The sequence below is a fragment of the Neovison vison genome, chromosome 1 (genome assembly GCF_020171115.1).
Source record: "Neovison vison isolate M4711 chromosome 1, ASM_NN_V1, whole genome shotgun sequence".
In the NCBI taxonomy this organism is placed as follows: Eukaryota; Metazoa; Chordata; class Mammalia; order Carnivora; family Mustelidae; genus Neogale; species Neogale vison.
The window spans coordinates 170,529,851-170,601,939 of NC_058091.1; the positions used below are offsets into that span (position 1 = coordinate 170,529,851).

General features: G+C 44.9%; 1 protein-coding gene across 1 annotated transcript; it reads right to left on the reverse strand.

Moving 5' to 3' along the window:
• Positions 1-6,787: 6,787 nt before the first annotated feature.
• On the reverse strand, positions 6,788-58,155 carry LOC122917164. Its single transcript, XM_044264725.1, has 5 exons — positions 57,685-58,155; positions 52,409-52,654; positions 47,213-47,437; positions 33,440-33,567; positions 6,788-9,436 (listed from the first exon to the last, which is right to left on the reverse strand). The coding sequence occupies exons 1-5, from the start codon at positions 57,874-57,876 to the stop codon at positions 8,680-8,682; spliced, it is 1,548 nt and encodes a 515-aa protein (XP_044120660.1). The 5' UTR covers positions 57,877-58,155; the 3' UTR covers positions 6,788-8,679.
• Positions 58,156-72,089: the final 13,934 nt, after the last annotated feature.

The window sequence follows — 72,089 nt, forward strand, 5'->3', positions numbered from 1 at the left end:
AGACTGAAAAACATTAGGAGAGACGGCTCCGTGGAGTCAGGACACGTATTTCCTCACTCCCAGGCGTGAGTTATTCACTGTAGGCAAAGACGACTAAAAATAGGGCAACCTCACCGCACACAGACACCAGGGTTGAACTTAGAAATTGCTATGGTTTTTTCCTTTTTTCTTTGCAGCACTGACCTCTCTCCTAAGATTCTCCCACGGTGAAAAAGCAGGCAGAGCTGCTGAGAAACAACATTCCAGAGTCTAACCACTGCCAGGCTTTGGAGTCAGACCATGGGACAGTCTAAGGACTCCATCGTCTTCCAGCCTGGGGCTTAGGACTTACTCCAGCCTCAACTTCCTGGGATTCACATTGCACACGATCAGACCAGGCATGTAGAAACTAGAGAATATTGCACATAATGTTGATGAGGGAGTAGGAGGCTGGCTGAGGACAGAGCAAAAGCTGGCGCCTTGCACCCCCTCTTCACCCGCTCCCCTCCATATGTGTAACATTCCTCAGGCACCCCTGACTGCCATAAAACGATAAATAGTTAACTTGCAGGGATCGCAATCCTGCAGAACAGGAATCTCCCTTGCTCTACAGGTATCCTAGAGATCTAAACAGGGAGTTTACCTTATCAATAGCACAAATTTCCAGAGGCAAGTAACTCTCAGTTCCTGAAGCCCTAATGTCCCCCTCCCCACCATAAACTAGAGGAGACTGAGGTAGAAGGGAATGTGAATGACAGCAGGGTCATAATACCCCACTAAGAATCTCCCAACTATCTTGATGTTAATGCCTGACCTAAAAACGACATTGATCAAGCCATAAGGGCAAGGACTCCCCCCGGCACCTTGTAGGCCCACCTTAGCACGTGAGAGCTCTGTCGAAATCTCCCATCCCTTCACCACCTCCCCCCAACCGCAAGGTATATAACACGCCTACCCTAACAACTCGGGGCGGCCGCATCTCTGCCTGCCCACGGGTCCTGTCCCCGTGCTCTAATAAACCACCTTTTTGCACCAGAGACGTCTTAAGAATTCTTTCTTTAGCCGTCGGCTCCGAACCTCACCCCACCGAACCTGACTTAGGTTCTAGAACTTCATCAATGTCAGTTCAGTGCCTGAGACCGTAGGTGATAAAAAAATGAAACCTATTATTAGCAGATCTTTTTCTAAACTGTCAAGTCTTTCTCTCTCTGTTTTTCATTCCTCAAATCATTGTTGCTTAAGGAAGTTCCTATAGCATTGAACACGACCGCAGGTGTTTGCTAACTGAAAAACAAAACGATGGGACGCCTGGGTGGCTCAGTTGGTTAAGCAGCTGCCTTCGGCTCAGGTCATGATCCCAGCGTCCTGGGATCGAGTTCCACATCGGGCTCCTTGCTCGGCAGGGAGCCTGCTTCTCCCTCTGCCTCTGCCTGCCATTCTGTCTGCCTCTGTTCACTCTCTCTCCCTCTCTCTCTCTGACAAATAAATAAAATATTTAAAAAAAAAAAAAGAAAAACAAAACGATTATTAGCTATTTCCCACACACAGAAAATAACATACTGGCACCTGTGTATGTATCTGTTAAGAAAGAGTGCCACCTTGTGTGTTTTAAGACTTTATATACACGGTTATCAGATAGTCTATATTATTTTATAGTTTGCTGCACCCTCCGCAGCACTGTGTTTTTGGGACTTAACCCAAGTTGGTATATACAGATTTGCTATTTTAAATGCTCTAAAGTCATCAGTTGTAGGTACCCACCATGATAGATCTCTGAATGCTTCCACCGTTGGGAGACTTGGATTGCTTCCAATCTTTCATTAGTAAAAGAACATTGCAACAGATATCTTTCTTATACGTGTTTCTTTCAATACTTGTGGGAGACTTTCTCTAGGGTACAACCCTACAGCTCCAGGAGAAAAATCGCCTGGTTCACGAGATCGCCCCATTTTCAACCTCACTCACTACTGCCAAGCTGTGTTCCAAATGGCTACAGCATTTTATTGTTGCAGTTTGTGGGGAGGGGGTGGGTGCGTGGCTGGGTTTGGGTTTGTTTGCTCTTCATTCTTTACTGAGCTGTATCTTCTACACCATAAAATCTACCCATGTAAAGTGTACAATTCAGCAGCCTTCGTATATTTGCACAATTGTGCAACCAACATCACAAGATAATTTCGCATTCTTGTTTTTATTTATAATAAAGTGAAGAAATCTGTAAAGCTGCTTACCCATCCAACGTGGCCACAAAATCCCCTGGGAGGAGCTAGTTGGTGGAGATTTCCTTGTTTTAAACCTGCTGTTTGAGGAGGTAGCTGGCAGGAACATTCCTAATTAGATTATGCAAAAGGAAAAAAAAGAAGAAGAAACCACCTCTTTAAATGCAGGTTGCTGTTACTTGCTAAAAAAAGCATTCCTATTTATTCACCTCGAGTAAAGTGACTCAGAGCTAACTCTATTTGAAGACAAGGAGAGGAGTGAGACTCCAAATGAAGGCGTTATTCACCACCAACCCCCCCCCATTCTTGCTCATGCCAGAAAGGGAAGGAGGTGTGAACAGAGTATGGATGTTGGAGTAAACAGTTGTGAAAGCCAGTTCACTGGCAAAGGGAGCATCTCTCCTATTTCTCCCCACAGCTTCACTTGCTGGGCTTTGGATCAAGTAATTTTCAGGGCTCTGAGTTACTCATTAATGGCACCTTCAAGTACTCTTTACTCCAACTCTAACTTCATGTATTCATGTGGATCGCCGATTAGGACTTAGACTACACATTTAAGAATATTGTTCTTGGGGTGCCTGGGTGGCTCAGTGGGTTAAAGCCTCTCTGCCTTTGGCTCAGGTCCTGGTCCCAGGGTCCTGGGATCGAGCCCCGCATTGGGCTCTCTGCTCCGTGGGGAGACTGCTTCCTCTTCTCTCTCTGCCTGTCTCTCTGCCTACTTGTAATCTTTTTTTTTTAAAGAATATTGTTCTTAGGCTATCGAAAGCATCTCTCCACTCAGGAGGCAACTCTCAAGAAACCTCGGGTTCAAGGACAACAGCCATTCTCTCCTGCTAGTTCATTCCTGTCTGTCCCTGGCTTAACCAAGTCCCTTTTCAGAGGCTCTGGTTTCACTGTCAAGGGTGTGGCAGCTTTCTGAAATTTCCTGCTTGCCCTTTGGACCTTCCCGCAAGTACAGCAGGACAGTCACGTAACTGGGACGTTCTGGGACAGCCCTGCAGCAGGTGGCAGGCCAGGCTACATGCAGGAGGAGACGCAGGGATACAAAGACCCGCTGCCGGGGGCCCCTGTGGCCACGGCTTCTCCCACGCCCTACCTGGGCCAGCCTCATCCCTATAGTGGGCCCACAGACTCTACCTGAAGTCGGAAGGAGCTGGACTCCACTGTGAATTGTGACTTGGGGTTTCTGGACCTGCACCGAGCCAATGTCTCCACACTGGCCGTTTACGCTGAGCCACCGTATGTCCTCTGCAGCTCCGGGTCCCAGCTCAGACTTGTCCGTGATGAGTCTGTGAAAATCACTGCAGTGTCCTGTGCGGAGGGAGGTGGTGTGGCGAAATCACCAATAGCATGTGAATTTAGTCTTTACTATTGGGGGATTAAGTGACTCGGCGTTTTCAGGCTTTGTCACGGTGCCCACCGTCAGCAGCCAGCTTCAGTCCTCTCAGAAGTGGTCCTAAGTCCTGTTAACTAGTTGGATGGATCCCTTGCCAATACACAGAGGCTGGGGGCCCTTGGGAGAGGTCGGGAAGGTGCCCCCCCAACACCACAAGGCTCTATACAAACGAAGGACTCAAGTGGGGAACAGCTCTGACCCGAATGGCAAGGCACTGAGGCCAGCCAGCAGCCTTGAGCTCAGGGTAGAAATCCCTGGGCAGGGCAGGAAGGAGCAAAGCAGAGGACTGTGTCATTTGCTCACCACCCTGTTCGCCCACCCCGAGGGAGAAGAGTCTAAGCTTCACCCAGCCAGTACTCCCAAAGGAGGCAAAACTGGAGTTCCTGAGTCCCAGAAGGGAGCGGAGGTGAGTGGGTGACCCACCTCAAATTCAAATGTATAGGAAATGGTGGGTATTCATCCTTTCTGATGGCTGAGTCAAATCCCATTGTTTGCATCAACATGGATGGAACTGGACCCCTCCAGTGGAAGGGGATTGGATTATGCTCAGTGAAGCCAGGCAGAGAAACACAATTATCATATGGTTTCACTTCTCTGTGGAACATAAGGAACAGCATGGAGGACAAAAGGAAGGAAGGGAAAAATGAAGGAGGGGGGAATCAGAAGGGGAGATGCACGGTGAGAGACTGTGGACTCCGGGAAACAGACTGAGGGTTTTAGAGGGGAGGGTTGTGGGGGAAAGGGTTAGCCCAGCGATGGGCATTAGGGAGGGCACGAATTGCATGGAGCACTGGGTGTTATACGCAAACAATGACTCATGGAACACTGCGTTAAACATTGATGACGGACTGTATGGTGACTAACATAATAATAAAAAGAAAAGTGTATAGGAAATATATCCCCCTCTTCTGAGTGTTAGGAGCAACAGAACACAGGATAGGAGGCGTGCCCGGGGTCCTTGCCCTGAACAGGCTTCCGGGCTGGCATTCCCAGACCCGCTTTGCTGCTCTTGGAGCGGATGGCCCTACTCCTCCCACCTGCTATGGTCATGCCCCCCGGCCAACTCTGGCCTCCTGCCGGGCACCAGCCTGTCCACAGGCACGACCACCAGCAATAGTTCACACACTCCTGCCTTCTGGGGCTCCTCAGGGTTTGGGATGGGATCTGTAGTGCATGTTGTGGAGACAAGGCTGACTTTCTTTCTTTACAATCTGCTCCCTAAGAGTTCCCAGGGTTCCAGAAGTAGGGTTACGGGCAATCCTCTCCCCGCCCCCCCCATCTTACTGTAGTAGCATGGCTGAGCAGGAGGTCCCTCCCCAGCACCCCATGCGCTTTATTTCATTCAATCCTCGAAATAATCCCACCAGCTAGGGATTCTTAGCTCTGTTTTTGGATGAGGACACGGAGACCCAGGAAGGTGAGGGGTCTCGCTTAAGATCACAGTCTATCGAGGGCAAGGCGGGGGGGTCTGAGTCCATAGCAGTGGTGTTTCAGGGGGTGGGTGAGGGGTCCACCGGATGCAGGTAGAGAAACAAATGTTAAAAAACAAAAAAACTTTTAAAAAATTAATTAAATTAATTTAAAAACCAGGGCGCCAGGATTAAGCATCTGACTCTTGGTTTCGGCTCAGGTTGTGATCTTTGGGTTGCTCCACGCTGGGCATTGAGCCCACCTGGGATTCTCTCTCTCCTTCTGTCTCTGTCCCTCCCCCCTACCCTCTCACTCTCTCCTTCTGTAAAACCAATAAATAAATTTTTTAAAAAATAGTAAAACCAGCTAGAAGTCAGATGGCTTTTTATCATCACCCCATGTAATTTTCAATAATGCAGTGAGGACACATGGGTCCTTGCTTGGGTGAACCGGTCCCTTCCTCTCATGAGACTGAGGCTCCCCTAGCTTTATCAATGGGGCCTAACGCCAGAACAGCCAGGGTTCAACTCTGAGGAGGCTCAGCCTGGTCACTGAGAATGGCAGGACCAAAGGATAAGAACAACCTGGGTTATTTTTATTTATTACTGTGGTAAAATACACATAAAATTCAGCATTTTAAGCATACAGTTCAGTGGCAGTAAGTACATTCCAAATGTCGTACAACCCATTTCCAAAACCTTTTCATCACCCCGAATAAAAGCTCTGTACCCATTAGGCATGATTCTCTATTCTTCCTTCCCTCCAACCCCTGGCCACCTCTGTTCTTCCTGTCGCTATGAATTTGCCAGCTCTAAGAGCACCTCATAGGGCAGAATCATATAAATAGTATTTGTGTTTCGTGTTTGTGCCTTTGTTTTCGTTTTTGTTTTTCCCACTTCACGTTTTCAAGTTCTTCTAACGTTGGAGCATGTATCAGAATTTTATTTCTTTTTAAGGTAGAATACTATTCGGTTGCTTATAAACTTGGGGTTCTTAATTTTTCTGAAGATTTTATTTATTTATCTGACAGAGAGAGAGAGAGATGGTATGCACAAGCAGGGAGCAGCAGGCAGAGGGAGAAGCAGGCTCCTGGGCTGAGCAGGGAGCCTGGTGCAGGCCTCAATCCCAGGACCCTGAGATCGTGACCTGAGCCGAAATCAAGAGTTGGATGCTTAACCAATCTAGCCACCCAGGAACCCAAGAACCTGGGTTTTTAAGGACACCTCGGAGACACCATACCTTAGGGGACCTCTTGTTAAGTTAGAGACCCTTACCTTAATGGTGTAGGTCATGTGGCATTGGGTTTTCTGTTTCCTACACCTGGAAGAATCCCACTGACCCATTAGGCACAACTCAGATTCTTCTGTGAGGTTCCAGGGTGGGCAGTGAGGCCCTGAGGGTCCTCCCCGTGGACACCCTTCAATGTGTGGCTAGATTGGTTTCCTAGGGAAATTCCTAGGGAATTTCCTTGTGTGCGCGCGTGTGTGTTTGAATCTCATCTACACAGATGTGTACACACACACAAACACACAACTAAGGCCACGCCTTGCCCTCTTGTCATCCTCGGTTTAGTTATTTGGTAATTCTTTCTAAGGCAGGTAATTTCAACATGCATCGTTATTCAGGACTTCACATTTTTCTTCATCACAAAAAATATATTTCACTCCAGATTGAAGGAGGCGCTGTGCCTGGTACTCTAGGGACAAGTACAGATGAATGCCATTTTTTCAAAATACTTTCCCACGATCTTCGCTGGTGTTGGAAATAATCAAGGGTAGTCAAGGGCAATGAGTAAAAACATTTATTTAAAAAACACCATCGAGGGCCCATTTCAGCAGCACATATATTAAAAAAAACCACCCAGCGCCCATAGCTCCCGCTTTGGTAATAAGCAGAAAGGGTGGGTTAATGCTGTTTTACTGTATGAAATTGGAGACAGACCACAGAGGGAAAAAAAGAACACCATTAAAACTGAGAAAGAAAAATAAGTAGTAAGCAACTATGACAGAAAGGGGCTTTAAGAAAATTGTCCCTGGCACGATGAAAACGATCTCTTCTTCAAGGAGTACTAGTGAAGGAGGAGGTTTAACTTACTTGCAGGATTATGGGAAAAGTTCCTCATGGAACATTTGGTGATGGCTATGGAGAGGTGGATGGAGAAAGATGTGAGCAGACCCCAGTGCCAGGAGACACGCAGAAGTGAGGATAAGGGGAAAGAAAAATCAGGCAGATCATCTTTGCTCAACAGTCCCTACAAAAAAATGTATTTTAAAAGAATCTGAGGAGGCAAGTATTGTAATTCTCTTGGGACTATTAAAGTGTAACAGATAGCATCAGAAATCAATTATGCTGTAAACACATTAGCGTTTCCTTTCATTGGGAGCTGATCTCACACCTCCTGAAACTTATTACACATCACACTACAAAATTATTATTATTATTATTTGCTTGTTCCCTTTTCTGGTTCCTACTTGTTCACATTCTGAGAGAGGACAAAGGTCCTTTAGAGCTCCATCAATTCAAGCCTTTCATTTCACAGAGAAAGGAGGCGAAGGTCACATTCAGCCTTGGAGGCAGAGACAAGACTGGAACCAGGTCTCCTGGTCCCCTAATGGGCGCTTTCCTAGCTACTTGGTGTGACTCCCGCCCCATCCCATCTCCCATCCATACCTGATGGCTCTCCTTCAGCCACAGGTGGCACAGGAGGGCAGGAGGGTAAGGGACAGGGCTTTGTGGGCCTGTGTGGTGTGCTGGGAGTGTGGGACACAGAAGAGGAGGCCACAGAATGCGTCTCCTGCTTCCACCCTGAGTCTAGGAATAACCTACAGCATACATACACGTGGTCAGGCTACTCTGATCACTGAGCTGAGGAAGACTTCCTGGTAGGGCACTGGGAGTGAGAGGAATTTCTCAAGGCTGTCCTAAGAGAGACGAAGGAGAACTCACAGTCAGGGACACAGAACCGTTCAGAAGCCCCACACATAAAGCCCTAGTTACAGATGACATCACAAGAGCTTGAGGCTCCAGGGACCTCACAACATGGCTCCCCGGCGTCCCTAACAACAACGCCAGCAGATGGGGGGCTAGTCAGGGCTAGGCACTGTCTCCAAATCCCCAAAGTCCACAGAAAGAACACAGTTGGCTGGATTCTTGTAAAATGCCCCACCGTTCTCGCATTGGCTTTTTGTTCTGCAAGTATCAATACTGAACGTTCTGAATGTTCTCATCGGGCTCTCTGTATTTCTGGGCGATGATACCAGTCAACCTGGCTGTGACATTTCTGTCTGAGGAAGGGTGGTCAGGTCTCCCGGGGACCTTCTCTCCTGCACGTCCTTTGCCAACAAAATGAAAGCATCATTGTATCTGTACAACGTCTCCCACAGAAGTCTGTGTTCAAGGACAGATACCAGGGCTATGAACTAAGGCTATCCTTTGTGATATGCGTGGACCAGGAAAACCGTGAGAGGAATGTTCTCAAACTTGGACAGTCTCAAGTTTATCCAAGGCATCAAAGAGCACCTCCAAAGTCTATACAATGTCCTGCAGAAACGTCTTGTGCTTGAGCTCCTGTGTTTCTGTAAAATTCTGCCAACTTCTTGCCAGAAATGTGCTTTCTCATATGGAGATGAGGGGTCGGCTTTCCCAGATGAGAGCCAGCCACGTGCTGGGGGCTCCGTCTCAGGCGAGGACCTGTCTGCGGATGCTACTTCGGGTGTCCTTCCACAGAGACTGCTGGATCTGATACACGGACTCCTGAAAGATTCTCTCGACTTGGGTGGGGAAGCCGCGGCTGTCCTCCTCCAGAGCGTTGATGGTTCGCAGAGCGAAGGGGGTCCTCTCGCGGGGCAGGGGGTTGTGGAGGGGCCGCATGGGGATGACCGAGTTGTACTTGTGCTGCCTGTTCACTGAGTTCATGAGTGATGTGTAGAACTGGAACTTGCACCAGGTGTCTCTTAGGAAGTTCTCGGTCAGCAGCAAGATGGTCCATGCGGACCCATTCACAGCGTCGTCCAAGTTCTGCAGATGCTGCCGGCCGGAGGGCATCTCGGCAAAGATGATTCCAGGCTTGATGCCAAAGTCATTCTGCAGCAGGTTCTGGACCCTGAGGGCTTCATCTGTGTCGTCCTCTGCATGCAGGATCACGAACTTGAGGAACACCTCCTCCTCCTCCTCCTCCTCCTCCTCTTCCCCCTCCAACATGTCTCCCTGGCCCTCAGCCCCCTTGTGCTCCCCAGCGGGCACCAGGACCGGGGTCGTGGGGCTTGGCTCAGCCAGATCGTGCATGGGGAGGTCGTCCGGTTTCTTGGAAGCTGACTCCTGGAGTCCCTGACTCTTTTCCACCCCAGGGCTTTTCCCCAAGGAGAGAGAGAGAGGGCAGGCGTCTGTTTTAGACTTCCCGACACCCATCATCAATATCCGAGGGAAAGGAGGACAGCTTCACTTCTTTCTCAACATTTCTTTTCATTCTACAAGGAGAAGAAACAACACAGCAGACGAATGTTGTAAATGTCATCCAAACGTTACAAACGGAAAAAAAAAATTTTTTTTCACTCAACCTGAAAGCCTCCAAGAGACTGTAATATAGAGGTCCCAAGAAAAAAATGCCGATCGGCTCTTGGGGAAAGATCACCCTCCGTGAGTTTCATGAGGATGACCTCGGATGGTCAAGGGGGAGTGGAACAGGGAGTCACTGTAATGCTACCAGGAGACATTTGGAAGTCTGACATGGAATTAGAAACCTCCAGAACAAAGTCAACTGCTTTGGTATTTGAGGGAGACGAGTCGGTCCCATGCCAGTCTGTCCATATGGAGTTTAAATACAACTTCTTCATTATCGAGTTATTGTGTAAACTAGAAACAGAAAAGTTGAGAGCAACAGAACACTCAAATAGTAAATAGACAACTCGTTTTCATATCAAACGCAATTACAAAACAGGACACAAATAAGATGACCAGCTGGCATTGTGACTAAATCAGCACAAAGAGAAGTTCTGAAACATCAAACGAAACGACATGCGGGGTTCACGGCCTTGGAGCTCTTCTCCCTGGCTGGGGTCAGGCACTGGCGTCAGGGCTGGTGAAGAACTAAGGATTCTGAAAAGTGAGGAATACCTTTTTCTACCTAATCCTGGGAATGGTTCAGAAGACTGAGTATTCACCTTGGGAAAAATTCACTTCTGGGTTTGGGAGTGATTCTGGAAACAAAGGCTAGGGATCTCCTCCAGTGAAATCAACAAAGAATCATTATAGTATATCCTCATTCCATCATTTTATTTCGTTTATTTATTTATTTTTGTAACAGAGAAAGAGCGAGACAGAGAGCGTGCGCACGTGAGGGAGAGGGAGAGACTACCAGGCAGGCTCCACACTGACCAGGGCTCAATCTCACAAACCCCCAATTATGACCTGAACTGGAATCAAGATTCGGATGCTTAACTGACTGAGCCACCCAGACGTCTGCCCCTCCCTCTATTACTTTTAAAAATTTGGAAGTCAGAGTGGAAGAATTAGATCAGCTGCGAGAGAAGACTGCTTCACGTGAACCTAGTTTAAACAAATCTTCAGATAATGTTGGCAACGTTGTTAACAGAACCCCCAAACAGGCAATTTCAAAAAGGATTCTTTTATCCAAAGATAGAAAATTCAGAACAGATAAATACAGGTTTCCTATTTCCAAAAAAAAAAGGGGGGGGGTTTAAATTTATTGTTCCTGAACAAAGACTAGAGTTCAAGTCAAGAATTGAATTAGGCTTGGGATCATAATGGCATCAATAACACAAGCTTACAAGTACCAATATAATTCAAGGTTAAAGAAAACCGCTCAGCAAAAATGGTGAAGAACTGTTACGGGAAGAAAAGATGAGGAAAAACACAGAACATTTCCTTCTAACGTACCTAGGGAGAGAAAGGGTTTGCTGCTGCTCTGAACAGTGAGGCTCCTGCTGGCTACCCCGATGAATGTGTTATGTCTATACTTGAGGTTCTACTTCACAGCCAAAGCTGTTACAGAAGCTGTTATGACAGCTTCTGAGAGATACCTGAAGACATAATTCTAAAATGCTAATACATACATCCCGAATAACAAAACTGAGTGAATTTGGACTCTCTTCACTGGTTAGGATTCACTGCTGACTCTGTTGTGTTACCAAAAAAAGGTGTCACTCTGCAAAGCTGCAGAGAGAAGCTTCTCCCGTATTAAAAAAGGAAAAAATTGTTGAGCGATGTAAAGAATCATTGAATTGCTATATTATACTAACTAACACAAAACTATGTTAACTACATCACAATTTCAAAAGAATTGTTAAAGCGTTCAGAAGCATTTACGGTGTGAATTTAAATGATCTTCACTTATGCACTGAGATTAGTTTGTTAAACCAACTTAACACCATGACCTTCCTCACTAGCCACTGCAGGTAAGTATGCTTGGAGTAGGACAACAGCTCTTCATAAAAAGTTCCCAAACTACTGGGGTAAAATGATGTGTCAAGCCAGACTCAACGAAATCTCTTAACATGAACAAAAATATCAAAAGGAAAGAACTCCAACTTTAGGTCTCATTTTTCTTTCTTTTTTTCCTTAAAGATTTTATTTATTTATTTGACAGACAGAGATCATAAGTAGGCAGAGAGGCAGGCAGAGAGGGAGGGGGAAGCAGGCTCCCCGAGGAGCAGAGACCCCGATTCGGGGCTCGATTCCAGGACCCTGGGATCATGACCTGAGCCAAAGGCAGAGGCTTTAACCCAATGAGCCACCCAGGTGACCCTAAGTCTCATTTTTCTTAAACACTGGTCAGAAACAAAGCAAAAGCCTCCAGAAATCTTTGACAGTGCTGTTCCAGCCCCCTGCTGAGCCATCCTACCCAGCCAAGAGAGAATAGAGTGCATGACAACATCTGGAAAACTTCACTACCACCTTCCATGTGGAGGGGGAGAGCAAGGAGCCGGCTAAGGGAAAGACATGTGGAAAGCTGTGAGGTGGAGGGCAGCCTCTGCTGGCACCATGGTGGTTCCTAGATGGGCAAATGGTCCCCATCCTGGACTGTGGTGCTCAACACTGGAAGGATGGGAGAGAACAGGATTGTGCTCCCACCAAGCCACTGACTGTCTACCAGAGGGCTTTCCCACAGTCAAGGCAGGCGTGGAAGGCTGATGGAAGGAGCCTGGAAAGCCTCTGGAAGGTCCCCTCCCCATCAGGGACAGGCAAATGCGGGTGAAAACATTTCTGTGAAATGGAAGGAGCCTGAAGGCAGCCGACGAGGAGCGGCACCAAAATCACTGGTCACGGGAATGAAGACATCTGTGTATATACGTATTTGCATTTACTTTTTAAGAAGAGGTAGTGGCTAAAATACCTAATGACTTTGAAAATGTTCACAGGGAAAAATCTCCTTTCCCCATGCCACCTGTTACCCCCACGGCCTCCTACCGGCGACCACTTCGATTAGTTCCTTCAACATCCTTCCACTGTTTATGAATATATATATATTTTTCTTTTCTTATCATTAAAAATATCACTGATATATATGTATGTATAAAAAACACACACACTGCAAAACAGGAGAGAGAGATACACTGCTTTTCCCTTTAAGACTAGAACCTCAGGACCTGGGTGGCTCAGTGGGTTAAGCCTCTGCCTTCTGCTCAGGTCATGGTCTCAGGTCCTGGGATCAAGCCCCACATCCGGCTCTCTGCTCAGCAGGGAGCCTGCCTCCCCCTCTCTCTCTGCCTGCCTCTCTGCCTATTTGTGATCTGCCTATTTGTAAATAAATAAAACCTTAAAAAAAAAAAAAGACTAGAACCTCAGAGCTTTCCATGGCGGCAATGACTTCTTTACAACACAATCTTGCAGCACGTGGTTGTACCATAACTGTCCCCTGTTCTCGGATATGTGAGCTGTTCCCAGTCTGCTACTAGGATGAACAATGCTGCAGAGAACAGCTTTGTATAAAAGTCATCCCATCGATGTGCAGCTTCATCTGCAGAATAATTTCCCCAGATGGGATTTCCACATCAAAGGACAAATGCATTTGCAATAATGAAGAGATTAGGCCAAATTACTCTCTGAAAGACTGAAACTTTTGTGTGCATGTGTGTGTGCTTTTAACTTGATAGAATGACATCCTTACCTCTACCCCTCATCCCAGAAAAGATCTAAGACTGAAGCTACTGATCACCGCTACAGACAACAGCCCCACTGAACCAATGACATGGAAAAACTCAACCCAAGAGAGTGGAGCTCTTGAGCTGAAGTTCTCAAGGGAAGATCAGCAGGTCTTAGATAAGGAAGGAAGCAGAGTCCAGAATGTACCCACTTCATATCTAGCCCAAGAGGGTCCCAATAGGATCCCCCACATTAAATAGGAGTAAGGTGAAAAGAAGACTGACAAATGTGCATTCTTGGCAAGTAGCCATACAGACTATAGGAAATGAAAACGAATATTAAGAATAGCTTGCAAACGCCAAAAATACTCTATTTTCACGAAGACTATGGAGGTCGCCGGGGGGGGCTCAATCGGTTAAGCAGCCAGCTCTTGATTTCAGCTCAAGTCATGATCTCAAGGTGGTGGGATGGAGCCCCACCTTGGGCTCTGCGCTCAGCGGAGATTCTCTCTCTCTGGGTGCCTGGGTGGCTCAGTTGGTTAAGCATCTGCCTTCAGCTCAGGTCATGGTCCCAGGTTACTGGGATCGAGTCCTGCATCTGGCTCCCTGCTCAGCGGGGAACCTGCTCTCCCCTCTCACACTCACCAGCTTGTGTTCCCTCTCTCGCCTTTTCTCTCTGTCAAATAAATAAATTAAAAAAAAAAATTCTCTCTCTCTTCCTGGGCTCATGTATGCACCTGCTCTCTCTCTCTCAATGACCTTCCAAAAAAAAAAAAAAAAAAAAGGAGTATGTGCTCTGGAATCTGACTGCCTGAATGTAAATCCCAGCATCCTGCTCTAAAACTGTGTGACTTAGTCTAAGTTACATGGTATTTTTGTGCCTTAGTTTCACCACGTATAAAGCGGTGACAATTCCGCTGCCTGGAAGGCTTTTATGAAGATCAAAATGGCCCAGAACCATTCTCATACATGTTTGGCAGCCGTTATGGTTATTAGAGACATAACAAGGGAGATAAGGAAAAATTTACACCAACAGTGTGTAGGCTCTAAGACTGGATGGCTCCAAGTGCTGACTGGGGGCAACGGCCAATCTCTGGATGGTCTGGCGCCAGCCCGGGACAAAAAGCAGGAGACTGTGCCAGGATATAAATCAACCAGGTAAGTGCTTTTCAGTTCAGCTGACGTTCTTCTCAGAGCAAGACATTCTTTCTTTTCTTCCCCTCTCTCCTCCCCTTCTTTCCTTTCTTTTTTGTGAGATTTTATTTTTAAGTAATCTCCACACCCAACATGGGTTTGAACTCATGACCCTCATGACCCCGCAATCAAGGGTTGCACGCCCCTCCGCCCAAATCAGCCAGGCATCCCTGCAGGACATTTTCGATGAAGGAAGACGCACAGTTTCGCTATGGTGCGCCCATCTTATATTATCACAGACAATCACTCTAAGGGATGCAGTCTTCGGACACCCTAAAGAGACTGTAACCAAAGAAACAGAAATATCAAAGCAGGGAGAACAGAATCACATGGAGAGACAGACTGTAGATGAATTGAGGGTCCAGAACCCTTAGGAAAAAACAGAGAAGGCAACGAACGGAATAAACATGATAAAGCCATAACAGCATAATATGGTGGAAAGGCTTGGAAAAAATCAGAGAATGTAAAATGACAGTAAAAGTCATTTGAAACAAACAAACAAACAAACAAACAAACATAGCTATGGAGATTGGGAGGAGGAAAAAAAAAAAAAAAAAGCAGAGTAAAAACCAATGCATCGGGGCACCTGGGTGGCTCAGTGGGTTAATCCTTTGCCTTCAGCTCAGGTCATGATCTCAGCGACCTGGGATTGAGACCCCTCCCCCCCCCCCCCCCCCCCCCCGCATTGGGCTCTCTGCTCAGCAGGGAGCCTGCTTCCCCCTCTCTCTCTGCCTGCCTCTCTGCCTACTTGTGATCTCTGTCAAAAAAAAAAAAAAAAAAACCAATGCATCTGAAATAGAAAATCTGATGAACGTAACACAAAATTCCAAGATGGAACAGATTCGCCGCCCTCCATCAAATGCTCAGGCTCACTGATCACAACCAGACAGTGTGTGCCTTTTCTGATGCTATTCGCCAAGCAGCCAGCAAAACGTATGACGCAGTCTTGCCAAAAATGTTTAGCCCAGCTCTGACCAAGTCTTTAGACACAATTACCAGTTTACAGAAATGAGGAGGACATGAGAAACATCCACCAAGAGGGGGAGGGAGAAACAAACTGTGTGATGTCCAGACCATTGAAGGCCTTGCTTGGCAACACGAAGGAGAGATAAACGATAAACGCCCTGACGTGGGTAAGTCCCAAACTCATTATGGTGTATGAAGGAAGCCAGACTGGAAAAAAAAAAAAAGTAGAGATTTTGATTCCATTTATATCCAGATCCAGAAAATGCAAATCGAACTAAGAGCATTCCTTCAGACCTGTCAGAAGGGAGCTTGATCACCCCTCTTCTGCATAGTGTTTCCTCCTTGTCTACATGGCATCCTTTTTTAATTTTTTTATAAAAGATTTTGTTTATTTGACAGAGAGAGAGGGACCATAAGCAGGGGGAGTGGGAGAGGGAGAAGCAGGCTTCCCGCTGAACAGGGAGCCTGACGTTCAATCCTAGGACCTCGGGATCATGACCTGAGTCAAAGGCAAACGCTTAATGACTGAGCCACCTAGGCACCCCTAAATAAAATTTTTTTTTTTTAAAGGTGGTTGTTTGCTTAGAGAAAGAGCTAGTGGAGAGGGGCAGTTCAGTGACGCTGGAAAGACAAGAACTGCTGGAGGGACGGCTTATATAGGCAAGCAGGGGATCCGGTGGGCCAACAGAGGGGTTGCCTTTGTTGGGGAGAAAAGTGACCATTTTCCCCAGTGAAAATGAGAAAGGGCGGAAGAAACAGATACAGGTACGGATGGGTACGGCAGGGACAGCCGCGTTCGTTCCCCTCTGACTGCTTCAACATTCTCAGTAAAATAGGAAGCCAAACCACTTCCTAAGGACTGCCCCAAATCTCTACCTCGTTTTGTTTTTTTTGGTTTTTTTAATTAGTATGATGAAGCTATATAGCCCTTTAACTGCACAATTTCTTTCTTTTTTTAAAAGATTTTATTTATTTGACAGATAGAAATCACAAGTACGGAGAGAGGCAGGCACAGTGAGAGGAAAGGAAGCAGGCTCCCTGCTGAGCAGAGAGCCCAATCCCAGGGCTCAATCCCAGGACCCTGAGATCATGACCTGAGCTGAAGGCGGAGGCTATAACCCACTGAGCCATCCAGGCTCCCCATCATTTTGAAACATGAACAGTACAGGATGGAACCAATTAAGGGGAAATGGCTGTGTCCCCAAGGCTATCATCCTTTCTGAGCCCCAGGGCCGGGCCGGTAGGAACCCCAGCCAAGGACTTCCAGGCAGGAGGAGGGCTCCAGGCAGCAGCCAGGGATGCCCCTTCCCAGACAGCCTCTCTTCCTCAGAAACCGCTGATGGGTTCCTCGAGGTTGCTTACTGCCATCGGATCTCTCAACCCCATCCCTGGCTAAACGCAAACAGCACTGGGAACTTTCCTTTCCTGCTCAGCTGACTTCTCTCACCTGGCCTTTGGTGAGGGTTAATTTTCTGCTCTGGGGCCCGACTGTAGTTCAAACAGGAGTCCGGATGCTGCCGTGAAGGTATTTTTTAGATGGGCTCACCAGGTAAAGGGGTGTCCTGGGAGTCAAGACGATTACCCCCCGGACTGTGGGTGGTGACAACCTTCAGAGCAATACAGCTGGTCCCCAATTTATGATGGTTTCACTGACAATGTTTCGAATTCACCACGGCGCGGAAGTGATACGCATTCAGTAGAAAGCATACTCAGAACTGAGAAGAACCCTCCTCAAGAGTGCGCTGCCCCAGAGTGAGGAGTTCATATGTGTATTTTTGAAACACTGTGACCACGTGGGAAGAGAGGCTCCCAACAGCAGTGAGTGAAAGAAGGAACCGTAATCATCTGACGATAAAATGCATGCACTCCTACAATTCTGTCTCTCCGCATATCTACCCCAGAGAAAGCTTACTGCGGAGCTCACTGCCTCTGAAACAAGGCATTTTGGACGAAGGCAGCCAGAGCCTGAACCCTCCAGCCGCGAGAGCCGCCTCCTTTCCCATTTGAACAGCACCTCCTCGTGGCAAAAACACGTAACATCAGTGGTTCCTTGTTCAATTAGGAAGTCGTTAGCAGGAAGTGTGGTGGGAAACTTACTCTGCACCAAGACCTCTGGGTTTCAGGGATGTGAAGCCAGGCTAAGGCGACAGTCATCGCCCTGGTGCTCCATCCAGGACAGGGGGCACTGCAGAAGCGCTCCGGAGGGATCCCTGCAGCAGAGGAAACTTGTGTAAGGCCGAGGGAGGTGGACGCTTCGGGGCGGGAGGGGCAGCAACTGCAAAACCACTGGGGCACCACAGAGCGAAGTTGGGATTGGTCCCTGCTGGATGCTTCTGAGGCTCAGGTATGTGGGGTGGGAAGGGGGAAGGTACCAGTGAGATGTAAGGATGATGATAAGGATTAGTGAGTGAGGGGCCTGACATATTCTGTTGAGGACTCTTGTGGGTTTTTTTTGGTTTTTTGTTTTTAAGATTTTATTTATTTGAGAGAGCATGAGCAGAGCAGAGGGGCAGGGGGAGATGGAGAAGCAGGCTCCCAGCTAGTACAGAGCCTGATGTGGGGCTCAATCCTAGGACACTGGGATCATGACCTGAGCGGAAGGCAGACACTTAACTGACTGAGCCATCCAGGCGCCCAAAGACTTTGAATGTGATCACACTGGCAGACAGAGAGCCCCTGGCAGGTGGTGAGCAAGGGAGACATGGTCTGAGTTGTCCAGGACGGCCTCACATCGCGCAGGGCAGGAGACCAGGCTGCGTTGTATGGGGCTCTGCTCTGGGAGAGCCTCCTGCTGACAGGCTGTGGCAGGAACCCAGGGGACGATGCAGAGCCCTGCACTGAGGAAGGGACAGGGGACACACAAAGGTTCACAGGGAGGCACTGGGGGCTCATAGTGCAAGAAGCCAATATGCCTCCCAAGCCAGTGCCCTGTGTAGCCTGGTGAGTGGTGCTGCCATCCACTGATGGGAGCAGGCTGGGGGTGCGTAACCCATTCCTCTAGTCTGGGACACAGGGAGCTTGCCCCGTGACCTAGAGGGGGAGCTGTCCAGGAGGTGTTCACACTTGTAGGTCTGGGGCTCCGGAGGTGAAATCCTGAGCACCTGGGAATATGCAGAAGGAGAGGAGCAGAGAGCTGAAGACAGAGCTGATGCCAAAGGGGCGTCTGGACCAGGAGGAGCCAGGTGGGAGGGGGAGGGGTAGCAACAGCGTGGCAGGGAAGTCAGACCTAGGGTGGGACTGGGAGGCAAAGGAAGAGAGGGCTTAAGACAGGGGTCAGCATCCACAGAACTTAGCACCTCGAGGCCCCCAGAAGCAATAACAGGGGAACGGCAAACTCATGGAAGGAGCCGCAGTGTGCTCTAGAGTCTACAGTGGGTGGGGGCATGCGGAAGGGGAAAAAGCCTTGCTAAGACGGCAAGAAGAGCCAGCAGCTACAAGGCAATACGGGGTCAGGAGACGTCGTTAGAAGAAGAGTAACTGGGAATGCTCAGAAATGGAGGGGATTTGCTCATAGAGAGAGGATGACAAATATGGGTGTACCCTGGTCACTGGGCAGCTCGGTCTCTCCTACTCTCCCTCGGGCCATCCCACTCCTGAGTGTGCTGGGTCCTGGGATAACACCTGTGATGATGTTATGTCCTATGGGACTTCCAGGGGGAAAGCGAGTTTCTAGGAGGGGTAGCTGAGTTATACTGGGAGACAGCATCCTGTTGCTGCTGGTGCTTTCTAGAAGCACGAGTATGTGAAGATGGGGGAGAGTCTGGAGGTGAAGCCGCCAATGGGGTGTTCTGCAGCAGAGCCTGCAAACTGGCTCATCTGAAATTGACTCTGACTTCCTGGCTGCAGATCTCTGGTACCTCCTGTACCACCAACGCTAAAAGCTGAATTTCCCAGGCTTCCCCCAAAAGGAAGATCCCAGGTATAGCATCAGTTCTGCCAATCAGAGGCACTTACATGTCTGAGTTAACCAAAGGCAGAGAGAGGCAGAGCCCAAGGCAGCGGCACTGCTGGTTAAAGTTCCCAAGCCAGCAGCTTGCTGATCTGGCAGGAGCATCCGTGGCAGAAGCCCAGCTCTGCTAGACCGAGTCTGCTTAGTGCTGCTCTGAGGTCTTCCTAGAAACCCAACCTGGAGTCTAGTTTTTCAACTCCCCCATGATATTCTAAGTACCATAATATCCTCAAATGCATACCTTTCTGCTTCAACTACCTGCAGTAGATTCTGTTCTACGCAACCCAGCCGTGATGGACAGAGCATCCAAATTCACGACAAGGCATGACGGCAGAGGTCAGCAGCCAAACGCCGCCCGCCAGCTGTTTTTGCAAATAAAGTTTTATTGGGAGAAAGCCATGCACATTCACTGATGTATTGTCTATGGCTTTTTTTTTTTTTTTTTTAAGATTTTATTTATTTGTGGGCGCCTGGGTGGCTCAGTGGGTTAAGCCGCTGCCTTCGGCTCAGGTCATGATCTCAGGATCCTGGGATCGAGTCCCGCATCGGGCTCTCTGCTCAGCAGGGAGCCTGCTTCCTCCTCTCTCTCTCTCTGCCTGCCTCTCTGCCTACTTGTGATCTCTCTCTGTCAAATAAATAAATAAATAAATAAAGATTTTATTTATTTGTCAGAGAGCAAGCGAGTGAGCACACAAGCAGGGGGAGCAGCAGGCAGAGGGAGAACCAGACTCTCTGCTGAGCAGAGAGCCCAATGTGGGACTGGATCCCAGGTTCCTGGCACCATGACCTGAAGTAAAGGCAGATGCTTAACCGACTGAGCCACCCATGTGTCCTATGGCTGTTTTTGTAAATAAAGTTTTATTAAAAGAAAACAATGCACATTCACTCATGTGCTGTCTATGGCTAATTTCACACAGAAAGGCAGAGTCAAGTAATTCCAGGGGAAACCATATGGCCCATAAGAGCCCACGATATTTACTCTTTGGCTCTTTCCAGAAAGTTTGCTGAACTATAGCAATTCCCGGAACTACATACAGCATGGGACGGCTGAGCTCCATGAAGCTGCCAGGATGCCAAAGAAAAGACCTATGCCAGCCAGAGGAGGAACACGTGGACTCTTCTTTGACTTCTTTACACTGGAAATCTTTTTAAGTCCCACTCGGGTATTCAATAACTTCAGGAATACAATAAGTAGAATCAGAAGCCACTCGATCTTATACTGAAATAACATTATTGACGATTGGCCGTCATGTATTCATTTTCTTCTTTTGGGGGTTGCGCAGAATCCGTAAGGATGGCAAAAGCCGACATCAATAAAAGGGTTAACTGTTGTGTATTCCCCATTGATATTTATTCATGGTCAAAGGGAACCAGTGCCTGCATTTTTCATTTTAGGTACCAGGCTTGTATGAGAAAGGTGTTATAGGAGCCTCGCCCTCTAGTATTGTGGTGTCATGCGCTGATCACAACTACAGTTAATGACGTGTACGTATATCTGCTTAGTTTCTCATTTTTTTCCCCCTAGAATGTAAACCCTACCACAATGACGCCCAGATCTGTCCTGTTCTCTGCTGTTAACTCCAGGGTCTAGGGCATAGCCAGCATTCAAGAACACCCCCCCGAAAGGAGACAGCATTCCAGATACAAGATTAACGCAGTGTCGGGGACCGCCTCCAGCCGGGAAAGTCCCCGCCATTACAAGATGGCGCTTGGCTCACTGCCAGCAAAATATGCTGCAAGTAAACACCGAACTTTCTGGTGAAGCCCACCTGAAGGAGGACATAGTCATTGGCTGTTTCAAATTTAATCAGTATAATAACAGGACTCTCATTGGCTCTCCCCATTGTTTGGCCCCTTATTGGTCACCCTGACACATATAAGCTAAGAAAGTTGTCGAAATAAAGAGACGAAGCATTAACACCATGCCAGGCTGGTTGTCGTTCTTGCGGGCCGAGGGCGACAAATGGTGCCGAGACCCGGGAATAGTTAACGAGTAAGTAAACCTTGCAAGGAGAAAAACCGCAGGTAAGCGGTGAAGGAACCACGATTAAAGTGGTGGCAATCTTGTACAAGACCGCAATAAGAAGCGGGCGGCCATAGAGCCGGGATTTTCTTCCGCGGTAAAGCGGGGAGTAAAGGTCGACTTAAGTATATGCGCGTAAAAAGTCAATGTGTTGGTTAGTGTCTTTAACGTCTGCGTCTGTTGTCTTTGTGTTCATAATGGGATCTGAAGTATCTAAAGAGTGGTCTTCTTGTGACTCAGAGGGGAGTAGTTCTAGTGAAGAGGAAGAAGAAATGTCAGGGGAAAAGTTAGACCGTAAAATGTACTCCAAGTTTGAACAGTTGAAACTGTCGACTCCAGCAAGGCCTAGTGCCCCTCCGCCGTATAATCCTATGGCGTGCCAAGGAGCTTGTAGCTGCTGCACCACATGCGGTAGTGGCAGGGCTTCGAGCTGGAGAGATCATGACCTGACCTCTGCCTTTCCGGTTTTAGAGGACCAAAACAACCAGCGGTATCATCAGCCTCTTGATTTTAAACTAGTTAAGCAATTAAAGGAAGCAGTCATGCAGTATGGCCCTCAGGCAGCCTTTACAGTATCTTTGTTGGAGACCATAGCGGGAATGAACTTAGTCCCTGAAGACTGGGGTAATCTAGCCCGCACAACCTTGTCAGGAGGGCAATATCTAGTATGGAAAACAGCCTGGCAAGAATACTCACAGGACACTGCCCGCCGTAATGCAGCGGCTGGAAATCCTCAGTGGGACCTAGAAATGTTAATGGGAATGGGACCGTACATGGGAAAGCAGGCCCAAATACAATACAACCCTGCAGTGTATCTGCAAATAGCTGCGGCGGCCACTAAAGCATGGAAAACCATTCAAGGCAGTGGGGATTTACAGGGTCAGCTGTCTAAGGTAATACAAGGACCAAATGAGGCATATGCTGATTTTGTAGCGAGGCTGATGCAAACAGCTGGTCGAATATTTGGGGAGGTAGAGGCAGCCATGCCATTGATAAAACAGTTGGCTTATGAGCAAGCTAATAAGTGGTGTAAAGAAGCCATCAGACCTTGGAAAAGCAAAGACTTGAGTACATATATTAAAGTTTGCAGGGATATCAATGACAGTGTTATTCAAGGGCAGGTTATGGCTGCAGCTATCACTCAAGGTTTACAAGGATTACAGGGAGCTCAACAATATAAACATAGGGATACTCCTGGAGTTTGTTATTACTGCAAGGAGCCAGGACACCTTAAGCGTGAGTGCCCAGAGATAAAGGTGTCTTATCAAGAGCCTAAAAAACCAGGTATCTGCCCAAGATGTGGGAGAGGTGCCCACTGGGCAAATAAATGTCGCTCAATAAGGGATATACGAGGAAACTCTCTGCTTCCAAGAGGGTCAAAAAACGGGAAGGGGGGCCCCACACCCCAGGGCCCTCAAATGTATGGGGTGCTCCAACAGGTGGCTCGCTCGCATTATCTGCCGACGAGCCAAGGCGAGCCACAACAGGGAGTGCAGGATTGGACATCCGTGCCACCACCAGACTCATATTGACTCCAGAGATGGGGACCCAGGTAGTTGAATCAGATTTTAAGGGTCCATTACCTGAGGACACCGTGGGCCTCTTGCTAGGACGGAGCTCCACGGCGTTATCAGGACTCATTGTTCACCCCGGAGTTATAGATGCTGATTATAAAGGAACAGTGAAAATCCTGGTATCTTCCCCACGTGGAATTACAGCTATTAGTCCAGGTGATAAGATAGCTCAGATCCTGGTATTGCCTAGTTGTCACAAGCTTTTTGGAAGCCATGAGGTTACACGGGAACAAAAGGGGCTCGGTTCATCTGGAGCTCCTCTAGCATGCGTCACGCTAGGCATGGAAAATAGACCCCTTTACTCTCTTTGGATAAGAGGCAAGAAATTCATAGGCTTATTGGACACTGGAGCGGATCGCAGTATCATCAATGAAGCTGATTGGCTTAAAGATTGGCCTGTGCAAAAGGCTGATCAAACACTTCGAGGATTAGGGATCGCTCATAGCCCCATGTGCAGTGCAGCTACACTGCCATGGAAGGATGATGAAGGCCACCATGGACTTGTGCAGCCATATGTCCTTAAAATTCCCATTTCATTGTGGGGACGGGATGTTTTGGCCCAAATGAACCTGAAGTTGACTACAGAATTATTCTATAGTGAGGAAGCTCAAGCCTTAGTGACTAAGTCTGGTTATCCTGGAACGGGAGGCCTAGGGAAACAGCTGCAGGGCACTCCTGAACCTATAAGAATAGGTGGGCCGGGGCTGGGTTTTTCTTAGGGGCCACTGAACCTCTAAAAATTCAATGGAAAAACAGTAAACCCGTGTGGGTTTCTCAGTGGCCCCTGCCTAAAGAAAAATGTGAAGCTGCTCACACGTTGGTAAAAGAGCAACTTGCCGCCGGGCATATTCGGCCCTCCACATCACTATGGAATACGCCTATTTTTGTGATTAAAAAGAAGTCCGGGAAGTGGCGATTGTTACATGACTTACGAGCTGTTAATGAAAGGATGGTGGCCATGGGAGCAGTACAGCTGGGGCTGCCTTTAGTCTCAGCCCTGCCCTCTGGTTGGCCCTCTGTGGTAATCGATGTTAAAGATTGTTTCTTTTCCATCCCATTGCACCCCGAGGACACCCAATGTTTTGCTTTCACAGTACCTACCATTAATCATTCTAGTCCGGATCAACGCTATGAATGGGTGGTATTGCCTCAGGGCATGGCCAACAGCCCTACAATGTGCCAATTATATGTAGATCAAGCCCTAAAGGAGGTGAGAACACAATTTCCCCCACTCATTGTGTATCATTATATGGATGATATTTTGCTGTGCCATAAAGAAGAACAGTATATTGAGAAGGCCCTTTCCTTTCTTTTCAAACATTTTGAGAGATTCGGATTACACATAGCACCAGAAAAGGTCCAAATGACGCCCATTAAAGAGTATTTGGGAACTAGGTTAGAGAATACTAAAGTCAGACCTTTAAAGATAACCCTGCGGACAGATCACCTAAACACATTAAATGATTTTCAAAAATTGTTAGGGGATATCAATTGGATCAGGCCCTACCTAAAACTCACTGATCAGGAATTGTCACCCTTATTTGAGACACTTAAAGGAGACCCTAACCTCACCTCTCCTCGTCAGTTGACTGAGGGGGCAAAAGCAGCCATCAGTTTGATCCAGAAAAGGCTGGAAGCTGCTCAGATAGACAGAATTGACTATTCCAAACCTTTGCTATTTTGTGTCCTTGCCGAAAAACGAGCTCCCACTGCAGTTTTTTGGCAATCTGGCCCCATATCATGGGTTAGTTTGGCCCACTCTCCAAGGAAGGTCTTGCCTTGGTACCCAAGCGCCGTTGCGCAAATTATACTTAAAGGGATTAAACTTAGTATAGCAGCGTTTGGTAAACAACCAGATACTATAATAACACCATATAGGCAGGAACAAATAAAGTGCCTAGCAGCCTGTGATGATGACTGGGCCATTTTGATAACTATAACGTGCGCTCAATTTGATAACCACTACCCATCACATCCATGGCTACAGTTCAGTTTATCCAATCCAATCATATACCCTAGGATCACTCACCATAAACCCCTCAGTAATGTAAGGCTTATATTCACTGATGGATCTAAGCAAGGAGTAGGAGCTATAGTTACCAAAGAAGAGAGTTGGACTTTCCTATTTCAAAGCTCCTCTCCCCAAGAAACCGAGCTGCTCACAGTGATAAAAGCATTTCAAATGTTTCATCAAGAACCCTTCAACCTTTTATCAGATAGTAGATATGTGGTGCAAGCTGTCTCTATCATTGAAAATGTGGGTTCTATTAATGCCAGGTCTACTATCTCTAAGGCATTACAAGAAATCCAAACATTAGTTTGGGACAGGAAGGTTCCATTTTATGTTGGCCACATAAGAGCTCATACAACCTTACCAGGCCCCCTGACACAAGGTAATCGGTTAGCAGACTCCTTAACCAGAGGAGAATTTGTCTTTGCCATTGAGGACCCGGTGCAACAGGCGAGACATTATCATAAGCTGTTCCATGTGAATGCTTTAACTCTTCGCCTCAAATTTAACATAACAAAAGCACAGGCACGGGACATAGTAGTCTCCTGCAGAAACTGCGTGACTTTACTACCTGCACCGTCTTTGGGGGTTAATCCTAAGGGTCTGTTACCTAATCATATATGGCAAATGGATGTCACACATGTTTCAGAATTTGGAAAGTTAAGATATGTTCATGTCTCTGTAGATAACTGCTCTGGAGTAATTTTCGCCTCAGTGCATACGGGGGAAAAATCCAGAGATGTTATTGCCCATTGCCTACAGGCTTTCGCTGCATGGGGAAAGCCACGCCAGTTAAAGACAGATAATGGTCCAGCCTACACCTCACAACCCTTTAAAGCCTTCCTACAACAACTTGACATTCACTTGATACATGGAATACCCTATAACCCACAAGGACAGAGTATTGTGGAGCGCGCGCATCTTACAATAAAAAATGCGCTTTATAAACAAAAAGGGGGAATAGGGGACACCTTCAGGTCCCCTAAAGATAAGCTCAACACCATTCTTTTTATTTTGAATTTTTTAACGTTGGATAAAACAGGTAAATCAGCTGCAGACAGACATGCAAGTGCTGCTGCTGCTCCCCCTAAGCCTTTAGTACTTTGGAAGGACATCCTCACAGGAAAGTGGAATGGACCAGATCCAGTGTTAGTATGGAGTAGGGGGTCTGTATGTGTTTTTCCACAGGAAAAAGAGGCTCCAATTTGGATCCCAGAGCGGCTGGTGCGTGCAGCCTTGCCTCCGAACACCAGTCATGATGCTGAAGATGCTGATGATAACTCTGGGGATGCTACACCTCCTACGGCAGACTCAAGCCAGAGAGCTGTGAGCAGTGGTTAAAGCATGGCTATATCCTTTACCAGTGACTAATTCTTTTCTCATATTCCCTCCTCTCCCTTTGATGCATGGCAGGTCTGTAACTTGTTAGGAGCATGTACTGATATCTCAGCAGTGTCCATGTTAAATGGTGGCAAATTCCTCAGCTGTTCTTATAAACAAAATGACTCTGGTACCTTTGAGACAACAGTTAATGTGTCTTGTCCCAATAATATTATTTAATTGCTATCTTTCCCAGTGCTGGAATGTCACGGCCTTCAAGCTGGCTGTGATTATGCGTATCCCTACCCATGTTCCTATCCCAGTTTTCATTCCAGAGGACAAGTTACTGGTGGTGCTATCCAGAAAGAAGAGAGACCCCCTGTGACAGCATTGGCTATATCTACAGCAGCTGCCACGGCAGCAGCAGTCTCGCTTGCTGCAACTATACCCACTGCGGAAGCTGTGAACACCCTTGCAGCAGGAACGGCAGCAGCCCTTCAAACACAGACCCGGATCAATGCACATCTGCAAGCAGGAATCCTGATAGTCAACCAGAGAGTGGATTTGGTTCAAGAACAAGTGGACATATTGGGGGCCCTATTGGGACTGGGATGTATAGCACCCTTCCCGGCAATTTGTGTAACTCCCATAGCCTATGCTAATATGAGTAACTTACAGAATGTCTCCCGACAGCTCTCCCAGTATTTGCAGGGTGCTTGGTCTGACGATTTTCTGACGATTTTCAAAATTTCACACGAGTACGCGTGTGCAACCAGCTTCCCTCCCAGAGCTATTTCAAACATTCAGCAATATGTTCCAGTTTACCAAATAATGGGCTGGCACAATTGGTCTTCTTGTCCACCTTCTTATTGGCATTCTGCTTCTATTCAGAAAAGTTCGCCAATGGAGAACACAGCAGCGAGAGCAGAGCCGAGCTATAGTACAAGCCCTTTTGTCAATAGAGGCTGGGACATCTCCCCAGATGTGGCTAAGCATGCTAGATCGGTAGTCAAAGACGGGTAAGATCAGTAGAGAAGCATACCAACCTAAGACAGGACAGAGATCATCGATATCTTGTGTCTGATGACGGGTAAGGATGTTTTCTGCTACTGACAACCTAAGACAGGCACGATCTCCGCCATAAAACAAAAAAGGGGGAGATGTCGGGGACCGCCTCCGGCCGGGAAAGTCCCCGCCATTACAAGATGGCGCTTGGCTCACTGCCAGCAAAATATGCTGCAAGTAAACACCGAACTTTCTGGTGAAGCCCACCTGAAGGAGGACATAGTCATTGGCTGTTTCAAATTTAATCAGTATAATAACAGGACTCTCATTGGCTCTCCCCATTGTTTGGCCCCTTATTGGTCACCCTGACACATATAAGCTAAGAAAGTTGTCGAAATAAAGAGACGAAGCATTAACACCATGCCAGGCTGGTTGTCGTTCTTGCGGGCCGAGGGCGACAACGCAGCCTTCTAGGTTTCAAGGGAGAGCGAAACACAGACCGCTTTACCACCATCACCTTCACTATCACATAAATTACTAACTCAAGAAGATGAGGAACTAGCTAGCCCATTCAAACGTACCTTGTTTTAAATGAGTCATGATGTTGCATTAAAAAAAAAATGATGTGAATATAAATAAGTACATTCAAGATACTTCCGCTTCCATTCCTATGGAATTTGGATGCTCTCCCATGCATTCACCTCTAAGCTGTTCCCAAAGTCCCATCCATCTATTCCACCTCCAAAATACATCTCAAGTCTTCCCATGGTCCTTCTGCACCCCGCTTTGGCTCTGGATCAACACATTTCCACGATCCTGCTTCCCTCTTGGTCTGGTACACGCTCTCCCAGCCAGCCTGCTCCTTTCCCCGCCTGGCTGCCACAATGATCTTCACGAAAACACCTGTCAATGACATGACTCCCCTTTACAGTTCTGCAAGGGCTTCCTACTGCTCTTAGACTTAAAAACAATTTTATAAAATTATGCAAGTGTCAGATGTACAGGATTATAATTCAATATCTATATGCACTACAAAGTGACCAGCACCTGAAAGCCTAGTTATCTCCCACAGAATTTCTTAAGATAGCAAACGGCAAGACACTGCTTGATCAGGCTCCTTCCTCCAGCCTCCCCTCATGTCTCTCTCCCCATGTTCCCCCAGTTCCCTACACATGGTCTCTTTTTTTCAATTCCTCAGGTTAGCTCAGCTTTGTCCTCTCACAGGATCTCTGGGAACGTGTCATTGCAATTCTGACGTCTGAGGCAGAGGACTGTATTTTCTTATTATTAGAGAATGTGGATGCAGTATCAGAGGCTAGTTGAAGTTCTACTGGAGGTAAACAATCAAAATGTCCAAATACTGGTGAAAGACAAGCATAATTAGAAAAAAGTCAGGGCTCCCTCTCCCACAGCCCCTCCCCCGGCTTGTGCGCGCTCTCTCTAAATAAATAAATAAATAAATCTCTAAAAAAAAAGTTTGCTGGAAATAATTTTAAGGACCTGAGAAAATGTTTCTATAAGTGAACAAAAGTAGCCTATACAGTCTGATCTCACCTATAGTATGATATCAGCTTTGTGAAACATGCTGTAGAGAAAACAGATGGGAAAAAAGTACATCAAAAAGATATCATTGGTTATATGTGTGCGGTAGATGTGTGAATATACATATATCTAAATGCATCTCTCTATATATCTTCTTTTTCTACAATGATAATGCAAACAGTGCGGGGGGGGGGGTTATTAAGTTAAAAAAAATGGGAGCACCTGGGTGGCTCAGTGGGTTAAGCCTCTGCCTTAGGCTCAAGTCATCATCTCAGGGTCCTGCGATCGAGCATCCACATCGGGCTCTCTGTTCAGCAGGGAACCTGCTTTCCCCTCTCTCTCTGCCTGCCTCTCTGCCTACCTGTGATCTCTGTGTGTCAAATAAATAAATAAAATCTTCAAAAAAATGGTTTTTGAGGTTTTTGTACTTTTAAATAGAAGACATATGAACTTGATGTCCAGATATATTGCTTATGGGCCATATCTGCACATTCCAGGTGGCTTTAGCCCATCTCCATGATTAACTGTCTGCTCTACTGTTTAGTTTTTTAAAGATTTTATGAGCAGAAAGCCTAATGCGGGGTATGATCCCAGGACCCTGAGATCATGACCTGAGTCAAAGGCAGAGGCTTAACTCACTGAGCCACCCAGGCATCCCTGCTCTCCGTTTTTTGAATGTGTATACAAACTTCCCCAGAGTCCAGGATTGCTAATTCTAAATCAAAACAGGGCCCCTCCAATTTCTACTTTATGATAAAGCACCAGAAGGCAGAATATATACCTCCCTCGTTCTGAAAACAGGTCCTTAGAGCAAGTCAATGTGTCATCACTTATAAAACAACGGAAACAAACGCAAAAACTTTTGTTTCTGCAAGGTATAAAAACAAAAATACACACACGGATCTTCAAGGGCACCTGCTTTTCAGCTGTGTGGCCTCCTTTCTCCACTGCTGGGAAGCTCCAGGTTAAGGAGTACTCAACACAGCAGCTTGTGACAGATGTTCTGATTTTATCGTCACTCCTGGCTTCGCCTTAACTGACCTATTCTTATCTTCAGTTTGTTCCATATTCAGAATGCCCTCATTGGAAATGTTTATTTAATCCTCCATTTTACATATTTATTCAAGTACCTGAAATCCCAATTCTGAAATGAGAGCTTTTGTGTCTTCTCTTTTAAAAGGGAAAGGGGACAGCTGGGTGGCTCAGTTGGTCAAAAGCCTGCCTTGGGCTGAGGTCATGATCCCAGGGTCCTGGGATCGGATCAAGTCCCACCCACGTCGGGCTCCCTGCTCTGTGGGGAATTTGTTTCCCACTCTCCCTCTGCTGCTCCCCACTGCTTGTGTACCCTCTTGCTGTGTCTCTGTCAAATAAATAAAATCTTTTTAAAATTTTTTTAAAATAAATAAATAAATGAAGGGAAAGTAGGTACACATGCTACTGATGTCACCACAGAACTAGTTCCTCGGGAGGAAAGTGATAAAGAAGCATTAAACATTAAACAGTCTTTTATCCCCCAAAAGCCTTTCCTAATAATAAAAATATTGTTTTTCACTTCTATCCCCACATACCTTAAAAAGAGACCCGAATTTCACTACAAGTTCTTGATATTCTGATACTGACTTAGTCACCACACAACTGAGAAATGTGTATAATATTCCCCGAACAAGTGCCTTCGTTTTCTTCTTCCCACTGAAACTACCTATTCCTGGGACACCTGGGTGGTTCAGTCTGCTAAGCGTCTGCCTTTGGCTCAGGTCATGATCCTGGGGTCCTGGGATCAAGTCCCGCATCAGGCTCTCTGCTCAGCAGGGAGCCTGCTTCCCCCTCCCCCTGCCTCTCCGCCTACTTATGATCTCTCTCTGTCAAAGAAATAAATAAAATCTTAAACAAACAAAAAAACTACCTATTCCTGGTGCCATTCAAAAAAATCTCCAAATGAGCAACTATCATTTCCTAATGAGATGAAGGAACTGAAAAAAAAATCACTGCACATTCCTTTCGGCAAAGTGAACATTTTTCTTTCATTTTCTATATTTAAAGGGTAATCTTCTCCAAATCAGGAAGCACATTTTACAAAAACGCTGACTATAACAACAAATTGTATGTCTTATCAAAATGAGGCTCAAAACAAACATGGTTGTGCATTTTTAATATTAGAGAACTCTAGACGCCAACAAGAGCTTAAAGGGGCCCAGGCTAGGGGCGCCTGGATGGCTCAGTGGGTTAAGCCGCTGCCTTCGGCTCAGGTCATGATCTCAGGGTCCTGGGATCGAGTCCCGCATTGGGCTCTCTGCTCAGCAGGGAGCCTGCTTCCCTCTCTCTCTCTGCCTGCCTCTCCATCTACTTGTGATTTCTCTCTGTCAAATAAATAAATAATAAAATCTTTAAAAAAAAAAGGGGGGGGGCCCAGGCTTTGTGGAACACTAGAGAATAACAATCAGTATCTAACAACAATGGGCACCAAAGGTCAGGAGCAAAGGGCTGTTAAAATAGCCAAAAAGGCAGTAATCCCAGATAGCATTTCAACAGGGAAGCGAGGTGAGTGAAGGTGGGCAGCCTGTAAGGGTGCAGCCCAGGCCCATCGCAGGCAAAAAGCACAGCAGTGAGGTCAAGGTCACTAGAGGAGTAAGCAAGGGCCAAGGGGAGAGCCAAGATCACAAAAGTTTTTGGAAGTTGACCACACAGGGCTTTGAAGCCAACGCAAGAGTCCAGTTTTCATGATTTTGATCAGAAGCTACCAGAAAGTTTTGAAGGGAAGTGAAAGTTCTGATGATATTTTTTAGAAAATCACTGCTGTCTGGGGCTCCTGGGTGGCTCAGTGGGTTAGGCCTCTGCCTTTGGCTAAGGTCATCATCTCAGGATCCTGGGATGGAGCCCCACATTGCGCTCTCTGCTCAGCAGGGAGCCTGCTTTCCCCTCTCTGCCTGCCTCTCTGCTGACTTGTGATCTCTCTCTCTCTCTGTCAAATAAATAAATTAAATTAAAAAAAAAATAATCACTGCTGTTTGGACAGAGACCATAGAGGAAGGAGAGCAGAAGCAGGAAGACCAAATCAGAGACTTAACAGTCATCTAGGTAAGAGGTTACTGTGGTTTTTGTTGGAGACGGGCTGAGATGTGGTCATACTGGAGATATTTCTCCAAGGCAGAGCTAGCATAATTGGCTGGCTGCTTGGATGTTGGTCTGAGCTAAGAAGACCGCAGAAACCTCGTGTGGTAAGGAAGGTCAATGAGGGAGAAACAGAAGGGCGGACTGGGTGCGTGTGGTACCTCCCAGATTCTGTCTGGACATCCTAAACTCGAATGCCCATCAGACTTCTAAGCAGAGCTATTGAGGAAACAGCTAGAAATAATGCATCTGGAACTCGGGACAGAAGGAAAGCGAAACACTGGGAGGCACCAGCTTATGGATGTTATTTACAGTCATGAGAGAGGACTTGGAATGGAAACTGCTTTGGGACAAAGTATGGCAAGAAAGAGACTGTGTCCCAGCACGGGGCGCTGCGGCTCGCCCGCGAAACTTCAGCGGCTGGGAAAAGAAACAGAAACCTAGAGACGCAGGAGGCGGGGCCGGGGAGAAGGAAGGAAGGAGATGCGGGAGAATGTGGCGGCCTGGAAGCCAAGTGAAGAAAAAAACATGGAACACAAGGGAGCAACCACCCGCGTGGTGTAGTAAGGGGAACACCTGCACAGACCCCAGACTTCACAAGGGCCCGGGGGTGGTGGTGGCAGCCTGCGAGGAGAGGGCGCAGGAGGAAACGCGAGTGGAACCTGACGCCGGGGAGCAAGGCTTCCATTCAAACAGAGTGCTGCTTTTTGTTTCGTTCTTAAATAAAGGGACGGCTGGGACCTCGCGGGGGACGTCTGGGCGAGGGGGTGTTAAAGGACGAAGAGGTTTAGGAGCAGGTCCTTGTTAAATAGATAAAAGCACCGCGAGGAGCAAATGACCACAGACCAGGTGCCCGTGACTCCGCCGCCTAAGCGTGACTTCAGGTTCGGCACAGCGGACGCGCGAGCGAGGCGGGCCGGGGTCAGGGAGACAGAAAAGGCAGTTACTCGGCTCCGTGTCCGGCCAACACGCTCTTCCGAGCGTTCAAGGGCCTCCTCTCCTGCCCTGACAGAGCCCTTTCCCCTCTTCCGTTCACGGCCGGACAACCGGCTCGCTGCGGCCGGTCCGAAGTGCTCTTACCCAAACCCGCTTCTGGCCAAGACGCCGGCCAAACACAAAACCCCAAACCGCAAGTGCCAGCATGGGTTCCGCGGGTCCGGCTGAGGCTCGCGCACGACGTCTCGGCCGCCTGCTGCTGTTCTGAGGCTTTTTCCCCCAGAAACAGGAGTTGTGGTCAGAAGGAAACTGTGAAGCAAAGCAGAGGGCTGCGCGGACTCTCACCGCAGAGGGAGGAAAGCGCCCGCCGGCCCCAAGCCCCGCTGCCCCGCCGCCGCTCCCGCCCCGGCGCCCGCTACTCGCCTGCACAGCGGCGGCCACCACCGCGCCCCGCGACTCCCTAGTTTTCCTCTCCCCACGGGAGACGCCGCCTGCTGCTACTTCCCGCGCGCCGCCGGGACTGAGGGCGCGCGGCCCCGCGCGCAGGCCCCGCCCCTCGCGGGCCCACGCCCGCCGCGCGCCGCGGGGAGGGCGCTTGCCCAGGTCCGGAGCGCAGGCCCCGCCCCTCGCGTGCCCACGCCCGCCCCTTCCGCGCACCGCCTGGAGGGAGGTCCAGCGCGCAGGCCCTGCCCCTCGGGTGTCCACGCCCACCGACCCGCGCGCCGCCGGTTGGGCGGGGTGCCCGTGTCCGCCTGGCGCGTCCTTGAGGGTTGGCGCCAGAACGCGAGCCCGCAGAGCGTGGCCCAGCGGCAACCTGGCCCAAGAACCCTCCTGGGTCTCTGCGTGGAGGTACGAGAGGGCCGAAAGTGGTGGAGCAACGGCAGTCGCGTGGGGAGCACTGTCCCCGAGGCCAACAGGCACGCTCCATGCGCTGTTGCTGTTTCTTTTTAATGTCCCCGGGCGCCCTGGCTCGGAGGCCCTGTGTGCGGCCGATGCCAGTGTGTCTGCTCCATACAGATCTGGGTGTTGGGGATGAGGACTGCAGCCTCTGCCTTCGCGCATCCCGGACAGGAGTCCCTAAACTCTGAAGGAAGGAATCCCCAGGCTTACCCAAACGCTAAACACTTCCCGAGGTCCTGCCGCTCTCCCGGTCCTCAAGGCTGCACCCCCTGGCTTCTCCTTCCCTTTGGGGCCCCTTCACTGACTAGTGCAGTCCTCGGCCACATCCTTGGGCAGGGATGCGCGGCGCATCAACCCCTGCGAAAAAGTTGGTTTCCTCTCTAGGGTTTCTTCCGCCCAAACGAAACAGAATGGAATTCCGCTGAATATGAACAGAGAACAAAAATGCAATCAAAAATCATAAAAAGCTTTATAAAGCCAAGTATCTAATTCTACCCTATCTCAAGACCCCAATCCTACTCGTACCCTATCAACCTAGTTCACCAATCCTCTCTACCTCCATTTTTTAATACTGAGGAAATCCCTACTCCCTGCCAAAATTTCCTCTGCTTGTACTTCACCTGACAACCCTTCAAATCAGTGCCTTTCAGTTTTTTCACTGAAATACCACTAATGACAAGTTTGAGAAACATTTATTTTCCCATTCACCACCACGTGGTATGCATAAATCAACCCTGAGTCACCAGGGTCAAGGGCAAATTTACTTGAAGTGTTCCATTTTGTATTTTAAATCGATCCAAATTTGCATTGTTCTTTGTAAATATTCATGTGATATACTAAGAAATGTGTTAAATTGGCTATGATTTTATGGTTTTCTCCTCAAATTATCAAGTATACATTTCAAAAAAATGCACCAGTCATTTATGCCACAAATATCCGGTATCATCTCTGTAACTGGCAGGAGGGATATAGCATCAAGAAGACACACGTGGTTCCGGTCCTCATGGAGATTTTGAAAGTCTAGTCCAAAAGAAAGACAAGAGGTAAGAACAAGTAAGGCAACTCAAGATCCAGTCATTGGTCATGGTGAATGAATGACTGATAGGAGCAAAGTGGAGAAGAGTGCTAATTAAATCAGGGAAGAGATGCCTCCTCCCCACATGTAAAATGTTTTTCTTGTGGCTTCACACCCCTGAAATGTTTGGCATTAAATGCTGTGTTTTCAAGATTTTGAACCTCTGACCGCTTTAGCTTACTCCACTATTTTCCTGGATATCTAACGTAGGCCCAGCATACCCACACATAACTAGGTAAAGATGGAAATGACTTGAATATGATTAAGGAACTTGACCTGATTGACATTCATAGATTATGGCACCCAATACAATTTTAGAATACATATTCAAAAAAAAAAAAATAGAATACATATTCAAGTACACAGGGGACATTAACAAAATCAGACGGTAACAAAACTAGACCATATTTTTGGCCACAGAGCACATCTCAACAAAGAAAAATCAAAACAAATTAAAAAATTGAAATACAGATTTTGGTCTAGGTATTACTAAAAACACCATATATTAAACCTTGTGGGATATAACTAAAAATATAACTAGAGGGGAATTTTTAAAAAGATTTTGTTTGTTTATTTGACAGAGAGAGTGTGCGCACAAGTAGAGAGGCAGGCAGAGAGAGAGGGGGAAGCAGGCTCCCTGCTGAGCAGAGAGCCCCACTTGGGGCTAGATCCCAGGACCCCGGGATCATGACCCAAGCCGAAGGCAAAGGCCCCAACCCACTGAGCCACCCAGGTGCCCCTAGAGGGGAATTTCTAATCTTAAAAGTATGTATTAGAAAACAAAGCCAATTAAAAAGAAAAAGAAAGACAAAGCCAGAGAATCAACTTTCTAAACATCCATAACAAGAAACTGGGGGTGGAGGGGGGGGACAGGAAATTAAATTCAAAGAGAGAAAAAAAATGTAAATAATGAAAATAAGACCAGAAGGCAAAGAAATAGAAAAAAGTAACTGAGGATCAACAAGAGTAAAAGATGGTTCTTGGAAAAGACTAATAGAATTAGTAAGTACGGTAAAACTACTCAAGGAAAAAAAAGGGACAGAAGGAACAAATCATACTAGAAGTAAAAAGGAAGCACTGCTACACTACAAATTGTAAGAAATTTAAAAGATGAAAGATACTATTAACAACTTCATTCCAATAAACTAAGTAAAATGAGCTGGGAGAGACAGTTATGTGCCTCTGCCTCTCATGTTCCTGCGTGTCTTGCTGGATTCATCAAGAACGCAAGTCCCTGACTGCTCCTTAACTGAGCCATTTCCCAGGCTGGTGTTTATAGTAAGCAACCTTGAGACATGAGGGGATAGCTCCCTCCAGGACAAAGAACAGGCTTGCTTACTGCTTGTTTTAAAAGTGGTGGGTTCCTCAAGTTCCATGTTCTTCAGACATGACCCAAACCCACTGCTTGTGTAGCACCCACCTAAGCCTCTTAGTGTCACCCTCATGGGATGTGTGACCAAGAAGAACCACTGCAAATATGCTGATGGTTACACTTGTTGCTGTGCCATGGGTAACCACGTCCTTTGTTTCTGTGCCAGGAGTCGTGTTTTCTGAAAGCACCGATTAAACAGCACCTAATTACTAATTTATTAGATAATTTATTAGACGGTATGTGGGCTAAAATCAAATCCCAGACCTGACAAAATGGACAGCTGGGATTTTAGCAATTATCTAGAGTAAAGATGTCAAATCTCACTGCCCCCACTGCCCGCCACGCCAAAAAAAAAGTAAACTGGAAAAAATTGCCAAGCAATCTTTTGAGGATTTTGGAAATTGACCAAAGGCAAACAACAAACTGAAAATCATTTATTCATTTTTCAAAACTCTGCAAATTGTGGGCAGGAGTAGTGGGAGTCTATTGCATTCTTTCCAGAAGCTTTTTGGATCTCCCCAACCCCCCAGACTCCCCACCTGGGTTGGGGCCACACTGGGCCAGGATCTCCACTGCTGGAGAGAGCTAACTTGATTTGCGGTTGGCAAAAAGTCCATTCTTAATGGCGTTGGCAATAAAAATTGCAAACTTGGGAGGAAATGAATGGGAAAAGCCCCCAGCTGCACCAGCCTGAAGTTGTGGTTTTGCCTGAGGGGAGCAGTAGACCTGCGGACTAACCATAAATTTAACAGGGAGACCCTGGAAATGAGAGCCAATGAGGGTCAGGATAAGCTCTTCCTGTATCTTTGCATGGCTAGGAGCCTACCTACATACACAGAGGGGAGACACAAGCCTGCCCCTGTAGCTTTCTGCCCTTGAACCCTGGTTCTAGCACTAACCGTGTGACTGTGGGCAAGTTGACTCAACTTTTCTGTGTTTCGGTTTCTTGGCTGGTACCATGGGGGAAAAAGCACTGTTCAGAGGAAAAAATAAATTAGACCGCCTGAATGTAGAATACAGAGGAGCAGTCATGTAGTATTACAAAAGAGTTTACCATGCTTCTCAGAATGTGGTATAACAACACTTCATCAGAATCCTTGCAGGATTCTGCAAGGAGGGGGCGGATTCCGAGACTCATTCCAGAATTAATGAATCAAAATCTCAGGGTCAGGGGAAGGAATCTGAGAAAGGTCAGTATTTTACAAGTAGACTAGTTGATTCATCATCTTCATGTTTGAGAACTACTACTTTTAGGTAAAATATTCTAACTTTCTGTTTAGTGTCTATGTCCAGAGAAACTATCATATTTATGCCTGGACCCCCAATGCCTATCCCACAGTAGATATTTCATCAAGCATCTACTGAATGGTAGGGAGTTTTATCCTTAAGCTAATCAACACCCAACCCTCCAATTCTTGCAATGCAGAATAAATAAAAAATTGGGCTTAGACTCTAAACCTTTTTATTTTTTATTTATTTATTTTTTAAAGATTTATTTATTTATTTGACAGAGATCACAAGTAGGCAGAGAGGCAGGCAGAGAGAGAGGAGGAAGCAGCCTCCCTGCTGAGCAGAGAGCCCGATGTGGGACTCAATCCCAGGACCCTGGGACCATGACCTGAGCCGAAGACAGAGGCACCCCTAAACCTTTTTATTAATACAAAAAAAGCTAAAATTACTCTAATATCGCACAAAGCAGTGATTCTTTAAAACTACTTGAGTCATAGACTCCTCCAAAAATGTGATGAAAACCACAAACTCTCTAGAAGATTAAAGATGTACGTAAAATCTTGTAAATCATTTCAAGGGGTTTAGCCCATGTTAAACTAATCTTTCATGTGAAAACTGACCTGTCCGTCTCCTGGAACAAAACAGTAAGTTTTTGTCTATCCCCAAATCCCTATTTCTAGGGGTAAAGTACAGAACGTACTTGGCACTGAAGAGATGGTTGTTGAATGAATGAAATGAGTCACTCACTGATAAATGGGTACATACCATCTGGGGTGGGGGTTACCTGGAACTCCTTCCTTGAGTCACCCAAGGGTGCAGTAGAGAATTAACAAACAGAGATTACATGTCTTATTTAAGAGCAGGTGTAATCTTGGATTTCTGGAGGTGGTAATGAGAAAAGAGGTCATTTGGACCAGTGTTCTTACTGAAGATGAAACATGAGGAAACAGTTAAGCATCTGCTTGAAGACATAAAAGATAGGATTTACCAGGTCAAATTAAGGAAGAGGATTAGAGCTCAGGAAACAGTGCCAGAGCTCTTTTGCCCCTGTCTAAAGGAATTAGTGGAGAGGCAGAGGTGTATTTTCATCAACAATTAGAGTGGAAAGGGAATGGGTGGGTTTGGTCTCCACCCAAAGACTGGAGCCCAAGGGTTGTAACCTGGAGTGCGGGTACAGAGTGCAGTGTAGTGGGTCATCTGGAGGGGGACAGAGACTCTAAAGCCTCAGGTTCCAGACTGCTAATGACCTTAGGCACTTGGCAGAGAGAAACAAAAACCTCTCAAGGAAGATGAAATCACCCCAGGTCTCAAATTATTTCTTTTCCTTTTTTCTTTCCCCCGCCAGGGTTTCCAAGCAAATAATTAAAGACAATGCCAAGACAGCACTGAAGACCCGTGGCATGAACTAGAGATAGCAGAAACAGAACCACAGAGGGCTTTAGATATTGGAATTATCAGACACAAAGGAGAATGTAAATAAAATCCTCGCTTTAAAATGCAGCAGGAACTGGAGACCATAAAATGTCACAGAGCAGATAAGAAAAAGAACCTAACCAAAACCAAAACCCAGACACAGAATTAAAAAATATAAAAACAATTTACAAAACTTAATGAGACTAATGGCCAATTAAATATAGCTGAAAAGTAAGTTCGTGATTTATAGTCACAGCAAAAGAAACCATGTAGGATACAGAGAAAATAAATGTAGAACATCTAGAAAAATGAGGATATAGGAAACACACCAAAGAACATCTAACATGTGTTTACTTGGAGCCCCAAAAGTCAAGGAGAGAAAATAGTGGGCAGAAGCGATATTTAGAAGATTGTAGTTGAGAACTTCCCAGAACTGATGTATCAATCCACATAGCAAGATGCAAAACAAAATCCAAGTGGAAAAATACAATGAAATCTTCACAGTTTCTAAAACTGTAGAAAAGTAAACACAAAGAAAAAACCTTAAAAGCAGCCAGAGGAAAAAGATCCCGTTAGTTTCAATGGAGCAAGAGACTAATAGTTAACTTCTTCATAGCTATGATACTGAAGCCAGAGGCAATGGGAAGATAGCTTCAAGATCTTCACCCCCAAGAGAATTCCAGGCCCAGAAAAAAAATTCCCTTTAAGAGTGAAGGAAAAAGGGGCGCCTGAGTGGCTCAGTCAGTTCAGTGTCTGCCTTCAGCTCAGGTCATGATCCCAGAGTCCTGGGACAGAGTCCCATATTGGGGGGGGGGTCCCTGCTCAGTGGGGAGTCTGCTTCTCTCTCTGCCCCTCACCCTCGTGCTTTCTCTCTCACTCTCAAATAGATAAAATCTTAAAAGAAAGGCGGGGTGGGGGGTAGGAAAAATAAAGACATTTAAAAAAAAAAATTCAAATGAATCTGCCATGAGCCAAACTACACTAAATTGTTCCAGATGGTAGCTCAAAGACCCAGCAAGAAACAGAGAGCAAATATATGGGTAAACCTTTTAAATGAATACTGACTATACAAAACAACAGTAATGACTTACATTTAAAGAGATACAAAATATATGACAACATATAAACTGAGAGGGAGGTACATGGAGTCATAAGGCAATGGTCAACAAATGTCAGAGAATTCTGATCATGCAGAGAATGTATATCATTATTAAACAATGTTAATGTTATTGTTATTAAACAATGCATTTATCACTTAGCTTGCTATGTCCGGAAATTGAGACCTCTAGTTCCAAATATATACAAATAAAAATGAAATCAGAAAATTCTTTGAAATTAATGAGTAATTAAAAAACAGATAACCAGACGTGCAGAATGGAGTCTGTGATAGGCAGAATTCAAGACAGTCTCTGCGCTCCCTCCCCATTCCCATAGTCATACCCTTGTGAGGGCAGAACCTACCAACTTTCTTCTTATCAACAGATTGGGCGAAGGTGAAAAGATTTTGGAGATGCCATTAATGTCCCTATTTTGTTGGCTCTGAGTCAAAAGGGAGTGCCTTCTGGGTGGTTGTGACCTCATCAGGTGAATCCTGGCTGGCCTTTTCTGAAAGAGGCTCAAAGCAGTGTCTCTCTAGCCGGCCAGGAAGTGGCACGCTGTCAAGTACTGATCCACTTGTATGGAGAGGCAACCTCTAGTGGCGGAGGGCTGCAGGGAACTGAATTTTGTTAGCAACCTGATGCGTGTGGAAGAGGACCCCAAGCTCCAGCTGAGAATGCAGGCAAGGTGACTCCCTGTGGCATTCTTGTGAACCCCTGAACACAGAACCCAGCTAAGCTGTGTGCAGAGACACTAGGAGAATAACAGAAGTATGCTACTGGGGACAGGTAAGTTTGGGGTCACTGGTCACAGAGCAAAGAAAATGAACATATAGCTAAAGTATCATTTGAAAGGAACCCTAGTTTTGTTTTGTTTTTAAGATTTTATTTATTTATTTGACAGACAGAGATCACAAGCCGGCAGAGAGAGGAGGAAGCAGGGTCCCTGCTGAGCAGAGAGCCCGATGCAGGGCTCGATCCCAGAACCCTGGGATCATAACCTGAGCCTAAGGCAGAGGCTTTAACACACTTAGCTACCCAGGCGCCCCTGGAATTCTATTTTAAAATATGTATTAGACTAGGAAGTTGAAAATCTGAGTTAATATTGGTGACAAGTAATACAGAAAAGTGACAGATTAGTTTGTTTAGTTGAAACCTGGGCTAATTCCAAACTTTGTACAAAAATGCCAAGGAAGATGACAGCCAAAATCTCGAAGAAAAAAAGGATAAAGACTTGTTGTACCAGATATCAAGAATTTTAAAGTCTTTAGTAATTAAGGCAATATGTTACTGATGTGCGGACAGACTGACCAATGGAACAGAACAAAGAGCCCAGAAATAGACTCCGGTAAATACAGGCATTTATTGATGACAGAATTGGTACGGCAAATCAAAAGAGAGAAAGATGAGCAAGGAATTAAGAAAAAAATGAGAATAAGGTTATGTATCTTAGCCTGTATGCAAAACTTGACTCAAGTAAAAAACAAAATTATACTTAGTTTAGAAAATGGTACAAAAGAAGATATTCGTGACTCCAGGATGGAGAAGTATGTCTTCAACAAGACAGAAAACCAACAACAATAAAAAAACAAAAGCTGATATATTCCATTAGGTGCAGAAAGATAAACAGACTGTTAGAAAATATTTGAAACAGTTATAACCAAAGGTTTAGACTCCTGAATTTAAAAGGGGATCCTGTGCACCAAAAAAAGTCAAAACAATCCCTTTTTTAAAAATGGGCAAATGATTTCAACTGGGACTTGACAGAAGAGGAAATCCAAAAGGTAAGCAAAGCTGTGAGAAGAAAACAAATGAACCCCGTGGAAATGCAAATTAGGCAACACCATATAGAATACCAGTTTCTTTAAAAACATATACATGTATCTAAAAAAGTAACCAATATACATTAAAATGGTTAGTGGGATTACGGATGGATTGTAGTCTTTGCCCTATTATTTCTCAAATTCTTAGATGTTGCCTTTACACACACGTCCAGGAGATGTTTGAAAGTCTTCAAGTCTGACAATACCAAACGTAGAACCTCCTCCTGCTGCTGGTCAAAGCACTGATTGTTACAATCGCTTTGGAAAAGTGAGATATGATCTAGTAGAGATGAAGATACACATACACCATATGCAAACAGTTCTACTCTTGGATGTATTATTCTCAAGAGATCCTACACCGGGCACCCAGGCAGCTCAGTCGTTAGGTGTCTGCCTTCAGCTCAGGTCATAATCTCAGGGTCCTGGGGTCGAGCCCTGCATTGGGCTCTCTGCTCAGCGAGGAGTCTGCTTCTCCCTCTCCTTCTGTCTGCCTCTCTGCCTACTTGTACTCTCTCTATCTCTTTGTCAAATAAGTACATAAAATCTTAGAAAAAGAAAAGTTGCTTGAAAAGAACTACTACACAAAACTGGTAAGAATAAAAAGAAAAATAAGAAAACAATTTTCATTACCATCAGAACATTAGTTATGCCTAGTGGGGAAGGTCAAGGATGTAGTCAGTTCAGGACACACAGAAGCTGACTACAGTGCTGGCAATGCTGCATTTAACCTTAGCACTGGTTATATGAATGTATGCTTTAAATTATTTCTCTTCAAATTATACATATTTAATGACTTCTGTATTATGTCAGATTTTACAATTTTCAGTTGAAAATCTTATTCAGGCAATATAATACCAACTCTTTAAAATATATATATATATATATGCACGTATCGATAAAAGTAACCGAAATACACCCAAGTGGATGGTGGATTGAGTGGATTTTACTCTTTGAACCACTGATTCTCAAATTCTTGTGCTGCCTTTTCTTTATTAAAGTAGTAATCACTAGTAGTTACCCGCACTAAGAGATTGTACCAGACCAGTGGTATTTCTGGTAAATCCTGATTCCAGCAAGTAATATGATCACTTCTGATATATTATGGATAAAATGGAGAGATATGGACTGAAAAACAGCGCATTTGGTGCTTTAAGGATAACATCCTTGTATTTCCTCCCCAAATCTGGAAGCAACCATGACAGAGAAGTTAGATCAAACATCACGTTTATTACTAACAAAGTTAACATGTGTTTTCAATATGTAGCAATGGAGACTGGCTAATAGTCCATATCCCTGAATTAGAGATTAATCCATGTAATCACCGGCCTAGTTAGACAACCATGGGCTTCCCCTGTGGGAAGACAGAGTTAAATTCCTTGGGCAGTAAGTCTTTAGATCCGTTATGTTCTCTTTCACTTTGAGCATCCTAGAACGTCTGAAGACTCCAAGTCGGTTCACTACTTATGTAAATTAGTTGCCCATAGAGCTATCCTGTCTCCTTCAACTAAGTTAAGCTCCTGGTCATCTGACTGTCTGACTCACTTTTGAAACTTCTAGCAGACTATGAAGTACATGGTAGATAAACACTTTCACACTTGTGTTACGTATCATTTAAGAGCCACAGAACAGAGGCTATAGTGAGAACTTTAGAAACTAAAGATCAAGAGACTAGAACTGGACCAATGAGAAAAATACAGCTATTTATTAAGTACTTCTATGTGATAGGCACTGATGCTAAGTGTTTCACAAACACCTTCCATTATAGTAGAAATTACCTTAGCAATAGATGAAGAAACAGAAATACATGGAGTTCATAAAATCCTTTGTGTGAAGTCACACAACCATGATTTGAACTTGGCTGTGACTCCAAAGCCAAAAAGCCCTGACCTGCTGTTGAGCTATACTGAAATTAAGCCACAGAAACCTTCTGAGATCTACCCCTAGCTGGGGTGTGGAAGGCAGTGCCAGAGTGGCTGGAGAGGGCTCTGGAGCCGGACTGCCATGGGTCACACCACTGATGCTCAGGACTGAGATACAGGAAGGCTCCTTAACCTATTGTTGCCTCCATCTCCTCATCTGTGAAATGGGAAGAATATCCTTAGTTCACGGGATTATCGCCAAGATGAAATGTGTCGCTACAAGTAAAATACTTAGCATAGCACCTGACACAGGGTATGCATTCAATAAATATTAATCTAGGTTTACTGTTCCTTCTCTGCTACTTCTGTTGAATTTTGCCCAGGAACCAGAACATCTCCTATGACTGCATTATGAAGGGGAAGAAAAAAACTTGAGGAAACTTGGTCTTGAACAACTGCAGTTAATTTACTTAAAACAAATGAAGAGCTTTTTAGGGAACTGAGGGCTTAATTCCTTTTCACCCAAACTTTCAGTAAGAAATACACAAAGGCTAAAAAGGAGGTAGTTTAGAGGTGGTATTCTTCTTTATCTTTCTTTCTTGGCCAGCCCCTGAGATGTTTAAATGAAATACCGAATAAAAATCACTCTCTTGGGTGCCTCGGTGGCTCAGTCAGTTGAGCATGTGTTTCTTGATTTCAGCTCAGGTTATGATCTAAAGGTTGTGAGATCGAGCCCTGAGCTGGCCTCCACACTGGGTATGGAGCCTAATTTAAAAAAAAAAAAATCACTCTCGCTACAAACTATAGCCCAAGCTGCAAGTTTGTAAGGAGCTTTAAAAAGACAAATCCTGACAGAAACAAGTGAAGTCAGTTTGTTGAAAGGTTTTTGTTTTTGTTTTGTTTTGTTTTTTATTCTACAAGAATTGATTGGTGCAATCCCGGAGAACCAACATCTGTTTAGAGAAATTTTTCTTTTCAAAAGTAAATGAAAACCCCCTTTGAATTATTTATATATTAACTTGTTTAATTTTTTAAAACAATAGTCATAGGGTCTGCTTTGTCTTATTTAACTACAAATGTTACACATTTACAAACTGAAGCAAAAATGGATGTACAGAGATTTAAATGAAATCTTTCAAAGATAAAACTGCTTTTCAGTTCACTGTATTTTCAAAGTCGATTATCGTATCAGTCAGGTTGAAAGCTGTGAACCACAAACCATTTGTTTCTTTAATAGAAAAAAGAATGTTTAGATTATTAGCAAAGTAATATCTTAACACAGCTGGAATTTTAGTAATAAACTTGTGTATCAAGTCCTTTTCCATTATTTATTTTACTTTAAAAATATATACAGCTAGTGATGTTAAATATATATTCTGAGCCATCTGTCTAAACATAAATATTTGGGAAACTCAAACTGTTCCAACAAGTTATGAAAGGATTAAAGGAAAAAGATGAGCTACAAATTATATAGTAGGAGGAAGAAAGAAAAAAGGTCTTGACATTTATGTCTGGATAGAGATGTATTTTCTAATTTATCTATACACACCCGGTTCAGTACCGACAGCCATCAAACTTGAACCAGTTACATACAGATGAGACCAAGCCTGTACTCTCTTCTACAGCAGGTGACAAGGGCGTTTTCAGAAATTTTAACGGGTCTCAAGAGTGTCATCAGAAGTTATTTATGGTAGTAGTGCAGTATGTGAGGTTTTGATAGGCACAGATCAAATGACTGCATTACTTTTGCTAACTCTGGGCACTGATGGTACCCAGCTCTGCTTCGTTATGGTGTTAAGTGTCTGAAGGCGACAGAGCAGACAGGCAATGAGAGAGAAGACACTGGACATACGCCCATGCTCATCAGTCACATTAAAGCTAGTGCTGAAAATGTGCAAATCTATCTAGAGGGACACTTACAAAGCTGCAGGACAAATCTACTGCCGAGACCCCAAACAGGTAAATCTGCAAAATCTTAGACTTCCGTTGCTGATACACAGTTTAAAGAGTTGCTATTTGGTCTTAGAAATTTTTAGAATTCAAGGGTTGAAAACGGGTTCATCCCTTGCTACACAGTGGGCATCTGAAGTTAGCAAGCATGACAACTGTGAATTCATTTTGCTCTTACATGCAGAAGCATATATGCTTTTCGAAGACGGTTAAAGACAGCTTAGCATTAGAAATTAATTTCTAGTCAGCAATGATAAGTGACTCGAACTGCTATTCAATCAGTATGCTAGCTTTGTGTCACTTATCAGAGTCTCTACAATAGGACAGCCTTGTTCAGCACTCCACAGTCTTGGGTGGGGGAGGGAGGCAGGGAAAAAAGCAGCTGCATTTTTTTTTTTTTTTTTTTAAAACAGCAGAAAAGCTTTAAACACCTATAGTTTCGCATTTGTCTTGTATTCTCTTCTGGAATACCTGAACAAATCTTATTTCGATCAGCTCAGTCTACACAAATTATAAAATACAAACACAGTCTAAACCCTATAGTGTACAGAATATGCACTGTTTAATATTCATTAAATGCAGTACAACTGATGAAGATTATCAAATAAGAAACACACAGCATTCTAAAGTTTTAAATCATCTTGGGGTGGCTAACCAGAGATTGTACAAATTACATGTGCAAGACAAAAACCAAAAACCAAAAACCAAAAACCAAACCAAACCAAGAAAGAAAGAAAAAACAAAAACAAAAACAAAGAAACTGACTTCTCAGTGCATCACACCCATCAGGATAAAATATATGGCACTTTTACAATACAAATATTACAACTGTTAATTTAAGCCAGGAATGACTCAGACATTGAAATCACATTAGGGCCCAAACCAGCCAATCAAAATGTTAAAATGAAACAGACCACCTTCTGTCTCTGTAAAAGCACTGAAAATGTAATATGTGCCGATAACTCGCTAAAACTTTTCTCATTTCATTTGCCTCCCATTATAGAATCTTTTGTTTTTCTGTAATTACTCTACCTGTTTAACAGTCGAATTTTTAAGGCCTGTATAAACTGTTACACTATTGAAACATACTATTTTCCCTGTGGTAAGAATGTCTTCATGAAAAAAAGAACATATCTGCTTGTTAAGTCATAGAATAAACACAAAAACCAAAAATCTGACATTTCCCAAACTAGCAAGAAATAAATTATACCATGATGCATCAATTTAAAATTATATCAATATTAACTAACATTTCCATGGTGGCCCCCTCACCCCCAAATTAAACAGTGCAGAATAGGGCCTGGGCTACAGTTAATCACATTTGGTTTTCTGAAAAACAAAACTTTACTATAAACAATTAAAAGGTAATTTTCTTCCTCCACAACACACAAGACGTTAAATTGAAGGTTTTTAAAATATCCACTACCTATAAGAAAAGTACTTTTAAATGGCTAAAAGGAATCAAAATACCAAAGTTTAGTGTGCGAAGAATAGATAGAAATAACCAAGAAAAGATCACTGGTGCTGACTATTTAACGAGGGGAGCCCAAAATAAGTTCCAAAGTTTTTCTACCTTTACAAATAAAAAAAGGTGTCCTTTCCACAGTTTGGGGATATGCACGGTACATCCCCCCCCAACAAGTGTATGAGGAAGGTTTAAAAATGTTGCCAATATTAAGTTCTTCGGTACCTACAATTAATTAGAGGACAGCAATATTATGGTGGCAATGGTGTGTCAACTCTCAAACCGTAGTTAGGATCCAACTCGAGTTGTGGTGGTTCTTTTATCGGAGAAAAAGCTTTTCAGGAGAAACACCTGCCCTATGCTGACCACCAGGAGAATGAGGGCTTCTCCTACGGACCAGTAGGCCACTCTGGTATTTAGGTCTTCTGCTCGGCTTCGGCCTTGAGCTTCTCTCAAACGGAAGTGAGTCTGATAGTCAATGACAGACTTTAGAGCTTCGTGAATGGAGACACAGGCAGATTCCATCTAAAGAGAAAGATTTCCAGTTAGTATGTGTAACTCATCTTTCAATCTCATCTCCACTCCTCATCTGATTAGCTGCTACTCAAGTGGCTCTGGCTCGCTCACTCGCGCAGGCCAGTGGTGCTGGCCATGCCACCCTCCTGGCCATGCCCCTCGAGGGGAACTCCGGAGGCCGGAGATTCAGGGAAGAGGTGGCTTGCGCCACCTGGGAAAGTCACAGCTGTAGCAGCGCTCAGGTGCTAGACGGAACGCTGAGCTAAGAGCGGCAGGAACACTTAGCAGTTGTGGTTGGTGGTGACAGAATTTCAAGTTCAGGTTCCTCCATGAGGAAGACTTAGGAGGATGAGAATGGCAGGTCAGTAAATTTGATGAGTAAGAAGAAGACAAATCAAAACCCAAATGTGGGCGCCTGGGTGGCTCAGTGGGTTAATAAGCTGCTGCCTTCGGCTCAGGTCATGATCTCAGGGTCCTGGGATCGAGTCCCACATCGGGCTCTCTGCTCAGCGGGAAGCCTGCTTCCTCCTCTCTCTCTCTGCCTGCCTCTCTGTCTACTTGTAATCTCTGTCTGTCAAATAAACAAATAAAATCTAAAAAAAATCCTTTAAAAAACAAAACAAAACAAAACAAAACCCAAATGTACACAAAAATAAAACAAGTATGACACAAAAATAGATTGAATCAGTCAGAGTTAATGATTTTAAAAGCAGTTGAGTCTGAGAGTGATCAGTCAGAGCATCAAAGTCTTTCGTTTTTTAATTTACCCATCTGCTAAATATGTCTCCTTCCTCCTGCCAGTCCACGGAACCTATAGGACCATTCTCGATGGGAAGAAGTTCCAGCTTCACCATGTCATAGTCTGTAAGCCGTCTCCTGACGGCACCTCACCTTTCTACACGTTCGTCACGTGATCTGCTTCGAGAAGGGTTGAATGTCTAAACTTTCTTTTATATGGCAGAGTTTAGTATTCTTCTGCTGAAAACTTAATTTTAGTGATGAAATACACACTTTATTATTTTTATATATGTTTATCATATAATTATATATTATTTTATATAACATATATCTCCTATCTATAATTAGTACATATTATTTAATATTATATAATATATACAATTATATAATTATACAATCGTTAAATTATTATATTATGTTATATATTATTAATTGTTAAATTATTAAATTATACTTGTTCTATATCACAAACCATATATTAAGAATTTTTAAAATAATCTGAGGGTTTTTTCCCTCATCACTACTGAAGGAACGTATATTATGCACAGCCATACAAAGGAAAAACATTTTTATGACAGAGGTCAGAGGAACACTGAGTGTGGGAAGCACGGGGAGGAAGGTGGTGAAGATTACTACTTTCCTGTATTCTGGAATATTCTCCACTAAATGAAGTTCATCTTAGCAACCTTCCAATGTTCCTTTCTGCTCCTCTCTCTCCTTTTGGACCCCAAAATCGTTAAGCTAACTCAGTCACTATAATACCTCTACGTTACAAAGTTATTTGGACTCATGTCTCCTAACGTGTTTATAACTTTTACAGCTTCTTCCCTCTTTTTACTAATAAATCCACAGAATCTCTCCAGAGATTCTGGGAATATTTTTTTCCTGCCTTAATTTTAATTAAAGAATATAGACACTGGAAAAGAATTCAAACATTTAATTAAGTTCTACCAAAGTATGAAAGAAATCATTTATAAAAATATTCCATGAAAACGGTTCTAACAAGTGTGAGAAATTATGCGGTCCACAAATTGCAGGTGTCTATTAGAATACCCGACATCTTTGCTATTCTTGTTTAGGCCCCGAGGAATCAAAGACTAGCAAAAATGTGCTAAAACGAATGCCTTCCCATTTGTGGTAGGGGGCTACAGATGTGCTTCCAACGATCTCTACTTTCCAAACATTGTCAGAGTGGTATGCGGGCTAACCCTGGAAGTATGCATAGAAGTAAAGATCTCACACAAATTCAGAATGTTTAAAGATTCCCTGAAGCCCGACATGGAGTGAGGGTTAAGAAGTGCTGGATGAAAGAAAATCACACAAATTAAGGGACCAACTGTATGGATTCATATAGTTTTTGAGAAAGAAAATGTACGGAAAAAAGGAAAATGCTAAGCAGAAACATTCACGTTCAAGTTCACATTCAGAAGAGCACAGTCCAATGAAACCTCATGTCAGTAAAGAACCCACGGCTAATCTTGTTTCACCAACAAGTATTCCTCACCTATTTTCCTCCCCGCTCTAATTAACTTAAGGCAAATCCCCTGTGTGTTATCATTTCAGTGATACTCTAACACTTTATACTCATTTCTGAAAGGCAACCCTGAAAACTGTAAACCCAGGGGCATTATTGCCCATAAAATAATCAAAAACAGTTTTTTAAATGTTTCAATTGAAAGTTAATGTTCAAATTTCCCCAAGTATCTCAAAAGAGTTGTTTCCAAATCGGAATCCAAACAACTTGGACACAGTCACTTGGTTGGTGTGTCTTTTAAGTCTACTTGAATCTTTAGGTTCTCTTCCTGCTTCTTTCCCTTCCTGTCTTTTGGAAGAAATGGGTCCACCCACCGTCCTGCAGCAATTCCAACATCCTGGATTATGCTGACCATGTATCCTCATGGTGTTCCTCCATCCTGTTTTTCCTGTAAACCGGTACTGAAGCAACAGACTTGAAGGGATTCAGACACAATGTTCTGGATAGGAACACCTCCCAGACAACGCTATGTACGTCCTCAATGCAAAGACACATAGAAGACACACAACGCCTAGTTATTTCTCCATCCGGGATTGGTCATTAGGTTGAGGTGGTGTCAGTGTGATCCAGTCACTGTAAACCTCCCCTCAAGCCTTTCACCTCGTGGTTTAGCAGGGACCCGTAATCACGGTCTACTCCAAACCCATCGCCTTCCTAACAGGTGAAAAACAAGAATTTACAACAACTCTATAATTTTTCTGCATTTACCAGCTGCTAATTTTTTTTCACTTTAAGGTGTGAACAGCTGCTTTGTAAGTATCACTACTGTATGAGGGACTTATTAGCTCTTTGAAAGGAGAAAAGTTAAGACCAAGAAAAAATTAAAAATGTGAGATGAATAAATGGATAAAAAATACCAATTGTTGGGGTGCCTGGGTGGCTCAGTGGGTTAAGCCTCTGCCTTCCACTCAGGTCATGGTCTCAGGGTCCTGGGATCGAGCCCCACATTGGGCTCTCCGCTCGATAGGAAGCCTGCTTCCCCATCTCCCTCTGCCTGCCTCTCTTCTCTGCCTGCTTGTGATTTCTCTCTCTCTGTGTCAAATAAATAAATTAAATCTTTTTTTTTTTTTTAAGTTTATTTGACAGAGAGAGAGAAATCACAAGTAGGCAGAAGGAGGCAGAGAGGGAGAAGCAGGCTCTCTGAGGAGAAGAGAGCCCGATGCGGTGCTCGATCCCAGGACCCTGGGATCATGACCTGAGCCAAAGGCAGAGGCTTAACCCAATGAGCCACCCAGGCACCCCTAAATTAAATCTTTAAAAAAAAAAAAGTAATTCCTCATTATACTATTAAAAAAAATACCAACTGCTTTATTACCACGTATTTCTTATATTTATCTATTCAGGCTTTGAGGGCAAGCTACCTTCCTATACAAATTAAAATTCATGAAGGTTAAGTTATAAACAAGGGCCCCAAAGATAAATCTTTTTACAAAGCAAAGTGCTGGGATGCCTGGGTGGCTCAGTCGTTAAGCACCTGCCTTTGGCTTGGGTCATGATCCCAGGGTCCTGGGATCGAGCCCTGCATCAGGCTCCCTACTTACCGGCCTCTCCCCCAGCTTGTGCTCTCTCTCTCTATCAAATAAATAAATAAATAATCTTTAAAAAACAAAACAAAGTGCCATTCTTACGGGATGCTAAAATTCTAAAAGCACGAGCATGTAAATACATCCCCATTAATGCTTACAGTAGGTTTAGGAATTAAGGTTCTTACACATTATTCAAAACTGCCTCTATGACTTTGGCCAACAGACTAACTAGAACCTGGGAAGAATGAAATACCAGTTTAAGGTCCTAACAAGTAGAATGAAATACCAGTTTAAGGTCCTAACAAGTAGAAAGTAAACAATTCCTCCGGATACCCAACTGAGTATCTTTTGGATACAATCTAAGCTCAGACTATATTTAAACTGGAAATTAAAGAGCCCTTCTCATCACCTGAGCAGCATCTGTTCATTGACTTTCTATTTCTTTCCTTATCTTTCTCTCCTTAAGGTCTTCTTCAAAATAAAATCCAATCTACCTTTATCTTCCTTAACTTTTTTTTTTTTTTTAAATCGATTGATTTATTTTAGAGATGGAAGGGGCAGAGGGAGACAGAATATCCTCAAGCAGACCCCTGAGCCAAGTGCAAAGCCTTACTCAGGACTCAATCCCAAGACCTTGAGACTCTGAGCCAAAATCGAGAGTCGACTGCTTAAACAACTGAGCCACCCAGGCGCCCTTTACCTATTTTCTGTTAGATGACTTAGCACTAATATTTTACTTTATTTAAATTTACCACTAATATTTTACTTTACTTAATATTTTACTTTAAGTTACAGCAAACACTATTCAAATAGCAGCGTGAATTGACACTAAACACTGGTATAACACTGCCTGTGGCGTATTTATGCATCAATTAAGGCATCATTTTATTTCGTTAATGAAATCACATCCCTCCACGCCGTCACAATGTGTGAGCACTGTCCAGTCTTCCTAACCTTCTTTTCCCACTGAAGTGATCCTCCTATTTCAAAGTTTATTTTCTTTACACCTTAAAGTTCATAACATCCTTTAACAGTGGTTTTCACCAAAAATGTCCAAAGTTCTATAGATCTTAAAGACGATGTAAAAGCCTCAAACTTCTGTGTTCGTCAGTAAGTTAAGGCATATTAATTTATACTTCCCCCTCTTTAAACACACCGCTATATTGCTGACGTTTTATTTACCTGGGTAAGAGCACTGACTCGGTTCTCACTAGGAAACAAAGGTGGGTCTTCTCCAACTTGAAAATCAAAATAGACGGTTTTGTGTGTGAAAGTAGAAAATTCATTGCTGAAACAAAATTTGTATGTCCCATTTTTGGAGGCTGTGAAGGTAAAGCTATCATACTGTTTCTTCATCTCTTTGTATAACACGTTACCATCAGGATCTTCTAGTCGACAGTCTACATCATAGTGACCCCCAGTAATCACCTGTAGAGAGAAGGGGGGGAAAGGAAGACATCATTGCAACTAATGAGTTTGAGAAAGTAACCAGATTTCCTGTTAAAATGACAATAAGGCTATTGGCAAAGGATTTTCCCTACCACAGGCAATTTTACTTTTTTTTCAATCCAGCAGGGGATGGAGTTTGGGAGGCAGATGTCAGTTCAACTGAAGCTTTATAGAAACCAAACAAATTTCCTTATGACCAGAGAGAGGGATTAGCTAACCAGCCAGGCAACTGTTCTAGTAAAGGGAGGGAATCACTCGATTCTCCCAATGACCCTACAAGAGAGGGATCTTGCTCTCCATCTGACAAGCTGAGAAATGGAGTTAAGATAAGCAACCTACCCAAGAGTGCTCATCTAGCAAAAGGCCGAGGCAGAACCTGAATTCTAAAGTCAGACTCTTGTCCCTCAAGCTCACTGTCATGTAATATTCTCCCTCCCCAAATCTCCCGTGGTTTCCTCTCAGCACCATCCAAGCACACACACGGATAATTCAGTAAAGTAGGAAAGCTGACCGGCCCCTGGCATGACACCCCGAGCATGTTTCTATTACAGAACTTCAACTCATTTTACTGACGAATTACAGACAGGTTTGTTTCATAAGTGCTTCTATAAGTCAGTTATATGGAATGTGATACGTATTTTGTTTTGAACTACATTATGAACTGAATAGACTTCTGGGGTATTTAAGAGTTTATCATTATTTGGGGCGCCTGGGTGGCTCAGTGGGTTAAAGCCTCTGCCTTCGGCTCAGGTCATGATCTCAGGGTCCTGGGATCGAGCCCCACATCGGTCTCTCTACTCAGCAGGGAGCCTGCTTCCTCCTCTCCCTCTCTCTGTGCCTGCCTCTCTGCCTACTTGTGATCTCTCTCTGTCAAATAAATAAATAAAATCTAAAAAAAAAAAAAAAAAAGAGTTTATCATTATTTTACGAATTTGTTCTCCAAAGAAACATTAAGGACTAATGTCTGTACACTTGTGATTAAAGCAAAAACAAAACAGAACAAAACAAAAACAAACAAATTTTCTGCTTATCTGGAAAGCCTGTATTTTAGAGCAAGCACATTTGGAAAGAAAGCTGGGGTCGGGGAGGTAAATGAAATGTTCTGAAGAGGTTTCTGGAGCTGTTTTCAAGGGCTTATGCTTAATCAGTTACAGTATATAGGCCATCGGGGTTGCACAGAAGGGGAGGGAAATTTTTCCCGAGGTAATGGGACGGGCATAGTCAGAAAAGGATTAGGGAGGAGACAGGCCTCCTTATAGGAAGGAGAAATAAGCGGGAATAGAGAGAGGGACATAGGACATAGGAAAGAAAGGGTGCAAGTTGCAAAAGGTGGGAAAGATATGAGAGACAAGTGTTTGAGGGCTCCCAAGCACCTGAGATGGGGACGGGGGTGGGTACAAGCCTGAACTTTCAGGCTTGACCCCTCTTGGTTAGCTTAATATTGACTTTATAGATTTGTAGGACAGAACTCCAACTCTGCACTTCAAAGGAGGCCTGGCTGCTAAAGTGACCTTTTGTCACGCAGAAAACAAGACGGATAACTGACCTAACTACAAGATCATTTTGATAATTAAATGAAATATAATTGTGTACTGAGGGAACTGCAAAAATAGGCATATATTAACATAAGGATATAATGTTTTGACATAAAAAGTGTCTTAACAATTAGACATTTACCATTCCTCCAAATGTCAACCTTTCCTCCAAGTGAAAATCATGACTTTTTTTTTTTTTAAGATTTTATTTATTTATTTGACAGACAGAGATCACAAGTAGGCAGAGAGGCAGGCAGAGAGAGGAAGGGAAGCAGGCTCCCTGCTGAGCAGAGCGAGATGACCTGAGATCATGACCTGAGCTAAAGGCAGAAACAGTTTTTTATAAATCCAAGTGTTCACATGTGGCCGCTGTATTTGATCATCAAATGTGTTACACAAATGGAATAGAGTCAGAATTGATCATCATGCCACTTCTCCTCCACCAAGCTTTAAAACAAATAATCTTATTTCAGATTTAAAAAGTACCCCTTCACAATCTGTCTGGTCACAGAAATTAGAAACTGGGAATTATCCCGAACTAAGTGTCCCTACTTGTCCAGTTCTCACAGAAATCTCTTGACGTTACTGCCTCTCTCAAATTCATCCCATCTCTTCCATTCCTAATCCAAGGCCTACCCTAGACAGGACTAAAGGCACAACTTCGTAAAAGGTCTTCCCACAACCGGATGGATCTCTCCTCCCTCCAACCCAGGGGTTCATTCTCAGCTTCAGCTCCCTTAGGGCTGGGTAATTCTTCATGGGAGAGGACTGGGTGGCCGTGGGCACCGCAGCCTGTTGAGCAGCTTGTCTGGTTTCCAACCCCCAGATGCCAGTAGCCTCCCCACTCCCCACGTGGCGGGGGGCAGCCTCCCCACCTCCCCATCCCTCATTCACTTAAAACCTTTTCTCAATTCCTGTGACCTCCAGAAAGTGCAAACAATGCCAAACCACTCCTCTGCACCTCCTTCAAGGTAGCTTTGGCACCTCTTTTATACCCTTCCTCATTCTGTGTTCCAGAAATAGCAGAGGGCCAGAAGGTCTCTGAACCAGTCTGTTCTACACCTGCATGAACAGCCACAGGTTAAACAGGTCCTGTCTGTTAAAGAATCAGGACCCACAATGGCAATGCTTACCAATCTACAGCTTATTACAGGAGAAAAACAGAAACTACCAGAGTCAAAAGCTGTCTCACAGAAAGAGTTTGGGAAGTTAGGTGTGGGTTCCTTTGTCCTCCTTCTGTGAGGGCTGAAGCCGGACACAGACACTCAGATGAGGAGGCACCCAAGTGTGCAAAGTACCAGTGAGCCAGTAAACCCCAAATGGAGGCCTGGCTGGGTTTTTTTTTCTCCTATTTTGCTGGTCACATTGAGATATTCCTACCTAGTAACCAGTCTTGACAGCACAGCCTTTTAGGGGGGCAGTTTCAGCAAGGGTGTTTCATCATCGATCTGTTACCCATAAACAGTGTTGACAAACTGGTAGGATAGACTGCTAGTACTACTGGATCCACAATTACAAAGCAACACTATTACTCACCGTATTTCGTGGGGGCTCAAGCTGATTTCAGGAATTGAGTCTCACAATCCACCTGCCTAGGATGCCTTTCCCCCTCTGCCATCTGGTAGAGTAAGTTCTGTATCTCCTAGACACAGCTCAAACATCAACTCCTCAGCTACCTTTCCCTTGAGGATCCCTCCGCCTTTGGCCAGCACTGTACACGTGCACTTTCGCTCTTGCCTTTAACACTGCATGACGGTAATGTGTCCATGGAAGCTCCCGGAGGTCAAGGTCAGTCTTACTGATCTTTGGGAAGTGGTGTATATTATTAAAGGAGTTGAGAATTTAACCTAGAACTGCATACTGATTCTGCTCCTGGCTAAGTTTTGTGACCCTGTTTAAAGCTTCTAAAGCCTCCGCTTTGTAAGTAAAAAAGAACTGTATCTATATTCTGCTACATAAAAGATCTAATTTTTTTTAGCCTGGAATAGTAGTGTAGTGTTCTCAGCACCAAGCACAGTGTCTGATGCTGACACCTGAAACACACTCGCACTTCCGTACTGCCACCCCTGCTATCTTCTTTTCCGTCCCCTGGCTCTGATCCATGAAGTTAAACAAACCAAAGGGTGATCCTTAGCCTCCCTCCCCTCACTCACAAAAGCCAAATCACCACCAAGTTCTTGATTTCACCTACTAACTTCTCTCCAATCCCTTCACTTTCCTCCTTCCCCACAGCTCCCATCCTAGAAGGCTGGCCCACTCTAGTACTCTCCGCATCAGTCTTCCACAACCACTCTCCGCCACTCCAATATCTCTACCCGCACAAGTAAATAAATATCCATATAACTACCCCAAACACCTGGATCACAGCACTGCACTGCTTAAAACCCTGAGAGCTCTCCCACACTCTTAAGAAAAACTAAAATCTTTAACGAGGCCAGCAAGGCACATGGTCTGGCCCCTGACCTCCCTTCCTCTGGCTCCTTATTCCCAACCATACTGGATCTCTCAGTGGTCCTCAAAGACCCAGTCACTCTTGGTACATACCAGAGTATGTACAACTAATCCTTTAGACTTGAGCTTAAAATCACTTCCTAAAGGAAGCCCTCCTCGCTCCCAAAGATAGATCATTTAATCTCCTATTTTCTGCTCTTAAAGCAGAGTCTTTTTTTTTTTTTTTAGCAGAGTCTTGATGAATGAGCAATTACTAAGAAAAGCGTAGGATGGGGGGGTGGATAGGATGGGTAGGGAATCAAGAATGATGGCAGTGACCCAAGCTTTTTGAACCACTTCTGTAATCACCAGCACCTACCACTCAACAGCTACTCATATGTTACGTCAGCCTACCAAGGAAAACAGAAATAAAGACTATTGTAACAAACTTAATAAACTACATTCTGTGAATTAACGTCCGTTTTCTATAAAATCCCAAAGACAAAAAGGGGCCTCTCACTGATCACACCTCTTCGTTCTACACCTTTGGCAGGTGCTCACCCGGCCTCCCATGGAGCTCTTCCCATGACAGGGGGCAGAATTCACCTAGAGTCCTAGTAACATCAGTGGGAAAAGATACTGGCAGTCCTTCAAATCTGATTAAAGTGGAGGTGCGGGTCAGGGAGAGCAGGGGACGGGACACTGAGCACCACAGAACAGGAAGAACTTTTTCTTAAGAAAAGAGAGTCTTTCAAGGAGGGAAGTTCGATGGGCGTTGAAAGGCAGGCCACCGGAGCATGGAAGGGCAAGTCACAGCTACAAGAAGCATTTCTGGAATCCACGCATCTTCCTATCTGGTCTAAAATGGCTCTCGCCCCAGGTTTAGAACAGGAAAGGCCAATGCCCCGCACCGGCTACCTAGGGGTGAGTCCTGACTCGGCCAAAGAACGGAAAAACCACGGCAGGAGGGAGGCAGCAAGCAGGCTGCAGCCCCGACCCCGGAACCGCGAGCTGAGGCCCCTGGACTTCGAGAGCACGGAGTACCTGGAACTCGAGGGTGCACTTGGTGCCCTGCGTGATGTCCTCGTAGAAGCACTGCTTGGCATTGTCCGGCAGCTCGAAGGTGATCTCGGAGGCGCCGCCGGGCCCCGGCACCAGCAGCAGCAGCGCGAGCAGCCTGCAGCCCCAACGGCCCGCGGCGGCCGTCCAGCGCTGCGCGGACCCCGGCCCCGGCATCCCGAGGCGACGGCGGCGGCCTCAACGGAGCTGCGGGGGGACGAGGGGTCAGGTGGGCGCCGACTCGCCGCGCGCGGCAGGCCTCGGCCCGGGCGGCCCGCGAAGACGCACGGCAGAGTCGCTCCGAGCCTCGGAGAGATTCGGGAGGAGGAGCGAGCCGCTGGGTGCCGGCGAGCGGTGCGCAGGGACCGGGGCCTGGCGCCGGGAACGACCTACAGAGCGGAGATAAGGCCGGTACGGCACCGGCGGAAAAGGCCTGAGATGGCCGGAAGTAGCGCGAGCGCCTGGAAAAAGGGGGCGGGGCCTGAGGCACCTGCTCCAGCAACCCGGATGTGCTCTCCCCGCTCAGAGGCGGAGAGGCGTTGGAGTGTGTACGTGGAAGCTCGCGAGACGTCGGCTTCGCTGCCGCCGGCTGCGGAGGCGAGGGGCGGGGCCATCGTGCTGAACGTGGCGGGGCGGGGCCAGAGAGAAGGGTGTGTCGCTCCGGTGTCTAGGTGGGGCGTGCCGCCTGCAGGTACCACGTCAACGGCTCTGCTTCAGCGTTCACATCTGTACAATGAAGACAGTACTGCCTTATCCACAGCATTATTACAGGGCTTCAGTACTTGCAGAGAGTACCTTACTTTTTGGTATTCTAAGCACTCAATAAGCTTTTGTTAAATAAAAATAAACGTCATTTGAGCGCTCCTTATCAGGCACCGTGCCAAGAGTATTACACAAGTCCTTCTGCCAGTCAGGTGTGATGTCACCTATTTTCGTGATGAGTAAATTGAGGATCCAAAAAGTTGAGTAACTTGCCTATGGTCACAGCCTGGTTTGTGCTGGAGTGCTTTAAAAAAAAAAACTGTAGGTAATAGTAACAAACGTGTTGATTTCTTAAATTATACATTTTCTTGTGCATATGAACACATCTTAGGGATCATGCCACTTTTAAAGAAATGACCATGGTGAGGCTCACGCACTCGAAGATGATCAGCAGAAGGTGGTAGAGGGCTTTATGAGAAGTAAATAGGGTGAGGTGGGTAGGAGCCAGGCAGGGAAGGGAGGGAGGTGGAGGAAGAGGCTGGGTGCGGGTGGGGGGTGTTGGTAAGGAGGGAGATGCAGGACCTCCACTGGCCTGTGGTGCCCAAAGCCTCGGCAGTGGGGAGAGGACCCCCAAGGAGATAAGATCTGGAGGAGAATGCACCTTGGTGAGCACTGGTTGCGCCTTGAGAGGAAGAAAGAATGAATTTCAAAGTAGGAAACATGGGTTCTATTTTCTTTTCTTTTCTTTTGACATTTTGTTTATTCATTGGACACAGAGAGAGAGAGAGAGAGAGAGAGAGAGAGAGAGAACAAGCTGGAGGAGCAGCAGAGGGAGAGAGAAGCAGGCTTTCCAGGGAGCAGAGAGCCTGATGGGATCAGGGGCTGAGCTTATAGCAGATGCCTGACTGGACTAAGCCACCCAGGCGCCCCTCCCACTCACCTGCTTCTAAAGTGTAACAATATCAGAGGTTGGTGAGCAGCAATGTTGAGCAAGAAGATCCCTCAAACACTGCTAGTCATGTGTAAAGTGATACAAACCATGAAGAGTGTGGCATTACCTAGGAAAGCAGGAGATACATACATATGCCTAGAAATTCCACTTTGCATATATTTTAAAGTGTATACCTGAGAGAGTGCTTCTCATAGTGTGCCCCAAAGGCCCCTGGGAGCCTCTGAAACCCTCCCAGTAGGGTCTAAGATTCTCTGAGTGGAGGCTTTTTATTCACCATGTATCTCAACCGAAACAACAAAATAATGGATTGAAAGTAAAAAAGCAGATGAGCACTTAGCTCATGAATCCTGATATTAAAAAGATTTACAAAAATAAGCAGCAATATCACTCACCACTAAATTTTTACTCAGAACATATGGCTATTTTTCATTTAAAATGTGTTATTTGTGTTGACATGGATAGCAGGTTGAATTGTGTCCCCTAAAAACATATATCTGAGTCCTAACTCCACATCCCAGTGAATTAGACCTTACTTGGAAACAGGGTGTTTTTGCAGAAGTAATTAAGGATCTCGAGTTGAGATCACCCTGGATCTTGGAATGTCCCTAAATCCAGTAACTGGTGTCCTTATAAAAGAAAAGAGAGGGACATTAGACACACACACACACACACACACACACACACACACACAGGGAGAAGGCCATGTGAAGTCAAAACCAGAGATTGGAGTGATAGGTCTACAAGCCAAGGGATGCCAAGAATTGCCCACAGCTACCAGCAGCTAGGAGAAAGGCCTGGAACTTTCTCTCTCAGAGTCTCCAGAAGGAACCAAATGAGAGATTTGCTTGGAATGCAGTAGAAACTCTGTACAATTGTCCTTTAAAAGACTACCATTTTTAAAAAGTTATTTTTTTTTAAAAAAGATTTTATTTATTTGTCAGAGAGAGAGAGAGAGCACAAGGAGGGGGAGCAGCAGGCAGAGGGAGAAGCAGGCTCCTGGCAGAGCAAGGAGCCCAACATTGGACTCAATCCAAGGATCCTGGGATCATAACCCAAGCCAAAGGCAGACGCTTAACAGACTGAGCCACCCATGCGTCCCTGTGCTAGTATTTTAAATGGGAAAAATACTCATTCATGCCTTGTCCATATGAAAAATGCGGCCAAGTTTCCTACATATCAGTAACATCGCTTTTCAACTCCTGTGACGATTTATTAAGTGCATGACTGAAGCATTTAAAAAACTTATTGTTGGGGCGCCTGGGTGGCTCAGTGGGTTAAAGCCTCTGCCTTCGGCTCAGGTCATGATCTCAGGATCCTGGGATGGAGCCCCTGCATTGGGCTCTCTGCTCAACAGGGAGCCTGCTTCCTCCCTCTCTCCTGCCTGCTTCTCTGCCTACTTGTGATCTCTCTCTGTGTGTCAAATAAATACATAAAATATTTAAAAAATAATAAAATACTTATTGTTCAGTTATTTGACAGTTCCTGAGCTCAAGAACAGTATGTTTGTATGCAGCACTCAAGGAGACTATAAGATATCGGATATGGATTGTGCTTTCCTTTTACAAGGCAATGAACGGTGCACTGCAAGGTCAAGAAAGGACATACTCTGTTGAAGATATGTAATAACACGTAGGAAAAGAAAATTGGATAAAGCGAGGAAATTAAAAAATAGCTACTTTCTAACCGCCCCAGGGAGGTTTGTGGGTGGGAGGGAAGAGGGACTATGGTCTTGGTGGAGGTCTGGCAACTGGTGAGGCTTGAGTGAGAATAGGCTAGTGAACAGTGAAGTGGGCAGTAGGTGCCTGCTGGAGGTTTATCTGGGTCGAAACTCAAGGAATAGTTAGTCTTCTCAACTTGGCAATTAAGGCTGAGTCAGTGACTGAAAAGCGCTGCCTGAAACACTAGGACGAAACCCCAAACAGCCAATAAAACAGCTCCTCAAAATGGCTAGCGTTTCCTTATCTTCCTGCTAGGCAGTTCCCAGGAACAAAATCATGCCTGGAAATGCAGTTTTGATGTGATGCTTCTGCTCATGTCGCGATCACTGTCACTGACACAAACAATCATTTCCTGTGCGTGACCTAAAGTATCTTTTAAACATTTGGCACTGAGTATTTACTCTCCTTCCCCTTCCTCTTTTTGCTGACCAACAGTGAGCATTAAGGTGAACCAGAACTTTACGTTCTTACACATCTTCCCTATATAATTATAGTGTATCTATATTTATATTTACATGTGTATTTACAGGACTCTCACCTTAGCGATATCTGTTACTTTTGACTTTGAGATGATCTCTTCCCCTGAAATGTTGTTAGCCAGCAACTAACCAGCAGGATCAATTTCTCAGAAGACATTTTTAGTTAATGTCCTAGTCTTTTGGGTTGCTGTAATAAAATACAACAAACTTATAAACAACAGAAATTTATTTCTCATAGTTCTGGAGGGTAGGAAGTTCAAAATCAGGGTTACAGCCTGTTGTCTTCTGGCATAGGCCCTCTTCCTGTATATAGCCCGTGCTTCTTTCTCGCTGTGTCCTCACATGGAGGAATGGGCAAGGGAGCTCTGTGAGGTCTGTTGGATGGGAGTATTGATCTCATTCATGTGGCCTTTACCCTCAAGACCTAATCACTTACCAAAGGCTCGACTTCCTAATATCATCACTTTTGGAGGTTAGGATTTCAACATAAGCATTTTTTTTGATGGGGCCAGGCAGCGAGGCACAGAAACATTCATTCCATAGCCATTAATAATCCAAAGCTGATGCCCATAATGGACAAACCACATAAATAAGGATTTATTTATTTGATATATAGAGAGAGGGAATACAAGAAGGGGGAGTGGGACAGGGAGAAGCAGGCTCCCCACTGAGCAGGGAGCCTGATGTGGGGTTCCATCCCAGGACCCTGGGATCATGACATGAGCTGAAGGCAGATGTGTAACTGACTGAGCCACCCAGGCATCCCTAAAATACATATTTTGGTTGACAGGTACCTGCAGATTCATTAGAGTGGGCTTTGATTTAGAGTGAACTTGGAGTAAAATTGTCTGCAGTCCTCAGATGGTGAGAATTCAGAAACTGAGGGATTACTACATTTTTGCCCAGCTCCCCACAGATGGCTCCCCAGTAAAGACTTGGAAGAGGACATTAATCTGTTATTCTTTACTGTTCCTTAATCTATCTGAAGAGATAGCTACAGATTTGTCCCCAAGGACGCACAGCCGGACTCTTGGGAGTTCCCAAATCTGCCAGGATTGTATACAGCGTATAATTTTTCCAAGGCGGCACTAAATCTATAGAATAAATTGGTGTGCCCTCTTCAGAATGTTGCTGCCAGTGACTGCCTACTTGATAGGTAAGAACTCACCTGCAAGGAAACCCTGATGTTGGCCAATCACACAAGTCTCCTGTGTATCTCAAGAAAAGGGCAGACACTCAGAAGCCACTAGTCTTCAGAAGTCTCTCTTCAGCACAGGGTCTGCTAAAGTTTCTCTCTTCCTCTCCCTCTGCCCCCACCCTGTCACTCACTGCCTCTCTCTCTCTCTCTCTAAAATAAATGGGTAGATCAGAAGTCTCTCCCCAGGGGAGATGCAATGACGCCTGGGTGGCTCAGTGGGTTAAGCCGCTGCCTTCGGCTCAGGTCATGATCTCAGGGTCCTGGGATCGAGTCCCGCATCGGGCTCTCTGCTCAGCAGGGAGCCTGCTTCCTCCTCTCTCTCTCTCTGCCTGCCTCTCTGCCTACTTGTGATCTCTCTCTGTCAAATAAATAAATAAAATCTTTTAAAAAAATTAAAAAAAATAAATTAAATAAATTAAATGGGTAGATCAGAAGGCTCTCCCCAGGGGAGATGCAATGACGGACCGCCTGGAGGCCAGAAATCCGCTCCACCTTACTGTCAGCGATCAGAAAGCACAGAAGCCAGGGCCAGGTTTTCCCCTCTTCGGAGACGTTTCTCCACATTGTAGAGTTAAGATTTACGTTTGGAGCCCACTCTTAGGGCGCGATATTTTAAATACACAGGGAAAATGTTTTTGTGTTTCGAAAAATTGAAATTGAAGACAGTCATGAACACACCACCTTCCTTGAGAACATCAGTTTTGCCTTCTACCCCATATGTGGGAAGGAATGGTGGAAGACGCCTTCTACCTGGAAGCGCACAGGTGTCACTGTGCACACGCAGGGCTCTGCGCGTCCCTACTCCCCTTCGATCTTTTAGTCTTCAGCCACACCAACTCGAAGCGGGCCGCCAGGGGGTGCTGCAGCCTTTGTAATATTTCTGCCCAGGCACAAAACCCGCCCCGTTCCTTTCTCCTGGGGGATTTGCAGTCCTAGCACATTAGGTAAAAGTGGTTAGTGTGAATGGATCACAAAACTTCTGGAAAGCCATGTGATTATATTTGGATGTTTTCCCAGCGCAGCAAAGAAACCCTGAAAAGTTTGAAGCATGAGAGAATAAGGATTGGGATTCGGGTCGTATTGTAAAAAGAGCATCTGACTGCCCTGTGAAGACTGGATGAGAAAGGTGAAGTATCACCAGCTGAAAGACTGGTACGGTGTCCCCGAGAAAAGATGGTGGGGACCAGAAATCAAAGCGTGTCGGCTGATGGCTGAGGTGCACCTGTTGGGAAGGGTGTAGGATGGAAGATGGTATGGGTGACTGATTACAGGAGGAGGAGAAAAGCTACTGGCCAGGGTGACTGAGTAGCATATAAAAGATGCTGGGGGACAAATATGGAGAGGGGGTCGGGGAAGAGAGAGAGACAGAGAGATTTGATTCATTGACTTTTCCTGAGGTTAAGGAAATGTTTCCCTAAATGAAGCCCTACTCAGGTTTTCATAGTAATACTCAGGAATTCAACGACATCCTGGTGATGTTCAAGAAGCTGGAACTGCCTGGCAGTAGAGCGGAGAGCAATTATCGTGGAGAAAACTATAAGGGGGCATTCTGTGAATGAGAGCGTTGGGTTTCTAGGCGCTGTCTGGGTGCCTGGTTATAAGGTTGGTAACTGACAACATTTCTAGTGTGGCTTCTGACCCACGGAGGAAGGAAATACTGGTTTGAAACACCAAAAAGTCAAGCATCTTTATTTTTATTATAGTTTCTTCCTTTTAAAATAAGCACATTAAAAGACAGAAAACTGCCTTTTCTCTGCTGCATTATTTGGCACATAATAGGTGTTAAATAAATCTTGGTGAATGGGGTGGGTGGATGGATGGAGAATAAGAATGATAAGTGTTTGGACACAGAGCACCCAGCATTCAGGTCCCAGTTCTTCCCTCTTGTATTGTTACACATGGCAATCTTATTTATTTATTTTTAAAGATTTTATTTATCTATTTGACAGAGCAAGCAAGAGAGCACAAGCCTGGGGAGTAGCAGAAGGAGAAGAAGCAGGCTCCCCACTGAGCAGGGAGCCCAATGCGGGATTCAATCCCAGGACCCTGGAATCATGAACTGAGCCGAAGGTAGGGGCTTAACCGACTCAGCCACCCAAGTGCCCCTGGCAATCTTATTTTAACTACTAGAAAATGCTAGGATTATAGAGCATGACATTTTCAAACAACTATGTTTACTGGCTTACCCTTAATTGGATATGAACGTCTTTTTCATATGTAGGAATATCGTGGTTGGAAATAAAATTATGTTGACAAATGGAAAGGAACAGTTGCAAATGGGTGGTTAGGGCAGGGAGTAACTGAAGAGAATCTTAGTTCATTTGCATTGTGCTTAACTAGCGAGGCTAACAACATTCAATGTGCTTTATATCACATTGTATAATTGGGTGGCAAGAACTAATAATAAAACAATGTCTTTTAGTTTAACATTTAGCTTAACATTGGCACTTGGAAAATAACATTGGCCGTGGTCTTGCTGAACAAGGCAGACGCTACCTTCAATAAGGTCACCGTCTATGAGTCTTTAACCCACAATCTATTCGGGATTACACTACTATATAAAATACATTAAACAGGGGCGCCTGAGTGGCTCAGTGGGTTAAAGCATCTGCCTTTAGCTCAGGTCATGATCCCAGGGTCCTGGGATCAAGCCCTGCATTGGGCTCTCTGCTCAGCGGGGAGCCTGCTTCTCCATCTCTCTCTGCCTGCCTCTCTGCCTACTTGCGATCTCTGTCTGTCAAATAAATAAATAAAATCTTTAGTAAAAAATAAAATACACTAAACAGAAAAGAGAAGGCTAGTCTGTCTCTAAGCAATGGTCTCCTTCTATTGTTGTCACATCTATTTATCTAGAAATCTAGGAATCATCCAGGATTTCCCTATTTTCCTCGGTACTATTTTGATTTAGTATTTTTAAAAAATTTTTTTGAAGATTTTATTCATATGACAGAGAGAGGTCACAAGTAGGCAGAGAGGCAGACAGAGAGAGGAAGGGAAGCAGGCTCCCCGCTGAGCAGAGAGCCGATGCAGTGCTCGATCCCAGGACCCTAGGATCATGACCCAAGCCGAAGGCAGAGGCTTTAAACCACTGAGACACGCAGATGCCCCTTGACTTAGTATTTTGATATTGAGAAGGAGCTCTGATAACTTCCATCTGATGCTTCTTGCCATGTTGCCAATATTCCTTCTGTGGGTCAGGAGGTAACCTGGAAATGTTATCAATTGTTGTTGCTACACCAGCCCTATAATCAGGAGCTGAGAAAATGACTGCAGAATGTATCTTGAGGAGCGCTTTGGTGGCTCAGTCGGTTGAGCATCTGACTCTTGAATTTGGCTCAGGTCATGGTCTCAGGGTCATGAGATCAAGCATCCAACTTCCCCCTCCCATACCCCCCATCAAGCTCATGCTTCGCAGGGAGTCTGCTTGAGATTCTCACCCTCTCCTTCTGCCCCTCTCCCACTCACACTTCCTTTCTCTCTAAAAATAAGAGAATAAATCTTAAAAAAAAAAAAGAATGTATATATCTTGGGCTCAACTGGGCTTCGGGTGAGGCCGACTTGAATCGAAGCCCTGTATCCCTTGACCCCGTACACCCTTGCTCTGACTGATGAATCACAGTAATGTTTGGAGACCCTGGAATGAGTGTTAGCTAGCTAGTATTTAATAATCCTCAAAACTGAAATTATCACTCCAAGTGTATGTTTCCAAAGTAAAATGGCCAAGGTCCTAGGACAGAGGCTAGTAGTATGATCAGGGAAAGAAACTTTCCTAAGGATATCCAACAACCTACTCAAGACCTTCTAGGGTTGGGAACAGATTCAGGTCTGGAAGTGGATGAAGGTCGCTCTTAATATTGATCCTACTTGGTGGCTGTGACTACATAAATCAATTAGAACTTCATATATTGCTTATTGGTTTTATCCCTGTGGACGCCATGAATTAACCACAGTGAAATCTCCGCATAGGACACCCGGTTTTAGGTGCAGTTAACAAGCTCGGTCTGTTGCCTAGTATACGGAGCAGAACGATATTCTGTAGGGCACTGTCTTCAGGGACCCTCCAGACCCCATGAGCTTAGGGAGCCCATTTTCTTTCAGCTTTTCCCACCAGCCTTCCCAGCTGACTAGGACAGCCAGTAAGGCATCCTTTAGTAGTGCAGATGATTTTCTCTCCAATTTATCTTTCCTGGCAGGGCTGCAGCCTTCAAGGCTGCTTTGGGGACAGGGGAGTTTGGAGGGATGATTTCAAATACCAAATCTGACATGGATGTCCTCTAAAGTCTTTGAATTCATTCCACAGCCTCATGCAAAGGAACTTGCCTTTCGATACATTGGTTCATGGCCAGCGTGTAGTTGCCTGTGCAGCCATCAAACTTTGAGAATCAGAGGCGATTTCCTGAACCAGCCCAAAGAACGGCAACACCCACATCGAAATACAAGCTATGGGAAAACTGAGCTCCTTCCAAAGCCATTTCCACGAACATTCTCCGAAGTTTACATGACGTGAGTTAGTAAATTCTTGTAATTCTTTGTAATGTAAAGCTCTTATTTTTCCCTACTCTGGTTCTATACCTCACTCTGTCTTAGTTTGAATTCTGGTCACCAGCCAAACCACAGCGGGGACTTCCGGTAGGACTGTTCACTTTCTTCTGTGAGGGAGGTGAGCCTCAGGAAAGCTAAGCAGGAGCAAGTATTTCAGATCTGGGCAGGGAGCAGGTGCTCCTGGATTCCCCAATCCTGATAATTGCTTTTCTAGCCATCAGCATCCTCATTTTCCCACACTGTCTTCCTGATTTCCTTAAAAGACACGGAGAGATGCTGAATTCAACTATTATAATAAGGCGAGACCAAGAATTAATCTCTGGTTTGGTTTTCAGGGATTTCGGGTTTAATCAAGCAATGGAAAAGTTTAGAGTTTCATGCCGTGCTTTGAGGGAAACGTTTTACGATCTGAATGGGACTCTCTTTCACTGTATTATCTGCTTCCTTCAAGAACAGGTCTCCCACCTAGTACCCTAGACATTTGCCCCAGACATTTGCTATCCCACTACTGCATTCCGTGGGCAATCAGCCTCGCAGCCCAGAATCTGAATTTTTGTCACTTCACCCGTTTGACTTTTTAGGAAATAGGAATGAAATATACTTTAGTAATCATTTGGATGAGCTGGGGCTTGTGATTAAAAACAAATGAATAGGGGTGCCTGGGTGGTTCAGTGGGTGAAAGCTTCTGCCTTCAGCTCAGGTCATGATCCCAGGGTCCTGGGATTGAGCCCGGCGGCAGGCTCTCTGCTCAGCAGGGAGCCAGCCTGTTTCCTCCTCTCTCTCTGCCTGCCTCTCTGCCTACTTGTGATCCCTGTCGGTCAAATAAATAAATAAAGTCTTTAAAACACAAATGAATAGCATGTTAAGTTATTGGGCATCTTAATGTTTATGCTGATTATATATGAGCTCTTGGACTTGTCTCCAAAGGTCCTGACAAAATGATGACGGGCTATCCCTCTGAAAGTATTGCTTATTACTCTGATAACATGTGCTCAGAAAGTTCATCTCATAATTGCCCTTATTCATTTCACTTTAGAATATGATATCCATAAGTTAAAAAGAACTCTGATCATTTAATGACTCATGCTTCTGTTTCTTTTAGCTTTATGCTAATGAAAGCTTATTAAATTTCTTCAACTTGTGTGACTTAGAATCTGATCCCCATCAAGAAAAAGCACAGAATGGAAAAAAAATAAAAAAAAAGCACAGAAGGATCATGTAATGTAGCTCAGATAATCACCTTCAGAAAATAAATATCATTAGACAAATTGCACACAGATCTTTCTGCAGGAAAAAAAAAAATTCTGCTTTTTGGCCATGCCCGGACAGCAGTGAGTGGCTATCTGTCCAAAATACAGATTTCTCAGCCAACTAAGCAAGAAAAAGAAAAATATTCACCAGGAATTTCACCAACGTTATATGCAATATTGAGTTCATGTTTCATATTTTATATATTTACTTAATTCCAGTGGAGACTAGGGAAAGCTTTTATTTTGAAGTTACATCATCTATGATGAAAATTAACTAAGGTTTCATTCCTTGCTCCCTGGTTCCAGGACATGATGTTCATCTGGAGATGAGGTAAATTTGTTGAGCTTTCCTAATGCTCACACCATAATAGGTTTTTAAGTGGCTTTTATTTTTTATTTTTTTAAAGATTTTATTTTTTAAAAATTTTAAATATTTAAATAATTATAAATAATTTAAAAATATTTTTAAAAATCATGAGCCTGAGGTCAAGAGTCACTCACTCCAACCCACTGAGCCAGCCAGACGCTCCTTAAATAGGTCTTTAAAAATAGAGTAGGATGCAGTTTCTGAATTAGCCTCTACCATGCATATGTACATATTTGGTCTGAAAAATTCACAGCAGAAGTAGGACAAGGGAGAATAAAACAACAGCAAGATAGTGTATCAAAGGTGAGGATGATAGAGAAAAGGCTAGAGTCCAGAGAGAAATCGCACCTGGGCTTTCTTATTGCATAGGAATATAAGATGTTATTTTTATATACTGCAGGTCTAGGTAACATTGTCCTATCTATGCTACTATATAATCCTATGCTTTCCCCGAGCCCACCCATAATGATACTTTATACTTATTTATTAAAAGAAACCATGCGGGGTGCCTGGGTGGCTCAGTCAGTTAAGCCTCTGCCTTTGGCTCAGGTCATGATCCCAGGGTCCTGGGTTTGAGCCCAACATGGTGGGGCTCTTTGCTCAGCAGGGAGCCTGCTTCCTCTTCTCTTTCTGCCTGCTTCTCTGCCTACTTGTGATCTCTCTCTCTCTCTGTGTCAAATAAATAAATAAAGTTTAAAAAAAAAAAGATTTTAAAAAAAGAAACCATGCTTCCAAGGACTAAATGTAAAAATAAATACTATAGTAGGTAGACTAGCCCCCGGGGACAGAATCCAAACCAGCAATCACTTTCTGAGGAATTTCGGTCACCCTGTGAGGTCCTACCACAAAATGACACAGGACTGCAAGGAGCATAGAGGATTATAAACCTTTGGGCAAGGTAGAACGGAGAATTAAAGATGGGTACAGAAGGCAAACCAAGGAACACGTATGAGGAAAAGCCTGGATTTAACTCACATGCCAAACATCAGTGTGGTTCCCCCATCCCCCCCAACCTTAAAGCTATAGCCTTAAGGAGCCAGTGCTCCAGAAAGCAAAAGATTCTCTTAGGTGTCCACTTTGTTACTGCCCGTGGCAGATTCTTTTGACTATACTGGCATGGAAAAGCTTTAGATTTAAGAAGGGAGATGATTTATTTTTTAGGGTTTTTTTTTGTGGGGGAGGGCAAGAAAAGATGCATGTGGGTGGGGAGCGGCAGAGGGAGTGCAAGAGAGAGAGAGGGAGAGAGAATCCAAGAAAGCTCCATACCCAGAGCAGAGCCCCACTGGGGGCCAATCTTACCACCCTGAGATCATGACCTGAGCCAAAATCGAGGCAGAAGCTTAATGGACTGAGTTACTTAGGTGCCCCATGGAGGGTGATTATTTTAAGAAAGAACCAAAAATCTTTGGAATGTGAATAGTTAGGTATTGCCTTTTCTTTTTTTTTTTCTTTTTTTTTTTTTTTTTTAAGAAAGACAGGGAAAGAGAAGGGAGATTATAAAATCATGAAACTTATTTTCTTGCACATGCTGGCAAATTTATTTTAAAATAATCACATATAAAGCATAAGGAAAATAGTCAATGGTATTGTGACAGTGTTGCATGCTGATAGGTGTAGCCACCTTTGTAAAATCATTACAGGGGTACCTGTGTAGCTCAGTCCTTAAACTTTGGCTCAGGTCATGATCCCAGGGTCCTGGGATTGAGCCCTGAATCAGGCTCCCTGCTCAGTGAGAAGCCTGCTTCTCCCTCTCCCACTCCCCCTGCTTGTGTTCCCTCTCCCCTTGTGCTTCTCTCTGTCAAATAAATAAATAAAATCTTTATGAAAAAGTCATTACAATATACAACTCATATATGTATGCTCTTCTGTGTAATGGACATCGACTCAAACATTTATCTATATTTTTAAAGATTTTATTTATGTATTTGAGAGAAAGAGAGAGAGAACACAAGTGGTGGGAAGGGGCAGAGAGAGAGAGAGAAGTAGGCTCCCTGCTGAGCAGGGAGCTCCATGCAGGACTTGATCCCAGGACCCTCATATCCTGACCTGAGCCAAAGGCAGATGCTTCAGGTACTGAACCACCCAGGTACCTCTCAAATATTTATATTAAGATCATAAAACCAGGGATGCCTGGGTGCCTCAGTGGGTTAAAGCCTCTGCCTTCAGCTCAGGTCATGATCCCAGGGTCCTGGGACCAGTCCCACATCGGGCTCTCTGCTCAGCAGGGAGCCTGCTTCCTCCTCTCTCTCTCTGCCTGCCTCTCTGCCTGCTTGTGATCTTTGTCAAATAAATAAATAAAATCTTTTTTAAAAAATCACAAAACCAGGTTGCTCTTAAAATAGGATATGTAACTAATTTCAATCTGGACTACAGGTTTTATGTGCTTGATTCATATAGAACACATTCATGGTGTTCGTGTCTACTCTGGAAATGGAGAAAAGTCATCAGAAACAGAATACAGGGATGAGGTTACAAATCTTGGTGTAAACGCCATCATTAACGGGAGCTCTAATCGCGGGGAGGTATTAAAGGTATAAACAGGAACTGGCATAAGCAGGTCTCCACACTCACTTCCTGATCAGTCAGCGGGTGGAGCCCATTTATAGCACTTCACATGTGCCAAGACCTAGCTGCTTTCCCTTCATTATCTTGTTTCTTTCTTAGGGCAGTCCTAGTACCTGGGAACGAAGGTGACTTACTCTGAATAAAGGGAGGTTTAGAGAGGTTAACTACATCAACTCAGTTTACTGAGGTCACCCAGTTAATTAGGGGTAAAGCCCATTTTTTGAAACCAGGTCTGTCTAACATCAGATTGTACACTCCTCGTCCTATAAGCCTTTTAAAAATGTTTTCTTAACGGGCGCCTGGATGGCTCAGTGGGTTAAGCCTCTGCCTTCGGCTCAGGTCATGATCTCAGGGTCCTGGGATGGAGCCCCACATCGGGCTCTCTGCTCAGCAGGGAGCCTGCTTCCCCCTCTTTCTCTGCCTGCCTCTCTGCCTACTTGTGGCCTCTCTGCCTACTTGTGATCTCTCTCTCTGTCAAATAAATAAATAAAATCTTAAAATGTTTTCTTTAAAAGCAAACAAGAAGGTGAAATGGATATGCTGTTTCCCTTGAAATCATTACACTAGAAGTCTGTTCCTTGGTGGAAGTATGCATGCACACACACCTGCACACACAC

What these genes read in the sequence shown, in the direction of transcription:
- LOC122917164 (XM_044264725.1), bottom strand. Translation starts at nt 57,876, where the DNA reads ATGCCGGGGCCGGGGTCCGCGCAGCGCTGGACGGCCGCCGCGGGCCGT. An exon ending in GAGTCAGTGCTCTTACCCAG is followed by an intron (nt 47,438 to 52,408) that starts GTAAATAAAACG and finishes CTTTCTCTTTAG; the next exon opens with ATGGAATCTGCCTGTGTCTC. An exon ending in AACCGGCGGCGCGCGGGTCG is followed by an intron (nt 9,437 to 33,439) that starts GTGGGCGTGGAC and finishes AAAGAAGTGAAG; the next exon opens with CTGTCCTCCTTTCCCTCGGA.